At 41.0% G+C, this 71,844-nt stretch overlaps 3 protein-coding genes across 3 annotated transcripts in view; 2 read left to right on the plus strand and 1 right to left on the minus strand.

Annotated features, from left to right (window-relative positions):
• Positions 1–3,542: 3,542 nt before the first annotated feature.
• On the minus strand, positions 3,543–4,877 carry LOC108249047 (transmembrane protein 158). Its single transcript, XM_025011127.2, has 2 exons — positions 4,805–4,877; positions 3,543–4,713 (listed from the first exon to the last, which is right to left on the minus strand). Exon 2 carries the CDS (start codon positions 4,637–4,639, stop codon positions 3,827–3,829), a length of 813 nt encoding a protein of 270 aa, XP_024866895.1. The 5' UTR covers positions 4,640–4,713; positions 4,805–4,877; the 3' UTR covers positions 3,543–3,826.
• A 10,691-nt stretch (positions 4,878–15,568) lies between these two features.
• lars2 (leucyl-tRNA synthetase 2, mitochondrial) lies at positions 15,569–53,182 on the plus strand. Its single transcript, XM_017438181.3, has 21 exons — positions 15,569–15,718; positions 22,205–22,449; positions 24,160–24,291; positions 28,702–28,793; positions 28,887–28,947; positions 29,894–29,983; positions 30,208–30,351; positions 33,356–33,463; positions 34,556–34,715; positions 35,001–35,105; positions 35,426–35,541; positions 35,644–35,927; positions 40,433–40,531; positions 44,294–44,431; positions 44,512–44,615; positions 45,536–45,715; positions 45,921–46,090; positions 47,442–47,519; positions 47,613–47,724; positions 49,110–49,237; positions 52,790–53,182. The coding sequence occupies exons 2-21, from the start codon at positions 22,216–22,218 to the stop codon at positions 52,967–52,969; spliced, it is 2,715 nt and encodes a 904-aa protein (XP_017293670.1). The 5' UTR covers positions 15,569–15,718; positions 22,205–22,215; the 3' UTR covers positions 52,970–53,182.
• A 6,571-nt stretch (positions 53,183–59,753) lies between these two features.
• limd1a (LIM domains containing 1a) overlaps positions 59,754–71,844 on the plus strand; it is a 16,812-nt gene continuing 4,721 nt past the window's right edge. Inside the window, exons 1-3 of the mRNA XM_017438177.3 lie at positions 59,754–61,734; positions 68,129–68,230; positions 71,678–71,745. Coding sequence (XP_017293666.1) covers positions 60,708–61,734; positions 68,129–68,230; positions 71,678–71,745 — 1,197 coding nt within the window. The 5' untranslated portion in view covers positions 59,754–60,707. The remainder of the gene's footprint in view (positions 61,735–68,128; positions 68,231–71,677; positions 71,746–71,844) is intronic.

A 71,844-nucleotide genomic window follows, 5' to 3' on the forward strand; every position in this document is an offset into this window, starting at 1 on the left:
AAAATATTCTAACAGAAAGCATGTTTCGTTACAAGATCATTATTTGTTTGCTTTTACTGTGACATTTTTTTAGGTGAGTTGGCTCCAAAGTCACAACTTGAAACTGCAGAGACAGAAACAAGGTTGAACTGACGAGCTGATGTTCATTAGTGTGAAACAGGATAACAGACGGCAGAGTTTCATTTGAGTACAGATAGTTTTAAAAAGCCATGGTCAACATATATTATATATGAAATATATTGAACATATATTTTTCAAGTTTAATAAAATTAAAACATGGAGACAGTGAAAGCAATTTTTGAGGGGGCTGTTAGCTTTTTTTTTTAGCATTTCAGCTTGTCGACATTCCATTTCATTCATTCAGCTCTGAAGAAAAATATGAATTCAGGCGGTTAAAGCTTGTCCCAACATACCTCACTGCCTGCAGCAGTCAATAAGTTTCCCCCGGCCGGCCGTTAAATGTCTAACTAACTGTGCTGTGACACCAGCTGTTTCCTATCTCCTGTACCTTACCCTTTAACACAGTGTCTTCTGCCCCATGCTGTCACGGCAGCGTCCTCCAGCAACAAGACGTAGTAGCTCCACATAAAAGTGGAGTACAGAAGCCCCAATTCAATCAGTTTGTCTACCAGTTTGCTGGGGAGGATGGTGTTAAATGCAGAACCATAATCTGCAAAAAGCAGCTGAACGTAGCTCCCCTGCTGCTGCAGATGGGACAGTGTAACACAGAGGGCTGTAGCTACGCGTCCTCTGTCCAAACGCCATGAGTGCATGTGGACTAAACTTTACAGTTTGATTGTCACAGTTCTGCAGCTAAAGACAGTTTTAGGGATTTTTTAAAATCAGTTTTGATCGCTAAATCTTAACAGCCTCATTGCAAAAAACAACAAACAAAAATAGAGCTAGTAAAATGACTTTTGACCACATGCGAAAAACAGAAATTAGCTGTTCGACTGCTGATGAAGACCCAACTTTTCCCATTTGCCAGTATTCTAACACAAAAAGGAACCATTTTATTTATTTTTGATGTAGAAAACTTTTTATTTCAAATGTTTCTTTCACTGATAGAAAAGAATCTTTGAATTATTTGAAATGACTTGGTCCAGCGTGGTCAGAGGTGTTTACTCACTATAACAAACTGATCCAGACAGAAGAAAAGAATAATAACAGTAGTTTGTAGAATCTCTCCAGACAAAAACTTGGTTTGGGACAAAATGACTTTTGCAGGTACCTGCAGGTCCACCGCGACTTTAATTCAAACCTGCAAAGTTCTCAACAGTGTGTCTAGAATGTTACGTTTTTAGGGAGATTTGAGATTTTGGATATTATGGAGAGACGTCTGGAGTTCTCAGTGATCCTCGACCCGCTCTACAGATTAGAGAACACTGCGGGAAAAATACTGTGAGACACTTCAAGAACCCAAACCAGGGCGGGGGATACAAGGGCACGATCAAAAACTGCTAGGGATTATGTAGAAAATCACATGGACTTCCCTAAAATCATTAAATATTGTTGACACTATATTTGGGTCAAGGTGGGGATTTTGACGGAGAGGAGAGACATAATGCTGCTTCAGACACTTCTGGCAGCGACTAAGAAATCTATAAACAGGAAACATCTAACGCTTATACCCCCGACTGGTATTATATAACTCCGGAAATATTTTAAATGAGAAAAAAATACTCTTCCTTAAGGATTTCTAACAGATAAATTTGACCAAATGAGGAAGAAGTGGGTTGAATTTACATCTAAGTGTGACTCCATGTGTGTCTGCTGCCTTATCCTTATTAGAGACGACTGATGAACACATGAAGCACCCTGGGTTTTATTCTACATTGCTCAATATGTTATAAACGGTATGTTGTAAAAAGGATACAGAATGAGAAAAGGCAGCCTATAATAGAGGAAGGATGGAGAGGATGGCAACTGTGTTTATTAGAGTAAGAGTCGTATCTAAAGAGTCTGTTATTAAACTGAAGGATGGACTGGAAAAGAAAACACTCACGTATTGATTTTGATTACTCTGTCGCTTTACCTGTTGTTTGTCATTGATTTGACCCATGTGAACAGCAGTCTGTTTTGTTTTTCTTGTTTGAAACCAAAATTGTTTGCAAAAACTCAAAATATTTGACTGTTTGTGCTCATAAAGCATTTCAGGAAAACCCCTGTAAAAATGTGACTTAAGCCATAAAGAACAGCTAAGAAAAAAAAATATGATAAAGCCTATAATTGATTTTATTTTCATTTAAATTGTTATAACATTAATACAAATAAACACATATAATGAACTAGACTTTATAAATATAACAATATAAGTATTAAACTATATGTATATAAGTCATAAATATTTGTTAGATTGATTGAGGGAAAAAAAAACTATTAAATATACTTTGTACTGTTTCGAGTCCTAAGTTACAGAGACAGCACACTTTAAAGTTGATTTTTCTGTGCAAAATCCCTACACGTAAGGCAAAAGGAAAAAAGAAACTGTCTAGAAAGATTAAAAACTTTACAAACACTGTTTAAAGAGAAAAGGTTGTACAGTTCACAGAATCTATATAGGAAGGCCTACAAGGGTTTACAAAACACATTGGTCCCAGTATAGATTATATTGGCTATAGAATAATAATCCAGTACCGCTTCATAATCAGGGCCCCAATAAAAAGGTTTTATTCACACTTTATATTTACGTCATTCATGGGTTCGGACACACTTTTAAAGCATTATTAGTCACTTATAAAACACTGAAGCAGGCTCACTTTTTGGCAAGATCAAGTTGTTGCTTTTCTTTCGGCTGCTCCCTCCTTCAGGGGTACGCCACAGTGAGCAAACCCGCATGATTAGATTTGGCAATATTTTATGCCGGATGCCCTTCCTGACGCAACCTGGGCTCGAACCTGCAGCGTCGGGATTACAAGACCGCCGCGGGAGTGACCACCGAGCCACTGCGGCCCCCTTTGGTAAGATCAAGTTCTCTATTTTTAATAATTTTTTTCAATTAGGTTTTAAATATCAAACATTTGCCAGTATGTTACCAGTAAGTTAGCACTGTGAGCATTTAGATGCAGGGTTTGTTTGGACAATTTAGTTAAAAAAAAAAAAAAAAAAGCTGATCAACTAGCAACAAAATTACATTTAGGAATAAAAATACAGCACTTTATCTTGTCTGCTTTAAATGTACTCATTCCAGTGTCAAAAAAGAAAATATGCAAAGTAAAAACAAAATTACAATTATTTTCTTATATTATTGCTAATGTGTGCTTAAATAAAAACAAAAAAACAAATGTAATGTGTGAACGGCTGCCAATCAGCATGTTTGTTTACTGATAGAAACAATCAAAGTGACTGAATATAAGTCTGCATTGTCAACAAAGAGCTGTTTGGGATCAAGAAGTCTGAAAAGTTTTATGTATTTATAGACATTTACCCTCAGATTTGTTGAGTAAACTGCAGATGAAAGTGCTTTGTTTACACTGAGTGCATGCCCGCATTTATATATTCGATATTTCAGGAAAACTATTCAAACGGCACCATTTGATATATTTCAGGATATTTTATTAATGTATGAAGAGTGTTTTATATGATTGTTAATGCTTCATAAAGCATTTAATAACTCATGAGTAACCTGTTCATAAAGCATTAATACATCCTTTATAAAGGGGCCCCTTTTTTACTAATAATCCTTCATACTTTACCTCGGTTGTCCCTCTGAGGAGAAGCTTTAAAGGTTAAAGAACAACCAACATTCATCCACCTTCATGAAACAGCTGATGGCTACAGTTAGAGTATAGGCAGCACGGGCTCGAGTTAGATCAGGTAAATGCAGTTATCTGGGTCTCCTCTGCTCCATCCCGTTCGGCAGGAACCCTGCAATGATCGGAACCGGCCATATGAGCGCAGCAACACTCCACACGATGATGACCAGAGTCATGAAACAAGCCACGAGGGTCGACTCGATGGGCTTCCTGTTCAGACCCCAACTCTTGTCCCCCTTCAGCTCGTCCAGGCTGAAGTCCACGCAGCAGAAGGTGACCTGATCCCCGCTGTGCTGCTGCTGCTGCTGCTGCCCCCCTCCCCTGGAGCGGCCCTGACCGAACCTCCGGTACCGGGACATCCCGCAGCCCACGCACAGCCTCATCTCCTGCTGACCCCCGGTGACCCCCAGGTGCTCGATGACCACGGGGGAGAAGGCGCGATTGAAGGAGGCGGAGAAGAAGGCCCTGCCGTGGTTGTTGGTGGTGTAGAGGAGCACGTCACACTGGAAGCCGAAGCCGCTGTCCCACCGGGCCACCAGGGAGGTGGGCTGCAGTCTGTGGACGCTCACGTTGCACTGCTGCTGCTGCTGCTGCTGCTGCTGCTGCTGCTGCTGCTGCTGCTGCTGGGACGGAGCGGGGCTGAGGGTCTGCAGCAGCGGCGGGGGGCCGGCGGAGTCCGCGGGCGACGCGTCGCCGCTCTCCTCCACGGACCTCTTGGAGAAGCGCACGTCCACCTCCAGGTTGGCCAGGAACCGGGTGGAGGAGTTGATGGGCGGCAGGAGGAGGTCTTCGTCGCTCCAGCCCCGGCATGACGGCGGGGGGAGAAGGGCAGCCGCCGCGGTCAGAGCCAGCAGCAGAGTCCGGGACCTGGTCGGCATCAGCATGGCACAGCAGGGCGCGCCTCCGCCGCTCGCATGGTGCTCTGAAGACCCACAGGCGGCACGCAGGATGAGGTGTACTTGAAATTAAAAAACACGGTTTTTTTATATATCTATAAACGCAGCTCCCTGTGTAAAGGAAAAAAAAATCAGTTAGAATAATATGCGCACATCTCCTCCTCCTGCCGCCTGGTCTCCTGTCGCAGCTCTTGTGCGCCCGCAGCTCAGAGCGCAACTCCGTCTCTTCAGGTGGGACTGAGCGCTGAGACACAGAAGGGAGTGGAGATGAGGAGGGGGGGAGCCAGGGACGCAAGTCACGCCCTTCAACCCAATAATCCTGACAGGAAACTAAATGCTGCGATCCGTCTGCGAACGCGTTTCCCAACTTCTCAATGAAAAGAGAAAAGACGTGACGCTGCTTTCTGCCTCCACATCAGCCAGAGTTGATCAACTTTAATGTGTGTTTTCAGCTGAGCCATTATAGGTGGGCAAATAAAAGCATGATGACCAAAGACACACCTTTTGTGAAGTGGAGCTCCGTGCAAAGATCAACAATTTAATATCTTACCTGTCGTAGATGGCTTTTTAAACAGCATCACTTTGTAGAAAAAAAAGGGTAATGTTGACTGAATTGTTGAACTAACTACTGGTTGGAGTGGGGCCATGATCAAATGGGATTGCTGCTGTTTTAAAACAACTTTAATCTAAGAAAAGATTCATAGCCGTTCATGCAAACGCTGCTAGTTTTGCATTGCTCCAATATTCTGGCAGAAATGTTATGAGGTTATAATAGGTTGCTATCACTGATATTAGCACTGTTCATTGTTTAATTATGTGTAAATAACCGCATAATCATTTGTTATGTAGAATTTGCACAAACAACTTAGAATTGCTTTTGGAATGAAGTTGCTTTAAGGTTCAGCTCAAATCACAATGGCTGCCACAACAACTAGAAATCACAAAAATGGCTGTAAAGTCAGACAATTTTACACATATTGAGCCAAAATTTGGTGTGGTAGTAGCTGAGCGTCATTAACCAACACAGTCTGAGGGCCACCAATTGTGCAAGATCTTTGCTTTAAACCTCGGCGTTAAGTGTTGGCTTCAGTGCGCGTAAAAAGCTGACAGGCATGATAGGAGTCCAGGTGACGGTCACAACAAGGTCACGCTGGTGACCACAGCTGCTGTTTCATTTGTGTAATTGCTCTAAACTGTAAGAAGTTAATCCTTGTGGCATGCAGGGAAGATTAACCTCTGACCTTTTATTTATTCAGATCTGGTGGCTGCAGACAATGGCTGCAGGGCAGACGTCCAGGGTTCGAAGGCTGCACTCAGACCCGCTCCTTTTTTTACATTAAATTCAGGCTATTTCGCTTTAAATTCATGTCGTCAGCCTACACTCTCTTAGTAAGTGTAGTAAAGTATATAAAAGGTCTATAAATGTGTATTTTCTTTTAGACAGGCTGAAAGATGTTCGTAAGAACTTCCTACCATTCAAGCGTCCGGATCGAGGGTGTCACAGCTACGCAGCTCTCTTTCAATTAATGCAAGGTCACATTTAAAACTGAACGTTGCCATAAAACAGAAAGCCAGTCACCATTTTCTTTTCTTTTTTAAAAACTCAGCCATAAAAACATCCGGTCTGTGGCCTTTTTCAAGACTAGTTACTATAGTTACCCATAGTATAGTGACATGATGTAGATGAACAGAGAGAAATAAAACAGTGCTATGTTGGTATTTTAGCTCTGCTTTGTCCAAGTAAAAGACTTGAACTTAACAATCAATGAGTGTGTTATGAACTCAACTTGTAAAATGCGATAACTTACTTATCTTTCTTTTTCTGAAATAATTGTCCTTTTTTTATGTGCAAGCAGCTGCTCTCTCCTCGAATTGTAGAGACTCTGGTCGAGTTGCAGACGGTTATTTTTTGAAATCTAGATTTCAAATGTTTCTCTTTTTTTTCTCTGAAAGGCGAAGCCATCAGATCACCTCTTGTGTGTTCACCTGTTTTCCGTTCTGTGAGTTTTGTGTGTTTTGGTGCTCATCTCTCTCTCTCAATCATATTGTGCGCTGAGGGTAGGTCAGACACGTCAACAAACATGTGGCTCTGTCTGCTGCTCTGCAGCACCTGGGGAGGAGGAGGAGGAGGAGGAAGAGGGGGGTTGGTCTCAGTCAATAACACCTGGCTGCTCCAGCTGATATGCCTCCCCTTCACCATAACATCCCCAACAACCCTTCAGATATTCAGACTCGTGGGGCAGTTTTTGGCAAGGAGAGCACTGAACTGAGCTCGTTTCAAATCAGTGAGCTCAGTCTGCACCAGAAGTTTACAGATATTTGCCACGATGAAAGGCGGGCGATCATGTAGTTGCTTGTGTGCGTCTGCCCGTAACCAAATTATGTCATAAACCAGAGGACGAATCTTAATGAAGCTCTCAGAAAGTAATCACTGGATATATGTCTACAGCTGATTACCTTTTAGGATCAACTTGATTCAAGTGAAAAGTGGCCATAACTCTGTAATTTTTACAGATATTAAGCTAAAATCTGGTGTGGTAGTAGCTGAGTGATAATAATCAGTGTTTAGGAGGCAGCAGAAACAACCATGCCCTCTTTACAAGTTTTTTGTTTTGCATTTTTAAAGAGTGTTATAGCTTTTGCTCAGGAATTATTTAAGCTTTTAAATAATATATATAATTCTACAAACCATATTTTATACGTCAGGGACAATAATAAGAAACTGACAGAATTGGCTCATTGACCAGAAGCTAAATCGTGATGATTTATGCTGTTTCATCTCAGCGCGCTGGGACAAAATGAAAGCTACTTGAACAAATCCTTTCCCCCCCATGTGCTGTTTAAATGGTGTAATTTGCTCCGGAGCCCAGCCTCTTTGTATTTGATGTGATCGCCAGCTGAAGGTAAAGATGCTTCATCTTGGATTTGCACCTGAAAGCTCTCTGTCCACTCATCTCTGTTTAATAATGGCAGCACACTCAGCTCTATCTCTTTTTAAATTTTTATTTATTTCTGCTTTGAAACAATCACCCAGTTGTTTGGCTCTCGTCTCTCGTACACTCAGATGTCTCTCCGGTGCTCAGAAACACTCCCACGCGTCCTCCTGAATCTGCCCCCCCCACCCTCCACTCCCACTCCCACCCTCCTGTATCAGATCTGCTCCAGACAATGTTCTGGTGAACAGAGCAAGAAAATGTAAATTACTGTCTTGCTCATTAATTATGCCATAAAAATGTAAATTGCTTTGGTGACCAAAAAAAAAAAATGCAAATGGAGTAAGATAAAAGTCTCCTCTGCTGAAGGAAAATGTATGAAAGATTCATTTTCTTCATTCGGGAGCCACAGCAGCTCCTCTCTGGCCTTCATCGGCCCCCTCAGACGCTGTTAGTTTGACCCACCGGCTTAAACACACAGCTGACTTAATTAGTGGTCAAGGATTGGGTTCATGCATCCCTGAAGCAGCAGCATTAAATCTCTTGTTTTACATCTGAGGCTGACGAATCTCCAGAGGTCCCGTCAGACCGCTGAACGCTGCCAGAAATCATCACCAAGGCAACAAAACAGCGGGTTCCCTTTGAGCAGCGTGTCTGCTGAGGAGGAAATTTGGTTTAAGTTGGTGCTAATGATAATGAAACTAATAACAACAATGTAATTATTGCGATCAGAACGGCACGGTTATCACACGCTGTGAGCGTCCCGCCGAGGCCAACAGCTCTGAGGTTTTCTCATTTTAAATAAGAGTTATCAGACAGAATGTGGCCTGCTGAGACTGGAGAAAAACACAAAACGCAGGCAAAGCTCAAGCAAAGAGTTATGATTAGACAGAAATCTGGGGAAAATCTCAGTAAACCAAACATGTTGGAAATCCAATGACATTATAGTAACAGTGCAAAAGTGTTTAATCTTCATGCGAATTGACTTTCTAATCATTTTTACCCACACAGTTCAGTGTATTTAAGGGTTCATCTCACGTTATAAAGTCTTGGATGCAATAATTATGTCATGTGGTATAATTCAGACTGAGAAATCAGAAAACCATGTTTAAAAGGAACGGGTTAAATGACTTTTTAAAGATGTCATGTAACAGAAGCGCATGAAGATAACTCAGATTCAGGCCCAAACACAAGCCAGGAGAAACCACAGCTTCACACAATATGTCCTGTTTTTAACCTTCCATAACGCTGTTTCGGTCTGGATTTTTGTGGTTGTTTTGTGCTTCGTGTTCATTAATTAGTTCATGTTGTGTCACTATTTTTTATTTACTTTCTTTTTCATATTCTTGGTTTAGTCGTGTGGTTTCTTGGGTTTCCATTTGACACTGTCTTGTTCGGTTTGAGATCGCTTGTGTTTCGTTTCTTGGCGTCTTCGTGTGTCATCAGCCAGTTTTCCTCAGTCAGTTCTGCTCCTCAGCCCTGCTCGTTCACTCACACCTGCCCCCCTGTTACTCGTTAGTCTCACCTGCAGTCACTTTCTCACCAGTCCCTGCCTATATATTCCCTCAGTCCTCATTCACTTTTCAGTGAGTCGTTTTGGTGTCATGCACCGTCTGGTTCCCCCTCTGTGGTCCTTGCGTTGTGCTGCCATGTCAGGCTTCTGGTCCATTTAATTAAATCTTTATTTTCTACAACAATTCCTCGGGTGAGCCTGCATCCTGGGGTCCAACCTCAACAGTTTCTGTCATTTGTAAAAAATGTCCCCCTTTTTTATGTACGGGGCGGCAGTGGCTCAGGAGGTAAAGGTTCATCCTGTAACTGGTGGGTTGCTGGTTTGAAGCCCCGCTCCATCCGTCTCAGCCGTTGTGTCCTTGGGTAAGACACTTCACCCGCCTTGCCTACTAGTGGAGGTCAGAGGGTTCGGTGGCGCCGGTGTAATGGCCACCTCACTTCTGTCAGTCTGGCTACGATGTAGCTCACCACCATCAGTGTGTGGATGTGTGGATGAATGGGTGGATGACTGATTGTAGTGTGAAGCGCTTTGGGGTCCTTGGACTAGATAAAGAGCTATACAAATGCAAGCCATTTACCATATAAGCTAACAAGCAATTCAGAAAATCAAGTATGAGATGAAATATATGTTGTTAAGATTAGGGGAAAAACACGGTTTGGTGACAGAAAACAGCACTTATGAACACATGTCCTTTACATTTTGTTGCTTGCATGTGTCTCTGAGGTTAAAGAAAGAGACATATACTGTTCATTTAATGTAAAAAAGGCCTATTTAATGTTCAAAAGACTGATCTGCACAAACCAAGTAATGATTGTCAACAGAGAGGACATTGCTGGCGTCATTAAATACATTTCGGTTCACCATGGTGGCTTTAAAAGCAGAAGTAGTACAAGCCATTGTGTTCACCCACTTTTCCATGTAAGGTTGCAGGCAGCCGGGGCCTTTCTCCAGCTGTGAGAGGCGAGGCGCACCCTGGACAGGTTTCCGGTCCATCACAGAGAAGTAGAACAACAACTATACAGTAACACTAGTGAGTCAAAATCCTGCATCATAGTTGAGTTCAAATACAGCCTGAATATCAGTGTAATGAAAACTGGACTGCTGGGGAGGTAAGTCATAAAAGACGAACCCGAAGCAAAATGTCAGCCTGAGGCATAATGTTATGACTGCTGAACCGATGTGTTAATGACTTCATTGTTTGATTTTAATGAACACGTGCACGACTGTCTGTAGAAAAATGAGTGAGTTATACCAATATATTAAAACTAATTTGTTTGGACAAGGAACAATTTGATTTCTAATTAAAATTAAAAGCCCACCATGGCTTGACAGAGTCTTGCACTGGGTAGACTCTAAATATTAATGAGTTGCAGATAGAAGCAGTGATTACTTTCACGAAAATCTGAGATATAAAATTGTAGATATTTTGCTACATGCAAACAAAGACACACGTGAGCAACGACATTATCGCTCCACCTTTGCCTTTGATGGTAAATGCAAAATAATAAAAGAAATCAAACTTGAAGCTCAAAGAAGTTCTAAAAATAAGTGATTAAATGACTTACTATTTATGTTATTTGTCAGAACATGCTACAGCAAGCAGTTGTTTAGGTAAGAGCAACTTAAATCCTCACTAGCAGCCACAAGAGTTGGATTTTAACACAACAGAATCACAGTTTAGAATCTTATTGTCTTGTTAATCAGATTTCTACCTCAGCTTTGTGTGCGTGAAGAAGCCTGCAGAAGGAATCTGCAGATTTTTGAGGCTGTGCTGTAATTACAAACCAAGACAAAGTAGATGGAGTGCGGAGGGGGGGAGCCGAGAGATGACACAACAAATGTGGGGTTTAGAGATTTTAATCCCAGCTCAGAGATTCGGCTGTGTAAGATGAACGACCAGGAGAGACTGGGATGCTGCCGGAGGAATCCATGCAGATTGAGATCTTGTTCCAGCTCCTCGTCTCCTCTGCACAATCACGTTTCTCTCCGAGGTCTCAGTGCTCATGAGCGTAGATGACACATGAGGCTGGCAAAGTGAAATAGGGCCTGGAAATAACATCACACTTATCAGGCCGGCTGAAACACGGTCAGCGGCATGCAGGGACCCGTCGGCCGCCTCGTGCTCGGCCTCTGGGAGCTCAGACGGTGTGAGATTACTTCTGGAGGCTCACCTCTCTTTGAGGTGGAAGGAAATCAGAGCCGGGTTCATAAAAGGTCACCTCAGACACGTCTGCCGCGCTCTGATTTCCACCGGACAAACTGCAGCGGGTTTGCGGGATTGTTTGTCAAGTGTTTCTCTGCTGGTGAAATATATTCGTCCTCTGAAACAAGGAGGAGGTGATTACCATTGGTTGTTTGTTGCCGTGGGAACAAGGATGTGGATGCCACTGGAAAACAGGATGATTGATAGCTTTCAGCAGGGATTTGCTTGTACCTGAGACACAAAAGGCAGAAATGCTGTGTTCCCAGCACAAATTTAACTCGTAAACAATAAAATAGATCATTCAAGGACTTCTCCATCAAACTCCAGACAGATGTCATGCTAGTTTTTAAATGAAACAAACATTTAATGGAGTTCATATTGACATCTTGTGTGATCTGTTAGTCCTCACATTATGTGTTGGGGATGAGTCTCAGCTACTACCACAACATATTCTAGGTTAATATCTGTAAAATTGACTGAGTTTTTATTTGCAAAGGTCTATTAGCTGTGGAGGCCATTTTGAACTGAAGATGGTGAAAAACAGGAACTTGATGAAGAATGTTTTCATTTCAAGTCCGTATTTGAAAGTTTTTAGGCTGGCGTGTACGCCAAAAAGACTGATGCAAAAGATTATAACTGAGCTTTTCTTTTCTTTGCTTCGTGAGTCTATATGTCTTGTCTTTTCATCATTATCATCATTATTAAACTAAAAGTATGATTTGCCTGAATGTTACCACAAAATAAACCTCTTCAAAAAGAAGAGACTCCAAAGTTTTGTCAAGAAACTGTTGTGATGCAGAAGTGAATAATAAACTCCCGTCTGTGTCTGCGGGCTGATTTCGGATCACACGAGGAGAGTTCTGTCTCCACAGCGTCAGAAACTCATTTCCTTCTCACTCCTGCTCTGGCGTTGTGTCCTGATGTGCCCTGGGCGAAGGACACGTCTGCTTCGCTCTGATATACGACAGCCAGTCTGTGCAAAAGCCTCAGGTTTAGCTGACTGACGTCACGTCGAGGAGCTTTCTTCATCCTTCTCTTCCTCAGTAAATCTGACTTCACGGCCTCTGTCTGCGAGTCAGATCATAGGTGGGACACACGAACGAGGGATTGTAGGAAAATAAATCAGACTGAACGGTGGCTCAAAGGCTAAAATTTGCAAAACTGTAACTCAAAGCTAGAAGTAGCAAAATGATAGCTAAAGGCTAAAATTAGCAAAGTAGTAGCTAAAAGCTAAAAGTAGCAAATCAGTAGGTTGCTGCTAAAAGGAGCATAAGAAAAAATAAAGCAGTTTTGCTGAATCGTATTTCAAAGTGAACAATGTTTTTGAAGGAAATGAGGAGATATTGATTTATTTCAATGGATTTTTTTTGTAAATAAAGTGAAATATTTTGAAAAAAACGTCATAGCTCTCATCAAGTGAATGAGCCAAACTTTTTGATATATGAATGGTTAAGTAGTTAAATCCCTAAAACATACAACATTAACTCAACAAACAGGTAATTAAACAACAAACAACTGGTTTAAATTAGGATGCTCTTAAGAGTTTAACCATACAATCTACATAATTTCTAAGCTGGGTTTTATAAAGGAAAGTTCAAAACTATGTTAATGATCAATATACAGAAAAATGATCATTCGTTAAGTTTTCAGGTTGTAAAAACAAATCTCTCCTCTCTTGTCACATTAGACGTTGCACTCATTAGTTCATTCATCAAATGGAATATTTCCTTTCTGGAGCAGAAATCTTCTGTCTCACGACTCGCTTTAATAATTTAACAGCAAGTAAAGTTTCAGTGGTTCGTTTATAGTTCAAGTTAGAATTATTGTTTTTTGTTCAAAGTAAGAATTTGGAAAATCATGAGAAAATGAAATAGAATCAGTCAGATTTATATATTAAAATATTTTTCAAAAAGTTAGGTTATTCGACAATAAATGTAATATATGAACTAAAATGTAAAAAATGGACATAATTATGCTGAAATGAGCAGTTTAAAGATTACTGTGTTTCATATTTCATGCATTTTGGTTCTGATTTGTTTTGTCATTTATTGCCTGCTGCTGAAGGCAAAAAGAAAGTTTTGTTTGCATCAGTGTGTGTGTGTGTGTGTGTGTGTGTTTGTTTGTCTGTCATGTTAGCAAAACATCTGAAGCACTGAACAGGTTTTAACAAAATGAGCAGACAGTAATCACTGGAAGTACATCTACAACTGATTAACTTTTGCAGTCAACCCATTTTAAGATGGCCGCCACAGTCAGAAAGCACAAAAATGTCTGTAACTCAGTCGTATTTAAAGATATTGAGCTAAAATTTGGGGAGATAGTAACTGAGAGTAATCCTCAACACATACACAGAGCGGTAACAGACCTCATTCATACCATCATTTACAAGGTTTGATCAAAACGGCTACAACTTCTCATCGTAAATGACCTTAGTTTAAAACTCTTTCTTAAAAGGCGGAGGGCGATCTGCATTCTTTTAAGAAATGCCAGCCCTTTGATTTTAGTTATCCTCGGTCTCCTGATCTGAAATTGGGTCAAAAAGTCAAGAGATTAAAAAAAGCAATCTTTTACTAAGTTCTTTGTCCTGGCCGCAATAGATAATGTCACGAGATTAAGGAAATCTAGAAGAAAAAAAAAAAAAATTAGGGGGGAGAAAAGTGCTTGAATAAAATCTGACCACACTTGTATTAATCTGTGATGAGGCTTTCCAGCAATAAAACCATGTTTGTTCAAGAAATACTCAACAAAAACCAAATTCATTCATGAAACTGTTTCTTATATACTGAATCATGGAGTTGTTATAATAAACATCATATCAGTAAAGTAAGATAAAATGTAAAACATGACCTCATTATATGGGATGGTAATAAATAAACAACAAAAGATAAAAAAGAAGAAAAAGTCTTTTAACGTGCTCAGAGGCAGCTCATACTCACAATCCTGACCTTTACAGTTATTTCCATGAGTCCTGGTTAATAAGACTGCAGGAGCATTGCTTCTAAAGATGGGAGCACAAAATAATTATGGGATATAATAATCTCCTTTCTTTCATAAAGGATGGTCCTGTGTTTCCTACGCTAATGAAGTCTATTAAGGAAGTCATGAATTTCCCTGTTCTTGGTATTTTTGAGTTTAACAAGCTCTTTCATTGGCTGGTAGATACTTCCTGGTTTCTGTTTTATTGTTTCTCCTTTTCCAGGGAGTCGTGGTGGAAGATTTGGGATTGAACCGGCAACCCACCAGCTGGCAGTCATCCACCCAACCATAATTAAAAATAATCTGAAGTGGTAAATTCAGCCAGTTTTACCTGCTTTAAACTGAATTTAGTGGATGCAGTAATTCTGGTATAATCATAGTAAAACTCTTTGTAAATACAGTGTGCCCAGTGTTGGAAAACATGTTTGACTTAAAAGGTTTCTGCAAAACAGCCATCAGAGGACCAATTTTATGACAACAAAAAGAATTGTTCAAAAGGAAAATATGGAAGTGCTCACAGATATTGATTTTTATCAGAGAAAGAGAAAACACGAGGTGTTTTTCACGAGCCAACAAACTTTTCAAAGTGAAAAACAAACTCAAAACACGCATCAAAAGAGCAGAAAACCCCCCCAAAGAAATGAGAAAAAAGCTACAAGAAAACATTTTTCTCATTTATCGTCTGGAGACTTGACACGAGCTTTAAAAACAAACAAACAAAAATAAATAAGTAACCTTTTCTTTTAAAAAATGATTATTATTATTTAATTAATCATCACTGGGATCAGGAGATCAGCTGTCTGTCTTCTCCTGTGGTTCCACATCTCAAATTCTTAGATAGTTTTGCATAAACTTGTTGACAAGAATGGAAAACGACACAGGAAGCGAGTTAAAACCGAGGCTCTCAACACTTTATAACATTTGTCCCGTTAAATGTAAACACATCAGCTGTTGAAAACAGTTTTATCTTCACACAGGCTACACAGAATGAACAAAACAAAACAGATGGATGAAAAGCTTTAATAGGGTTTAGTGATTTCATGGTTGCTAGGGTAACAAATGCAGTTCATTCAAACCAGCAGTCTGGTACACCTGTGTGAGCGCGCGCAGAGCCGTGCACGCGCACAACATACAGTTAGTTGAGGAAAATCGTCAGAAACATAAAATATAAAAAAGAATAATTACGTAGTTGAAATTTACTTTTTTTTCATTGTTTTCATTTTTTCCACAGGAGAGTTGAAAATAAAAAGCTGTTGTTTGCTCGCCTTGTGTTAATAAAGTTTATTGAAATCCAAGATGGCGGCGCCTATGGTGAAGTCGTGATAGAGAAACGGGGTTATTTATTTGTTTTTTAACAACGGAATGTGATTTTCTTTACAATAATATTTGGTTTAAAGGCTGTGTGAGCAGAACGCGGAAACAGAGAGCTTGGAAATAAAAGCGTAAGTATCTTTTAAAAACGACATGTTTTATTTTTGTTTTTCACCTTCTGGTTCTGTTTTCACTCAGCAGCTGTCAGAAACAAGACAGCAAAATAGGCAGGTTTGTGTTTGTTTGTGATAGAAGAGAAACAAATGCTGTATGGGGACACGTTTATGATGGATACATGTTATAAAACTGCAACATAAATGATTAGAAATACACAAAATAACTGACTTTACAACAAGTCATTGTGCATTAAAGCCAGATCATGTCGCTTTTATATTGAAATACTTTTAATTGAAGTTATCCGTAAAAGTCTAAACAACAGTCTGTTAAAACCTGGAAGTCTGATCAGTTTTAACCCAACATTTTAACATAAACACTTCAGAAAACTCTGAAAACAAATACCTGAGGGAAATACATGTATTAAACACTAAATACACAACTACTACAAAAGTAAAATAATCCTGTGAGACACAGATACTTTATATTTGTGTTTATAAAACTGTGCAATCATTAGCAACCAGGCAGTTTGTTTTTAGAAAATAAAAGTATAACAAAGTGAAGCAAATAAACTAAAATATCCTTTTGACGTACAGCAGCAGGTAGGTAGATGGTTTGGTTTTATAATAACAATCTACTATATGAGCAATCTTCTTGGAAGCTGTGTTAGGTATTGTTACTTTAAATATATTTAATGCATTTGAAATAGTGCAAGTTGGTCCAAACAATAAAAACATGTAATTTTAGTCAAACAATCAAATGAATAAAAATCAATAAAACAATCTTAAAAGTGGAAATAATAATAAAAAAAAAACAAGATAAAAGAGCGATATAGTAATTAGATGATCTTTTTGAACATTATAAAGATCTGTCAAAGATTGGAGGAAATAATTATCAGATTCTGTTTTTCCTCACAGTTTAAACCATTTCTTTGTGTTATTGTCTGTAGCTCTTTATGTTGATGTTCATTTAATGATCACTTCCTGAGAGTTTCATTAAGAATCTATCCAGCCGTTCATGAGATACTTTTCGAACAGACAAACAGGGTTGACTCATAAGGTTAATACTAAAGTTTTAGACAATGATCTTGTGCAATGAGTAGCTTTTGGCTGACTCTCAGCTACTACAACACCAACTTTTACCACAATACATGTAAAACCGACTGAGCTATAGCCAGTTTTGTGATTTTTTTTAAAAAGGCTTCTTGGCTTTGAGCCAACTCAAATTAAGTTGGCTCCAAAAAGTACTCAGCTGCAGAGGTACACCCGATGAATATTACCTGAAGGTTTCATTATAAGCCATGAATTGGTTCATGAGATATTTTGCTAAAAGACAGACAGCTTTGACTCTAAATAGTTAATGGCAAAAGTTTAAACAAAGATCCTGTTAGCGCTCAGAATAAGTGTTGGGGATCAGTCTCAGCTACTACCACACCAAATCTTAACTCAATGTTTGTAAAATTGACTCAGAGCATATATTTATTTATGCTTTTTAAATTCAGTTAGCTGAGGCAGCCATCTTGAATCAGGTTGACTCTAAAAGTTAATCAGTTGTAGAGGCGCCTCCAATGATTACTTCTTGCAGATTTCTTCAAAATAATTTTTTAAATGACCAGCTCTCCCAGGATGTAAACATATCTGCTTCTGGTCTGAAACTTTTGAATAGCTGTAAAAAAAAAAATCTCTTTAATACCAGTCCGTCCGTCTCAGCCGTTGTGTCCTTGGGTAAGACGCTTCACCTGCCTTGCCTGCTGGTGGTAGTCAGAAGGCTCGGTGGTGCCGGTGTCATGGCCGCCTGACTTCTGTCGGTCTGCCCCAGGGCTGCTGTTACCACCATCAGTGTGTGGATGAATGGGTGAATGACTGACTGTAGTGTGAAGCACTTTGGAGTCCTCAGACTTGATAAAGCGCTATGCAAGTGCAGGACATTTACCATTTACCAGACTATAAAGAGTTTGAGCAGAGTATTTCTACAAAATATCTATATTTACAACATAAAGGCTTATACTCTTCAAATTATTAAAATATGATATATAAAGGGAGTAACATAAATCAGGCTTTAATCTAAACTGACACCATCTTTTGAAGAGCTTTGTTTGAAACGTTCTTTATTTTGCCCCAAAAGGTCCCAACAAAGTGATGCAGCTTTGCCTGCTTGTGCAGTAAATGGATCAGAACCGCGGGGGGTGGGGGGGTTCTTCTGCTGTTTGCAGAAGTTTTCAGTCACTCTTCGCAAGAGACTCCCCAAACGGATGAGCCCGGTCACCATAGAAACATTGTCTTCGTGTCTTGCCTCAGCCCACTCACAGCAGCAGCAGCAGCAGCGGAGAAGCACCCAGGCTGGAAAGCTCGAGGGGCTGCTGCTGTTTGCTCTGATACTTAGCTTATCCTCTAGAGATTTCAGTAGGAGGAGGGAAAAAAAAAAAACATTCCCACAAGCAGGTGGTAGGAGGTGATTTTACGCTTCTGTAGTCGATGAAGCTCAGCGTTATCCTTGAGAGAGAGAGAGAGTCAGGCTGGTCAGACTCCCTGTTACATAATGAGGAGGCTCGGAGCTCCTCGAGTCTGTGTGGGGAAAAAAAACATCTGTTTGTAAATTTAAAAGAAAAAATATAAAAAGAGATTAAATGAAAGTTATTCAGCTCTTTATCGCATGAAAGGCGAAGGAGGGGCGAGAATGTTTTTTGCCTGTGATCTTGTTTGTCAGCGAAATATCTCATGAACTACTGGAGGAGTTTTAGTAACGTTCATCCACAACTGATTAACCGATGGCTGCCATGGTCAACAGACCTTCAAAGAACACAAGACTGACAAAAAGAGATATTGAGTTAAAATTTGATAGCTAAGAATCATTCAAAGCTCATACTCTCATGTTGTGTGACCTTATTTTTAAGGTTTGATCAGAAGGGCTGTAACTCGCGTTATTCCTCAACACAAGATAAATCTTGGTTCTGAAACTTTGGCAAGAACCATGGAGGGTGATATGCATTCCCTCAAAGAATGCTAGGCCTTTAAATTGTTGCTAATACGTTTGATTCAGAGCGCCTTTCCATTTTAATTTTGCATAAAAGAGCCGCGTCACAATTTCTTCCCCGGCTTTTGATAACGACTCGTAATTCTTATTTATTTACCCTGATTTGCATGGTTATCTCGCCCTGTTGTCGAGGCGTGTGGATTGTCATTTCCTCCGCTCTGCAGCTCTAAAGGTCTCGCTGTCTGAGATCCACGTGCGTCACTGCTGTGAGATTATTCTCCTGATGGGTCGGGGTAGCAGCAGTTGTCCTCCAGGATGTAGACTGCACCGATATTGCTGATGACCTTACAGCCTGATTATGTGCATCTCTGAATGAATCTGGCTGTTTAGAAAAGCTAATTCATGTCAAATGTTTTTTTATATGGGACGGACTTGGCATAGTTTGAACCTTTATACTGTTTTTATGGAATGGAGGACAACATTTTCTGTAATTACATAGTATAAATATTTGATCAAATCAAAATATTTTATGCTGAAACACAATAGCTTTATGAGAAATTGTTATTGGGTTTTTCAGTTTTGTTTAAGTTAGTTTTTTTAATGTGGTAAAAATATAATAAGGAATAATTTAACAAATGTAAACTTATACTTGTAGTTTGCTCATACAACCCCAATTTAGAAAAAGTTGGGTCGTTGTGTAAAATGTAAATAAAACCAGAATGAGGTGATTTGCAAATCTCAAATAAAAAATAATTTCAGATTTCGATTCGTCTGCCTACAGGAAGCTTTCCACTTTGCCTCAGTTTATCTTAAATAAGCTTTGGTCCTGAGAGGATGGTGGTGATTCTGGATGGTGTTCACATATGGCTTCTTCTTTGTATGATAGAGCTTTGAAAAAGTGGTACATTTTCCTAGTTTAAACATTTTTATATGTTTACCATGTTCCATTGTGAAGAAAATCTGCATTTGAGACATCGGCAAATCATTCCATTCTGGTTTTGTTTACATTTTACACAACGTCCCAAGTTTTTCCAAATTAGGGGTTGTATATTTTTATTTTATCCATCCAAACATGTACTTTGGTTTTTGTAGTTGCAAAATGCGACTGTCCAGCAGCAGTGTGAGCGCTGTAACTCCTGTAAAACAGGGGGAAAAAAAAGAAAGACGGGGCTTTTTTACAGCAGACACACGAACGCATCAACTGAGTTGACTGCAAGCTGTCACTCACTCATCTGAGTAGGCCGGTGGTTTATGAGGAACAGCCTGTCCAGGGCTTCGCAGTGACGCAGAGCCTCTCATTTCACAAAAAACATGCTGTTGTGTGAGCGACATGGTGTGAAAATTGCAAACTGTGAAACAGTAGCAGTGAAGAAAAACAGTCACGTGGCCGACTGCAGAGGAGAGATGTCAAAACAAGTGGACACCCACAATGTTAGTCCTGCTCCTTGTAGATTTAGGATGAAATTTCAATGCATTTTATTGCCTGTCACCAAAGGCAAGAGGGCAATTAGGTGTTGGCTCGTGTCTGTGTGTGAGTTTATTTGTCTGTAACTTTAACAAATAACCTCATGAACCAGTGGACAGATTTTAATGAAACTCTTAGAAAGTAATCACTGGACGGAAATCTAAAACTCTAACATTTGAAGTCAACCCATTTCAAGATGGCTGCCACTGCTAATCAACGTTAGCCAGCACCAAAATGGCTCCAACTCAGTCAGTTTCACAGATACTGAGCTATAATTAGGTGTGGTAGTAGCTGAGAGTCGTTCCCAACACATACTCTGAGTGCGAACACATCGTGCACAACATCCTTGACAAGGTTTGACCAAATTAGCTACATCTCCATCCCTTCCCAGCCTAAAGTGGTCTTAGTTTAAATTTCTGGCATGAAAAGCAGTGGGCAACATGCATTCCTTCAAGGAACACTAGGCCTTTAATTGCATCATGAAGCGATTATATTTGTAACAAAGAAAAATCAGTTATTAGAAGCCTTTTTTACCATTGTAGGTAAAATGGAAGATTTGCTTTAAATAGTTGGGTTCGGTTCCCATGGGGGAGATGTTCAGCTCTGGCAGGGAGATGAATTTCATAAAAGATTTACAGTTTCGTGACCACGGGGGGAATCCATCATGTCCGGCCTGAAGCAGAGGCTTTTTGGCCGAGGCACGCCGGATGGGACCAGTCGGGGTTTTATCACCGGCAGATATGACAGCGGTTCACGACAGAAACGGTCCAACGGCATCACTGAGGACATTTACAGCTTCACTTCTGTAAACTCAGGAGTATTTTGTCACCGACCGAGGAGCACAGAATGACACAGACAGTTCTGGAAACTGACAATGTTTTTTATTCTCCACCTCAGTGGCTGAAGTTGGAGCTTGATTTACAAAGCAGCTCAGCAGCTCGAGCTCCATTTGTTGTAGTTTGCCTGTGATTGATGATGAAGCAGGTGGTTCTTCCTCTGTCCTTTTTCAAACAGCTCCTATGGACAACTTCCCAGATAACGCTTTGTGAAACACTGCGCTCAGCTGAACCTAAAAGTGGAAAGTTAACCCTTTAAAATCCACTATTTTTAAGATGTTTATGCACATTAAAGAAAAAACAAAAATGAACCTCAAGATTTGATGCATTGCTCTTTAACAAGTAACAAATGATTTTGTTTTATAAGAGACATAGACACACCTAACTGCAGAGACAAAGAAATCGGGGAGAATGAACTCCACTCGATGCATTTTGTATAATCTCAGTCACCGCTGAAGGCAAAAGGGCAATAATGTTTTAGCAATTTTTTTGTGTTTTTTTAGACTGTCTGCAAATATCTCATGTACTTGTGGATGGATTTTTTATGAAATTCTCAGTAAATAATCGTTGGATGTACATCTGTCTCTGATTAAGCTTTGGAGTCAGACCGATTCAAGATGGCTGCTGCAGCCGAAGATGGTTATAACTCTGTCTGTTTTACAGATTTTTAACAAAAACTCGTTGTGCTCGTGGCTGAGTCATATCTGACACATACTCCAAGGGCTAATAGATAGCTTGCAATATTGTATGAGATTTTGCATAATCCAATGTCAAGATTTTTGCCAAAACACTCACACTATTTTTCAACACAATATTAGTTTAAAACTCTTGCATGAAATGTAGCGGGCGATATGCATTTCTTTAAAGAACGCTAGATCTTTAATTGGAGTTGGTTAATGTAATATTAAAATGAGATTAAGTGGGTTTTTTTTACTCGTAATAAAAATAAAATGGGTAAATATATGTGCCGAGTACCTTTTGGTCAAGCCTAAAGTTACAAAGTCAGATGAACAGTCGAAAATATAGAAAAACAAGTAAAAAAGTGGAAAAGCTGCAAATTCTTATATTTGAGAAAATAGTTTCTGAGCTTTTTGTTTTGACGGTTTTGTGTTTAAAGTAAAAGCCACACCTATGTGCAAGTAGCTGTCCAGTGTTGACTCACACTTCAATAAAAACATCAGCATTTAACCAACATGTCAACATTTTCTGTCTTTTCTTTTTTTTTCCAGGAGACCCAATCATGCAGGTGTCCGTGAGGCGGTCGGCTCTGTACTCGCTGCGCACAGCCCGGTGTCGTCAAAGCAGAGCTGCTCTGTTGAGCTCGGCGCTCCGCTTCCTGTTCCCCGGCGTCCGCACCGTGTTCAGAGAGACGGGAGTGTGGGAAACCAACTACTTGGCCCAGACGAGACGCAGAGTGGAAAAATGGTGGCATCCGCGGATCATGGCCCAGTGGGAGAAGGAGGCTCTGGAGGAGGTAAGAGGGTCTGTACCTCTCACATGTGTCACCTGGGGGCATCACAACCATCGTTTACACGCACGTTTTCTGGGATTTGGTGTGTAGAATTTTTACCAAACACCTTTTACATGTCATTTGGTAATCTTGAATAACGCCATAACCCACATTTGAGAAATTTCTGTGACAGTTATTTTATTTTTCCCTGATTAAATAGCTCTGTAGATCTTTACAGGATGACATCAAACACTTCAAATAGCAGATTTTAGACATTTAAATATACCAGGATCTACTTGTCCTTGCCTCTCCATTTATGTGCATTCTTTGTGAAACATCTAATTTTATTATCAAGTTTAAACTGAGATAAATAAACTTATTTTACCATCAAGTGAACTGTTTTTATTATACTATAGAGAATACTGCTTCTTTTAGTGTGTCATCTTGACACATACATGTTTAGAAAAACAAACTAAACAAGGAATAAATGTTTAGTTTGCATAAGTTGTACTTATTTATCTTATTCCACTGTATTTATTTGCAGATAAAAGTTCAAAACAGCAGGTTTGTAATGGTTCATTTAATCCTTCGCAGTATTTTGTCATGCAGTGAATACAAGTACTTTGCTTTACCTGTGACCTTATTTCACGGCTCTCAGTGAACGAGTGAACGTTGAATCTGAAGTTCCCAAACCAAGCTGGCAGAAAAAAGATGTTTATAATTCATTTATTTGGTTATTTTTTTGTAAAGCATGTCATATATTAGGTGTTCAGCTCATCGGTGGAAAAATAATGTTTCCACGGAGCTAATGTTCCCTTTGTCTTTCGGCACTCACTGAACCTGACACCTGCGTAATCTGACCTTGAAGGAGGCACAGATATTATTTAATTATCTTGTTAATTTGTACCTTCATAATCTGCTTCTATATCAAAGACAGAGACTGCACTTTACTTAGTGATCCTTCATTTTAATAAAGCAAACTCAAGCTTGCCCTGATTATTGTACTCTTTGGTCTCAGCTGACATTTTGACCTGGCACTGCAAGGAAAACTCATATCGACAGTATTAAACATGACATAAAACCTGAGCACAGCGTCTCATTGGTCTATTAGGACATTAATAGAGTTGAGCTCCAGCTATTCCAGCTGACTTCACCTTGGCTTTTCCTGAAACACAAACCTGGAACGTCTGCTGTGAAAAAGGTTTTTGAAATCATCTATCTGGAGAAGTTTGTTGACATTTGAAGCTTTAAACCAGTAGGTTGTTTTCCTATTATCCCCTCATCTATTATGAACGCTGGAGTCTATGCGGCTCAGATCCGGCGCTCCCGCTGATGATAAATCCTAATGGTCCGAGCGTGTGGCTGTCTGGGACAAGCTGACAGTGATTAAGTGCATTTATGACAGGACGTTGGCTCTAATTAATTTACTGAAAAATTCACGAGTCAGGTTTCCTGTAATAATGTATCACTGGGTGGAACTGGTACTCACTGGTACTACGCTGCCATGGTAACAGTGTTGCAATTGTAAACCATCCATTATATCTGTTTCTGCCACCAGATTCAGCTGCTGTTAGAGGCTCATACTGAGTCATTGACCTCATTCATTTAATACGCCATCTTCCATATGAGACTCCTTAAGAAAAAAAAAAAGATAAATGACTGTCGAGGTTTCTTCCTACTTCTCCTGGATGTTTCTTAAAGTGTCCTGTTTTCTTTTTTTTTTTTTTGGCCCAGGATTCCAACAGGAAGAAGTTCTACGTCCTGTCCATGTTCCCGTACCCTTCGGGCCGGCTGCACATGGGTCATGTGCGAGTGTACACCATCAGTGACGTCATCGGCCACTTCCAGAGAATGAGAGGCCATAAGGTACGGCTGCTTGTTTTCTTTAAAACACAGAAGGCACTCTGAGCTGCCACGACTGAATTTAATTAAAGCTTTCTTTCAATCAGTGCAACAATGAACAACTGTTTGATATCTGGAAAACACAGTTATATATATTTTTTTTTTTCCAGAGCACACAGCTTTTCTCCCTCGTGTGTTTTATTTCTTCTTGTCAGCTTTTTGATTGTCAAACGTCGGCCTGATCGCTCATACACTAAGAGACATGTGCACCTCTTCTGAAGCCAACGAAGTCCTCGCTTCTCCTCCACTGAATAAATCACTTGCTTTGATTAAGACGACTCTGGTTTTGACTGCAATCATGAGATGGGCCTCGTGATTTTTTTTTATTATCTCAGAATTTTACCCCTTTTAGAGTTGATCTTCCTCACACTGCTGGTTTCTTTCTTTCTGGTTGAATTACTTTTATTTGAGTTATAGTTTACATATTGTGAATCTTTTCTTTCTTGGATTTTCCATCCATTAAAAGTATTTATCGTCGCATATTTATTGTAGCAAATGTTTCTTGATGTGAAGAAGCATCACATTTACTGTCTTTGTTACATTTCATATATTTGATTTTGAATGTTAGGAATCTTCTAATCATAAAAAAAACAGAACGTAGTGACTTCATAGTTCACCTTTTGTTTTCCGTTTGTTGCTTCGTTGTCAGTTTTTGAAACGGGAAGATGTCCGACTGGAACAAGTCCAACCTGCTGTGGTGATTTTCAAACTGCGGGGTTTCTTGTTTTGGCTAAAAGCAGGCGTAAATAGGGTAAAATCCATACTCCTTGATCTCAAGCCGGCTGGTGTCTGAGTGGGCCGGACTCTCTGTTCCAGAGCAAAGTGTTTCGATCTATACGGCTCCGTTTGGTTCCACTTAAAGCCTGCTGTTAATGAAGCTGTGGCCAGCGACAGTCAGGTTGGTCCTGCAGCGACACAAACACCTTCCGCTCACTTCTTTGTTCACTTCCCCCTTCCCAACAACCATCCGTCTCTGTCTGCAGCGAGCCTCCCGCCTCCTCGGGCGGATTTATTTTTTTACATTAAGCGGTTTGTCTCTTCTCCTCCACCTGCAGAGACAGTCTCTCCTTCTTCTGTCTGGGTTTGTCCCCAAACGCGAACTCGTTTCACATGGCTGCTAACTACTTCATACACAGGAGGGTCCTTTCTGTCAGCATCTGTCTGAAAGCTGTTCTGCTGTATACACACAGTCTACTCTTTTCACTTGGTAAATTGAGAAAAGTGCTCCTTCCTTTACGGTTTTATATTAGGCCTGTGTACTTCTGTTGGTGGGCTTTCATTTGTGATATATTCTAGATGAATTTCTGCTGTTTTGAAGATCAGATCTTTATACTCTGATATATAAAGTAACACTTAGAAATGTGGGGATAAAACCATACCAGTCCAGTTTTAATATTCAATAATATAAAAAAAAAAAATAAAACTATTAGTAGAAGGCTAATAAGTAAAGTTCTGTGCAAAAGTCTACATGCGTTGCTTCAACGGAGCCAGAGTTGGTTTTAATCTTTCAGTGTCTGGATCAGCAGTTCTTCAGGCTTCCTGAAAACCTTTTAAAAGTTTATCTTTAGACTTTGGCTGCTTTTTCAGTTCAGTACCTGAACATTTTCAGAGAGACGTTTTTTGTTTGTTTGTTGAGCTGCTTAACTCCGACCCCTGAATCTTTCAGGTATAAAAAGGCTCCTAAACTCAAGAGATGAACCTTTGTTTTGTTGACACATAATAGACAGGTAAAATAACAATTCTAAATGGCATCTTTAGGCTCTTTGTGACACAATTTGTTAATAATAATACCAAAATGAACACCGAAAAATAGTGTTTTAGCACCAAAAAGACTTTTAGAGTTATTAGCTGAAAACTTGACACACAGTCAATGATCTGCATCTCTCAGGTCTTTGCTGGAATTTATTTTATTACTGTTTCCTAAAGATATGACTTTCAGATACTGTTCCTCAGCTGGATACAGCTTTTTTTATGCCTAATTCTTCTTTATTTGTCCTCTTCTTGTCAACTTCCCTCATTTTTACATTTTTATCAGAAGCTGCTCAACATGCTGTCGTGGTCCTGCACAAGGACTGCTCAGAAATGCTTAAAGTCCAAAGAAAAAACTTTGACAAACCCTCAAAAAACCTGAGAACCTGAGATCAAGACCATTAAAAAAAACTACAACAAAGGCTGATTGGATCATTCGGAACTTTTCACAGTATTGTGCATTAGTTTTTCTTTTAAATTAAATATTTTATCATTTAAAGACTTGCTGAAATCAAAAAGGTTTTATGTTACTGATTACATGAAGCAGAAAAATCACTATTACTGACAAATAACTAAAAACTGTTTGAAAATAAATAGTTCTTACAAATTTAGAGGACATTTTATCTTTAAAAAGCCTTTAGTGGGTACTTATGTTAAACAGTTTTCTTAGAGAAACATATTCTCTGTACCAATGGAGCAATTTGACATGTTTTAATAAGCTATATGTGCTTTTTTTAGATTAATTCTACATTTCACTGTTTGTGCAGAGAGTCTGAAGGCAGCTGCTACAAATAAATATTAGCTTAATTTATGATAGAAGCCAAAAACAAGAGGAAACAGCTAGCTGGGCTATAATCAAAGGTTCAAGGAAATGAAGGTCCTGACCCAGTCCAATCTCCATAAACCCAGAAGTTTTTGTTTGTATTTATTAAATGAATGAAAAGAAAGGGGTTAAATAGTGAGATTTAGACATGTATACTGTATCTTTTGATGATAAGCTGAGTTTCTCTAAAGATTTCTTAGAATCTACGCCCCGTTTCCATTTCCGTTGAATCAATGTTTTCATCTAAATCTTAACAAGGAAGCACATGAGTGTATTTTCCAACAAGTCAACCAGATTTTTAAATTTATATCCAGCTTTAAGTCGTGCAGCTGTGACAACCAGCTGCTAATGATATCATATTTACAGACATTCACAAATTTTCCAGCACAAAAGTAGCTGGAAAAACATGCGTTTTGTTAATTTTAAGCCCTTGTTCTGTTGCAGCTCCTGCACATGAGACCAAAGCGATGAAGCATCAGCAGGTTTTTAGTTTGACTAGTTGTGGTGAGGACGATGGAGCTGCCACAGATGAAGTCCAGCCTCGGTGTGTGGGTAGACACTTGCGTTTAATATGGTCTCTCGACATTCACAAAACTCGGCTCTCCTCAGTCCCCTCTGTGATCTAGAGAGCCGCCGATGCTGCATATGTTTGTGTTTCTGCTCGTTTTTGTCCACATAGACAGGACTGTGATGAGACGAGTCTGACGGACTCCCACGTTCTTCCTCCTCTTGTCTCGAGATCTGAAATCCACACCACGATCATCAGTCTGGATGTAGACATAGTAGTCGTGGATAAGTGGGACTATTATTCGTGGAGGAAATGTTTGCCCCTTTGAACTTTCAGGATTGGCCTCACCTTTTGTCATTTCTACAACAGCAGATTATTTTTACCTACTTATGCTGAACAAACAACAGTAGCATCATATCATGACAGTGACTCGCACATTTTTATTTCTTGAGTCAGTGTCTGTGTGCTCGTCCCCCCCACCCCGATCAGAGCGAGCCGAGCCTCTCTCAGCCTCCTGCCATCCAGCACTCGCCTTTTACAAATGAGGCCCCTGCAGTTACCAAGGATACCATTACATCTGAAACATCAGACCCGTTAAAAGTCCGCGCGACGATCCTCTCCCCAGCCTTCGACTCGTTGTCACTCCGTTTCTCCTCCACTTTGCTCCCGCCTTCCTCTCCCGAGCTTTCATCTCGTTTCTCTGCCAGTGAGCAGAAAAAAAACACAGCTGAAGAGCTCGAGAGATGAGTGGAGGAGACTTCTCGAGTGCCCGTCGAAGAGGGAGGCGATGAAATGGATGTGTACACAAAGCGGAGATGGAGAGAGTATATGAAGGGAGAGTGAATTTGTTTAGAAAGAGATGTTTTAAGTCATTAGTGTTTGCTGGCATAAAGCGCCATCATCATCTCCTGCTCTAGCCCCGACTTGTTTTTACATTACACCTGAAGTTAGGATGCATATATTAACCACAATATGTAATGGAGGGAAGCAGGGAAAATGTTATTAGCATTTTTGTCCTAGTGTTGCTCAATTAAGAAAGCAAAATATAAATAAACTCCAAAATGACATGAAGGGTAAACGAAATGCAGCAAATAGTGAGCTGAACTGTTGAAAAAGTACTTTTAAAACTTTCAAAAATGACTAAAACTTGATTACTTAAACGATCAAAATTGATTTTAAGTCTAAAAACAAGATGGGATTTTTTTTTTTTTGCACATCAACACAACTAATGATTAATTTATTGTTCAGTAGAATAATGTTTCAGCTGATACAGAGCTGCTGTTTGGATCTGCAGGTACTTAATCCGATGGGTTGGGATGCTTTTGGACTTCCAGCTGAAAATGCAGCCATCGAGAGAGGCCTCGATCCAGAAGAGTGGACCAAAAGGTACAGAAAACCACAACTGATCATATCATTTTTGTTTTTATTGTTCACCTCGATTCTCATTTTGTTGCCTCTTTGTTTTTTTTTTGTCTGCAGTAACATTCAATTGATGAGGGAGCAGCTGGACAGCCTCGGGTTGTGCTTCAACTGGGACCGGGTGAGTAGGAGCTGATGAAAGTAGAGTATCAGCTCAGAGGTTAAAGGACTGTTGGCTTTCTTCTGCATTTTATGTTTATTTTGAACTTACAAAAAAACTGTAACCATAGGAAGGAGAATGCATAAAAACAAAAACCAAACAAGCGGCGAGGTTCAGGTGTGTGTGTGTGTGTGTGTGTGTGTGTGTGTGTGTGTGTGTGTGCGCACAGTCTGATCAAGTGGGAAGGTGTGTATATTTGAGAAGGGACAAAATGAAGAAAAACTTAAGTGCAAACATTTTTGACAGCTGTTTAAAAATGATGTAAAGAGTGCATTCACAAATATAAATTCTAAGTGTTTTTTTTTTATCAATTAACATCAAATAAACAAAATAATCTCCTCAGTTTGTGACGTGAACTCCCTTTGCCTTCAAAACATCATCAGATCTTCTGTTTGTAGAGTTTTTGAAGGAGCTCAGCTCAGATAGGTTGTTCGTCGTGGAGGACTAAGAACAGATCATCTGTGGAGGTTTTTGGCTCGAATCCTTGTTTCTTCATTTGATGAAGATCGGGGCTCTGCACAGTTCATGACTGTGTTTCAACTTACGAGTGATGATCATCAGCACCTGTTTAGTATCATTAGTTAATCATACAAAATCCCAGACTTTGTGCAGGTTTACCTACAAGAATTGATGCGGTTTTGAAGGTAAAGGGTAAATAGGTATTTATAAACCAGCTGGAACCGATCATGCAGGCTGATTACTGATAAATGGGAAATGAATAAGTTTATATCTTCACATGAGGCCTGCCCTGCTATAAACCTGAGCTGATCTGACTGAGAGTAACGGCATCATTTAACAAGATATTTGAGTTGTACTGCTCAGGTGATGTAATTCAGAGTTACTGTTTCTCTTCTGAGTGTTCCTGACATGATGCACTTCAGATCTGACTCTTGTTTTTTCTCAACAGGAAGTCACCACTTGTCTTCCAGACTACTACAAATGGACCCAGTATCTGTTTATCAAGCTCTTTGAAGCAGGACTGGCCTATCAGAAAGAGGTGGGGATAGCCTCTGCACTAAAGTTATTCATAGATTTATTTTTTTTCTCTTAGACGTGAAAAGAAGAAAGCTGGTTTGAAGCCTTTTGATTACATATAATAAAATGGGACAGCCTTGAAATAAGCATTTCACTTTTCTGTTAAATCCAAGCTTTTTTTTTCCTGAGCTCTGCTTTTTCATTTTGAATGTGTGGGTGTTTTGTGTGTTTGTGTGTGGCACACAGGCTGTGGTGAACTGGGATCCCGTTGATCAGACAGTGCTGGCAGATGAGCAGGTGGATGAAAACGGCCGATCCTGGAGGTCCGGCGCTCTGGTGGAGCAGAAGCTACTCACACAATGGTTCATCAAGACGACAAACTACGCTAAGGTGCGACTACGAGTGTGTCTGAGCGGCGTGTGTGTTGGTGTGACTTCTGAATGGCTGGTCGGTCGTGCCATGTGGGCCAAAGAAAGAGCAGAAAACCCCTCTGTTAACAATCATGGCTGCCCTGCCTTTCTGGTTCTGCAATCAGACCCCTGGAGACCGCCATCGTCCGCCTGGTCTCAGTGTTGAAAAGGGGAACAACTCTGCAACGGACCCAGGGTTGGCCTGGCAGGCTGATGAGGCTTAACCTTTCTGCACAGAGGTGAGCCAGCCTTCTGCAGGGACAAATGAGCCCCGCTGGACTGAAACAGCCTCAGGAGAGCTCGTTCATGCATTTTACATGCAGCACATGCATGTGCAGTGTGAGATATCTAGGTGTGTGTGTGTGTGTGTGTGTGTGTGTGTGCCGCACTCGACACTGGGTGTTGTTCAACGTGTCTGCTTTGTGTGACCAGGCAGAAAAAAACTTAAATTTAAACTCATCGGTTCTTACACTTTGTTTGGTCTTTAGACTTGCAGAAACTTGTCAAAATAAATTACAACATGAGCCAAAGATGGTATCTTTTAATAACTTGAGATATTTAATTAGTCAGCTGCACAAAGAAAATTAGATGGCTGTGTTCTGAAACAGACAATCAGCAAATTTTCACGTTTTGTGGGTAAAAATCAAAGCAAAATTGACAATTTTAATGATTACATGATATTTCATAAGATGACTAATCATGTCACCTAAACTTGTTTTCATAGAAAAACCGAGAAGGTGAAACAACTTGAACAGTCTGTGGCTGCAAAATATTAGTGGAGGTGGATGTATTTGTTCCTCTATGTATCATGTTGACCTTGTGTGAATTAGAAAAAAATCCATAATAAATCCAAAACTAAATCTTGTTTTTTAAAATGAGTAAAGTTGTATGTTAGTACAACAATCTTCATTCCATCCTGGAAATAGAACGGTTCAAATAAATCATTAAAAGCCCCAAATAAATACGACATTAAACTTCTGACTGCAGCTTTTGTAGGTTTGTAATCTTGACAAGTAGCCAGAACTGAATCTAAATGTTTTGGACTTTCAATATAATAAAGAAAAAAAACTCAGTTTTCTCCCTGCAAGGCTTCGTTGCCAGGTTCTTTAATTTTTCGTTTAAAAAAAGAAAAGCCAATTTGTCTGTCGACTGTTTTTTTTTTTCCTTTTTTTTTTTCCATTTTAGCTGCGGCGCCAAAGTCGCCCATGTGTGTCCGTGTCAGAGGTGCGAGTGGAGGTGGAAGCAGCCTACTGTGACAATGTGTTCCTGCATTTCTAATTTTCTCTGACGAGCACAGAAATGGGGGGGGGAGGACGGGAGCGTGCCAAATAAAACCTGATGTAATTGGACTGTGATTTCCTGCGTGCGCGCGTTTCGTCTGGTCACCGCCGCACGTGTTCAGGTTTGCGCGACAACATTAACTTCAGACGGCGTTTGCTCACTTTAACAGTCAAGTTTTTCCACAAGACTGTTTATTAATGGTAACAACTTTAATGTACAGCGTTCAGGTTGGTAGAATATTAAGTGGCTGCAGCAGTTTTTCAATTTCATGCATAATCACACTTGTTGAAGTCTGGGGAAAAAAAAAATACAGCCAGTCTATTACTCCACGCAGACAAGCAAATTAGTCTCAAATGACTCTCTCTGACAGTATTGCTCAAGTATGACCTTATAAGTTTCTATTAATGCAGTATCGTCCAGTTAAATTTATAAAAGGAGGAAAAACTTGAGTCTCTTCAACTTGTGTCGTGCATCGCTTCATGTTGCGTAATATTTTCTTCTTAGAAGTCTACTTGATATCTCTTTCTCACTCTCCCAGACACTAATCTTTAGTTAGTGCCATACCATGCTTTTTTTTCATGCTTTTCTTAGTTACCATGGAAACTCCTGTCCTTGCCGTACATATTTCACTTGCTCCTGCTTTCTGTGCCAGATCTGTATTTTCAAGCCCAGAGAAAAGTAGAACTGGTTGCTGCTGCCTCTCACCGATGGGCAGCCTCTACGATTTATTCCTCTCCACCCCACTGCTATGAAAGGCAGGCAATCATGTAATCATTTGTATCTGTTTGTCTGTTTGTCAGTAAAATATCTCACGAACCACTGGATGGATTTTAATAGTGCTCTCAGAAAGCAATCACTGGATGTACACCTAGAGCTGATTAACCTTTGGAGTTAATCTCATTTAAGATGTCCGCCGTAAGTAATCAACCTCAGGAAACACAAGATTGCTATAACTTAGTCAATTTTACAGATATTGAGCTAAAATCGGGTGTGATAGTAGCTGAGAGCCATCCCCAACAAATCTGTGCGCAAACAGATCACACAAGGCCTTTGTTTACAACGTTGGCAAACAAGTTGGTGGGCGAAATGCATTCCTTCGAGAACTGGCACTTTCATTGTATTTATGCCTCTTTTTCTCCAAATCTTCTATCATGCCAATGATGACTCCAGCCAGTATTTAAGTTTGTATCAATAACTCTGTGATGAGGCGGCGTATGCTGAGCTGCACAGGGAGGGATTGTGGGTAATAGGTTGACAGACTGAAAAGGAAATGAAGAATTATAACATGTCCCCCCCCTCCATGGACCAACTGAGGTTTTTTTGGACTGAGCCTCATTGATATGCATAGTTCTCTTTAATCACCCAGAATAAATGTGTGTGTGTGTGAGTGTGTGTGTAAGAAAGAGAGAGCATGTACCCTAGATTTGCGATTGCTCAGTGATATCAATGAAAGTAGAAGAAGCTGAGGTCAGAGTTTGTGAAAATTCCATTTTGTCCTGCTTTTATAAGCGCTGCGGCTGCTTTGTCAGAATAAATTGTCCATGCTTTGAAAGAGGCCACCCCGAGTCGAAGACGGTTGCATTTTCCGGTGCTCATACTTAAAAGAATATTGCTTTTTTTCCACAGCGAGGCGAAAGAAATAGTCCCCATTTGAACGTGTGCAGTTTCAAACGTAATTGTTGGTTTGTGTTTTCTTCTCTCAGCCTCTCTTGGACGCTCTGGAGGAACTTCCGGAGTGGTACGGGGTCAAAGGCATGCAGGCAAACTGGATCGGAGAGTGCACCGGCTGCTACTTCGACTTCAAGCTCAAGGTAAATCTCAGCTCCGCTCTTCTCGGCTCATTTTTTAATCATTCATCAATCTCACCTTTCATTCAGCCTCTCTGTTCTTACACCAAGCGTTTCTCCATTTCTACCCCATGTCTCTGTTTTGATCCTTTCCCACCTTAAACACTGATTATTGTTTTATCTTCAAGTCTTTAACGCCTCTGTTTACTGATCGGTTTCCACTGAAAGTCATTTTTCCAACAGATAATATCAAGAATTAGTTTAGACTGACTTTCCTGAGATTTCAAGCTGAGTGGCAACAAAAAAAAAATGTTGAGAGGCCTTTGATTTTTAGAGCACACTCCTTTAAAAAAATGTTATTTAAGTCTTTGACTTTATTTAAAAGCCTTTGAGGTTTTCTCAAGAAAGCAGAAATTAAAAAAATGTGAAAGAGCATTTTACACTTTGTCTCTCTGATTATAGGAAGAGTTTGTCTGGTGGGATGAATAATAAATGTAAAACTTCAACCCACATCTGAAGAAGCTGTAATATTATGTAAAATGTAAATTAAAATCAGAATGAAATGATTTGCAAATCTCATAAACACGTATTTTATGCACATGGAAAAAAAGGGAACATTTCAAAGGTTTAAACTAAGAAATTGTACCAATTTTAGGAAAAAAAACAAGGAAATGAAGCATCTCCTCTTCTTTTAACAACAGGCCATAAACATCCAGGAACTGAGGAAAGCAGCTAAACTTCATTTTAGGCAGAGACTCAACCCTGAACTGTAAATACTGTAAATATTTACCATGATGTCATGCAATAATTAATGACATCTTAAGGGTTTAAAAAGAAACAACCTAATATTGTTTCTCTAATATGTGTGTAAAAGCTTTCTTGAAATAAAAAAGAAGAATCCAGCAACAACAAAAAATGGATGTCCAGATGTAAATTTTTGAGGCTTTACTTGTAAAGTATTAAAATCAATATTTGTATTAATTTATCGGTGTTGTGCAAAAAAAAACCCAACCCAACCTGAAATAGGGAAAGCCAGCAAGTCGGCCTTATTATTCAGCTTTAATGCTGCCTTTGAGGTGAGAAGTTCTTTGACTTTTTTTAACTCTTACCTTTTAGGTGGAGGGCAAAGAGACGGGGGAGACCCTGTCAGCCTACAGCTCCTCCCCTGAGATGGTGTTCGGGGGGGCTTACGTGGCCATCCTGCCCTCCCACAGGCTGCTGCACGGGAGCAGCTCGGTCCGCTCGGTGTTGCAGAAAGCCTTTCAGCCTGGCAGAGGTGAGCCTCCCTCCACTTACACACACACTTCTGTTAACAACGTAACCCTTTTCCATTTCAGAATATAATCCCCCCCTTCTAAGATAAGACTCTTCTGCTCCGACAGGACACAAACCAGCTTTAAAGGAAAATTCAGATTTTAGAATACCATTTAAACAACTGTACTGTCTTTCTTTGTCTTTGCTTGTTATTTTTAGTCTAAATGTATGTTTATGACTTAGCACACGAGTCCTGTTTATTCGCAGCTCCTCCTTTTTTCACACAAGCTCTCCTTTTGTTCTGCAGACTGCCTCACAGAGGTTACAGCTCATAACCTGTTTACTGGCCTCGAGGTCCCTGTGATCATCTCTCACAAAGAGGCGTTCGATGACTATCTGGACACTGTTGTCGGTGAGTTTCTGGGCTCCTGTGGGCAGGTGGTTGTCACATCCAGAAACAGGCTGCCCCAGGGTTATTAACCTTTTTTAAAAAAGCAGCCATTATTACGGTGTGTTTGCGCCATGCTGTGTTCTACATGTGCTGTGAAATCTGAAGGTGTTTGTGTGAAAGTGGAGTTTAAACCTGAGGGATTAACTGCATCACAGCGTGCTTATATCATCTCCACAGGGAGGGGTTTCCTTCTTTTCTCTCTCCGGGGATCACTTATCCTTGTATGTCCACACATTACTGCTGACGTTTGTTTTTTATGATGCTTTTTTTTTGTGATCCAGGCGTCCCAGACTGCAGCGAGGAAGAGCTGTCTGTGGCCAGAGCTCTGAATCTGAGCTGGACTCCGGTGCTGAAAACCAGCGACGACGGGGATCAAACTCTAATCAATTCTAAAGAGGTCGGCACCGATCCTGATTACAAACGTGTCGGAAACAAAAGAGGAATGATTCATGATATTCAAAGCTGTCCAGAACTTTATTTTATCACCATCCCTGTGTAGTTTTCAGACCTCAGCAGGGAGCAGGCCTTTCACTCCATTACCCAGAAGGCCAGATCGCAGGGGGTGGGAGGCTACCTGACCAGCTCCAAGCTCAGGGACTGGTTGATATCCCGGCAGCGGTACTGGGGAACCCCCATCCCCGTGGTGCATTGTGGATCTTGTGGCGCAGTCGCAGTCCCTGAGGAGGAGCTACCAGTTACGCTGCCAAAGGCGCCGTCTCTCACAGGAAAAGGGGCGTCGCCTCTGGGAGCTGAGCACGACTGGGTCACCTGCAAATGTCCCAGGTAGGAAAACTTAGAACTGATCAAGGTTTTTAATGTTCCAATGAGACTATAACACAGAGACCATCTGTATGTCTTTATCTCATGTTGTCACTAAAACATCTATTATTTTGTTACTTAAAATGGCTTTACCTCTAACCTTTCTCAGGTTTCTTTACTTGGCTCATCCTACAGATGGAGTCTTGTTAATACTTCCAGGTCGCAGTTTGATGCGAAAGGAGTCTTTTTCTGTCGGGAGCCCCGAGTTAAGAGATCTCTCTGCCCAACTTATTCAGGGTCGTTTAGTTTGTAGCTACTTTCAGACTTTTTCTCAAATTTTTCTCCTTGTAAAAGTTTTTAAAATGTATGAATTTTTTAATGTTTTATTATTTCTATGTGTTGATTTTACTCAAGCCAAAACAAATCATTTTTAGTATTTCTGTTAACACTTGGCCCAGTCATTTAACCTCTATACAAGTTTTTTTTAATTGTACTTAGTCCTATTTTCAAAGCAGCTTAGAACATTTTTAAGTATTATACAAATGAACGTTATTGTTTATGTGTACTGATTTCACATTAAAAGCCATAATTTATTAAACGCAGTTCAAAGAAAACAAATTAAATGTTGGAGCTAAAAACTTTAATGCTTTGAAAAACTGATTTTTAGAAATTAATTTGGATTTGATGAGTTAAGATTTTAATTTTAATTTTGTAAATTACTAACACTGAAAGGAGTAGTGACCTAACAGGTGGGACAAATTTAAAGGAAGGATTTATAACGTCATAAAAGTGCATTCAGGCACAACGTATGTTTGTGAACGCATCATTAATTCTCCTTTACATGGGTTTTAAATCAGCGTTACTTCTTGCTACACAAATAACAATATCACGGAACTCCCTCAGGGTTTTATGAGATTAAAAATTAAAGCTAGAACAAGATGTCAGCCATGAGGCTGTTTAATCTGATGCTGATTCGGGTGCAAATGACTTTTTTTCCCTTTCTTGTTAATCGAAAAATAGATTTGAAGAATTTCCAGGCAACTAATGGAATACAAGAAAAAAAATAATTTAAACTGTGAACAGATTCAAAGAACCTTAGGCCCTGTTCAAACCTTGCACCGGGTGATTCGACAGCTCTGATTGAGGGCGTTCACACCTGGCAGTTAATGCGTACTACAGGATGTCTTTGTGATTGAACGTCAATCACCCGCTCTGTATGCACGCTCTGAGCAACAAACAGTGTGACAGCAGGTCTGCTGATGTTTCAGTAAAACTTAGAATCCATTCAGACATTTAAACTATTATTTTGACGTTAGCACGGTTCAAAGCCGTTTGAGTCACATTTTTGTGGAGTTATCTCCCAGTATGCTACATTACTGAGCAGATATGATGAGAGAGAAATAAACCAGCACACTGTTAGTGACGTCCGAGCTCTGCAACTGAGCAAACGCTGAAGATTTTAACCCATGAAGGCCCTCAGTGTACTGACGGCCATCATCTGTGGCTGTAACAGCTGAAGTGCTAGGTGTAAATGTCAGAAATCTTTAAAACTGGGTACAGATTGTTTAGAACAAGGATGGGCAATCCTGGTCCTCGAGGACCACCATCCTGCAGTTTTTCCTTGTTTCTCTGCTCCAACACACCTGATTCAGACGTTAAATCACCTCTTCATGTTCTGCAGAAGCCTGTTAATCAGCCATTGATTCAAATCAGGTGTGTTGGAGCAGAGAAACAAGTAAAACATGGAGGATAGTGGCTCTCCAGGACCAGGATTGCCCACCCCTGGTTTAGAATGTTGTGAATTTTCAAATTGCCAAGCATAAGCGTACAAATGTTTATGAGTTATTGTCCAAATCATGTATTTTTGAAGTTAAAGGGTTTTTCTTTTTCTTTTGTTTTAAAGGATTGTCTTGGAGCCTTTGAGTAAATCATTGTCTCACGACCTTCTGAGGTATTTGCAGAATTAGCGTACAGTAGTCACATTTAGCTGCTAGGAATTGTAAATGAGTTTCAGCATCATTTGTTTCCAGAACAACATTAGTGATTAGGGAAATTATGCTGAGCATTACGAGTGCGGATTGAATTATGTGTAAAGCCTCTCCGGTGTCATTCTCCTCCATATTTCCTGTGTTTCCTCAGGAGGCCGACTAACAAATCAAGCCTGCTGTCAGGCGAGCTGAGAGGACTAACAACCTTGCAAGAACACAGAGCATTCGGAGAGATAGACTGGAAACTGTGATGATAACTTTTTTTGTTTAGACCGGTTTACGTAATGAGCGGCATCCGTGACATGAGCCGCATGAGGTGATGTTGGAGGTTACAAAAGCCAGCTGCGCCTCAAGAGAGAGACGCACACACTGCGCACGGACATGCATTAGCCTTTCATGCGCAGCCGTGATCGCACATCACTTAGAGACTCCTCTCAGTGAATGCGTTTGGAAATGCAGAATGACGACTCAGCTGGTGTCCCCAGAGTCCCTCGCTGACATGGGAATTCCTCTCTGAATAAGCCTAATCACCATCAAGGCACCACGTTGATTAAAACAAAGACCCACTCAGTCGCAGATGGCACAAGTCATCAGAGTATGTTTACACACTTTCACAAAGCTGCTATAATTTCCTCCATCAGTAGCGTTTGGTGGCCAAAAAGGAGAAAAAAAAAATGCTGTTATCCCCCCCCCCCCCTCTGTCGTTAAGTGTCTGTGGAAATTTGTCCTCTTCCGCTCGTCGACCGTGTCCAATTAAAGTTTGAGTGCAACACGGACGAGCGGGGTGGTGAAAGATGAGCAGCAGAAGCGCTTTTATCTGTCCTCGAGGAAGTCATTTCCTGTCCGCTCAGCTCGGCTCCGGCCCTCTGCAGCTCTGGAAATTAGCCTGCCAACTGAACCCTGCTTCTCTCAGGCCTGATTAGGAGAGCGCGTGTTCGGTGTGAGCTTCATGTGTTCACAGGTAAACAGGAGGGGCGGCAAGCTCCGGGTTTGCACAGCACAAACACAGACGCTCAGACGCAGAACAGATGGACGCCTGTTTTCTTTAGGAAGAGGGCTTTTTGTGGAATGGGCAGCTTCCTCTTCTTGCTGCATCTGTTTGAGAGCCTTTTGCTTCTTTCTGGCTCTTCTTCTAAACACACACTTACACTTTAAATACTCACGGACATGAGACAGTTATGTCATTAACTATTCGGGGTCAAGTCTGTCTGTCTGTTAGCAAAGTATCTCATGAACCACTGGACAGATTTCAATAAAATTTCCTGGAAATAATATTTGGATATACCTCTACAACTGATTAACTTTTGGAGTCAACCCCATTCAAGATGGCAACGGACCTTAGAAATCATAAACAATGGCTATACCTCAGTCAGTTTTGCAGATACTGAGCTAAAGTTTGATGTGGTAGTAGCTGAGGGTCATTCACAACAAAAACATCTGGTGATATTGCCAAAACAGCTGCAACTGTAACACAAAATGATCTTAATCTAAAACTCAGGCGACATACATTCCTTTAAGAAATGCTAAGCCTTTGATGTAGTTTTGTTATTGGGCTTTTTCTCTGTAAGAGGAGGTTTGTCTACAGCTGTGTGTGTGTTTGTGTGTGTGAGAGAGAGAACTAGTCGTTGCCTTAAAGCTGTCTATTCCAAAAAGAACAAAAACTCTTAAAATTTTCTTTGCTCCATTGTTTAAATGATGGATGGGACTTTGTTATACTGCCATGTTTTCATCGTACGAAACAACACCTGGCCTCCAAACATTAACCTTGCTACACCTTAGCCTTGTTGCTAGGCAACCCTCGGCTCTTACCTGATCATTACAGCCTTATTATAGACCGGTATGGTAGGTGGCTGGGGCATCTTTGCCTCTCTTGCGTTCGCCGGTGAGTGTCTGATTAATAAAATTTAACAAAAAAAACGTTAGACAGCCAGACAATCAGTGACACGAAACAGAGACATTGCAAAAGGTACAGGAGGTTTTTTGTGTTTCTCCGTCTGAAACTCTGATTTCAAATCAGTCGAGACTCATTAGAAACTAAAAATGCAGATGCTCTCACTCTTCCATCAAATGCTATCAATCGGAGCCTAAAAATATTCTTGAAAAACTCCTTCATTCTGCCCTTCTATGTCTTTGTCGATGTCCCCTCCTGCACCCAGATTTGCAGATTTGCATCGTGCACCGAAGTGATGTTTGACTTGGACAGAAAGGGGCTACAAGGTGCCGTTTCCAACTCAAACACGCGATCTCAGATGCGGCCCGCCCGTTTGTTCCCCCGTGTTAGCTCAGACTGTTAGTCAGGGCACAAGAACCGGTCTCTGGTGCCAGTCTGGCTTCAGCTGTTCTGCTCTGCAGGGACACGAACCCCCACCACACACACACACACACACACACACACACACACACACGGCCAGATGGAGCCTGTTCTACACTCAAACACACATGTTTTCTCTGAGCAGACAAGCGAGGATCATTCATCTGCTCTAATCTGTTGACCTCATATTAATTCCTGCCAACTCTGTCTTTGTTTTTCTGTCCTGTCAGATGTAAAGGCCCAGCGAGGCGGGAAACTGACACCATGGACACGTTCGTGGACTCGGCCTGGTATTACTTCAGATACACCGACCCTCACAACCCAGACAGGTTTGTGCAGCCGCTTCTCGAAACTTAAAGGGACAGTTCAGAACTTTTGAAGAGGGGCTCTTTGGATTGATTCTGAGCAACTATTACCTTCCTTGTTGTAATCAACACTTCGATTGACTTCAGTCTGGTTAAATGGTTTAATTCCAGCCAAACTGATGAGCTAACGGCTAGTTTTAACAAGACAAAGACCAAAATAATGTTCCTGTTTTCCACTTGCTCCTGACCGTGTAAAGCCAACCACTGCTAAGTTATTTGCTTGCTTTTCTTTTTTTTCTTACTTTTGAATGGTTTTCTCATAAATACCACATATCTTATTTCCTATTTGTGTGGGTAAATAAAAAATTAAAGGCCTACCAGTCCCCAAAGCAAGACATCACCCGCCACCTTTTATGCCAGGGTTTTAGACCGAGATCTTATGTTGGTTTTGATCAAACCAAACCTCGAAAATAACAATCAGAGCAAACATGCAATATCACAAGCTGTCGCACTCACAGTATGTGCTGTGAATGACTCTCAGCTACAACCACATCAGATTTCTTTAAAACCATTATTCTGGTTTATAAGATCAGTTGGGTGTGGCAGCCATCTTGAATTGGGTTGGCTCCAAAGGTTAATCTGCTATTACTTCATACGGTTAAGTTTCAATAAAATCCTTCTGCTGGTTTGTGAGATATTTTGTGAATGCTGCAGACAAATGATTTACACACACGCACACACAGACACAGTCAAAAACACTATTACCTTTGCCTTTGGTGGTGGTTGATAATAACGTCAAAAGGAGACATAAACTACTCATGCATTAGCACAGGAGTGTCCAATCAGTCCTGGTCCTGGAAGGCCACTATCCTGCAGGCTTTAGTTGTTTCCCTGCTCTTCAGCAGGTCTTCAAGTTCAAAACCAGGTGTGTCAAAGCAGGGAAACATCTTAAACCTGCAGGATAGTGGCCCTCCAGGACCAGGATTGGACACCACTGCATGAGCATATCTGTGACTTCAGATCTGCACAGATTCTTTGTGTAATCTCACTTCGTTCCCACACACACACAAACACATTAATCTATAGGCTCTGTTTTGCGAATGTTGATCACCTGCTTGCCTTTGTGCCCTCTTCAAATACCAGCTACCCTAACACACACACACACACTTCCTTGAAAGTTTCGCTCTTTAACCAGCAGCGATTCGGGTGCCATTTCCTGGCATCAGTTGGGATGATGGCGATCCCCTGAGCTTAACAAAAGAGATTAATTTCCCAGTGCCTTGACCCAACAGAAAAGCTGTTTTTAAAACGGAAGGGACTGCTCTCTCCGTTGCTTTCGCGGGCCGGACAGATTACGGCACAACAGAAAAAGCAATTACACTATTTGCGCATCTCAGCTGGCCTGCTGAGCCTTTCGCACACAAGACGGGGGGAAAAAGATGAAAAAGGAGCAAGAGATGTGAAAAAGTAGCCGGAAAGAGGAAGGAAATGAGAATGTGGTGTTATATGGGAGGCTGTGGATTAGAGTTTTATGGCCTGATGCCAACAAACAAGCTAAATTATTTTCAGTTCTGAGTTCAGGAGGGTTTTTTTCCCCCCTCTCTCCGTGGTTCAATCATCTGGAGAGCCTGCCGAGGAAAGGTGAGAGACAGAGTTGTGAAAAGGAGTAATGACTGGTGGTAAAGGAGACACACTGAGGTAAAGAGTGTCATTACTGCTGATTAGCTCAACAGTGAAGCTAATCACACACAGCTGACCAGGCGAGATCCAGAGATGCAGTTTAACTAAATGTTCAACACGTGAAGCTTGTTTTTCCTCTGTGAGAGTGAAGCTGATTTCAGGAGGCTAATGTTCGCCTCGTCTTTGGGTTTGTGTGTTTCAGAATTAGCCTGCCCCCTACAGGAGGAGCATGTGCATCTCTGCAGCAAAACTTGTTTAACCACAGCGTTTAACCACTTAAATCTAAATATATTGTTTGATTTTTCTTTATTTAGAGTCTTTTTTTCAACTCTCATTTGCTGATTAATTTTATAATTGTGAAACAAGACATTTTGGAAGCATATTTCAAAAGCAGTCACTTTGTTTTTTAAATTTCTGTGATGCGCTTGTGCATAATATAAAAAAACATGGGTAAAAATACTCTGGACTCTAATAAAATGCAAGGAGGACAACATAAACATATCATAACTGAGATGAAATAAAAGACCTATGATGAGAACCAATTGAAGAATAAAAATCAAACATTATCTGAAGCCTAGACTGTTTCATTAGAAGAGAATGTTATTAGAAAGTTGCACGTTTGAAACGAATGAAGTGTGTTTGAAATAAACTGAAGATAAATGAAGAGGTGAGCATTGATTCTGATAGCCACCAAAAAGGTCAAAGGTCAAAAACATGTATGATATAAGACGGTTTTAATATCAGGACGCTTTTTATTTTAATTGTCTGAAATTAGGTAAATACAGCCTTAGAGTTACAACAATTTATATTTCACACTCTGTTGTCATTATTTTTTTACATAAACAATGCATATGTAGTTATGTATTTATTTATTTGGAGATTTATTTATCAACAGGTGTCAAACAGTCCCACTGCAGTAATGGAGTCTTTTATTTTACTCATTTTGATGCTGTGTTTGGGATCATTGTCCTGTTTATGGACCAAGCTTCACTTATTAGATAAAGAGGAAGGGGATGGTTGGCTCACTGCAAAATTTCTAAATTCTGTGGCTAAAAAAACACGCCCCTATCACTAGCCCTCCACCACCGTGCTTTAAAGTTGGTACAAGTCTAAGTGCTTCTATGTTCGTTTTTGAGAGAAGAGTCTTTCTGCTGGCAACTCATCCAATTTGTTCAGACTTTCTCTGACAATACAGTCATCAACTCGAACATTTCACCTGGAAACTGAGTTGTAGCACCTGATAATTTTGCGTTTAAATTTTTATTTTTTTTTACTTGGATAGTTCTGACCTGAGGTGAACTTTCTGGAACATCCACTTTTAAAAGGTGCTTTTCTCACCGGGGAATGATGAACTCTAAATTGCCTGAAAATGGTCTTCCAGATTGATGAGCAGCAGCAGTTGCTTTTCTGAGAAACCTGCTGATGTCTTTCCTCCTCCGCATGTCGACGCACACCTGAATGCTCCAAACTAAACCTCCCTTTTATAAATGTGTTTGATTAGCAGCACCTGGCTGTAGCCGTCCTTTTTATATGAGAGCAGGAAAGGTGGACCTTCTTTTTTTCACACTTTTGTGGTTTTGCTTAGGTATTTTTCTGTTGTTTTTTGTGTGAATGTCTTCTTTAGCTGCTGTTTGTTTCTTTTAGCTTTTATCTAAGGTTTTGCTAATTTTAGGTTTTAGCTATGGTTTTGGTATTTTTTTAGCGTTTAACTACAATTTTGCTGTATTCATCCTTTAGCTATGGATTTGCTCATTTATAAGATTTTAGGAAAGGTTTACCTAATTGTAACGTTTGCTAGTTTTAGCTTTCAGCTAGAGTTTTGCTAATCTTAGCTTTTAGGTACTATTTAGCTTCTGTTCTGCTTGTTTTAGCCTCTTCAGCAGCAGTCATTCAGCACTGCACAGAAATTACTAATCTTTCTATGTTTTTAGGCTGATGTTTACCTAATGTTACAACATCACAAAAACTAAATTTTTTTATTATTTACTATAAATTAAAAGAAAACATTTGCTTTTCACTATGACTGTTATTCTGTTTTAGTTTAGCTTTGCAGTCAACTGTGTGGGTTCACAAACCAGCCTGCATAAAGTCCCTCTTTCCCTGCAGGCCTTTCGAGCGCCGCCTCGCTGACCACTGGCTACCCGTGGACGTGTACATCGGCGGGAAGGAGCACGCCGTCATGCACTTGTATTACGCCCGTTTCCTCTGCCACTTCTGCAGGGACCAAGGCCTTGTGGCTCACAGGTGGAGGACATTACTTTGACCCGCTCGTGGTGTTCAGGCAGATTTAGGTCGCGCAGGTTGAAGAGCTCTCTGTCTTCCAGGGAACCTTTTTGGAAGCTGCTGGTCCAGGGTCTGATCAAAGGTCAGACTTTTAAGATGGCAGACAGCGGACAGTATTTGAGGAGAGAGGAAGTGGATTTCACAGGTACACGTGTGCTGTTTGTTCATGTAACGCTGTTTAACAGATGGGTGACGAGAGTCAACATTTATTTATGCAGAGCTTTTTATGCATAAAGCAACACAATGTTCTTTCCATTTAAAAAAAATAATGCAACTGGAGAACAGGCATAAAGGTACAAATGGAAAAAACATGAACGAATAAAGTAAAAGGCTTGTTTCCATATGACTGAAAAAATATTACAGCTAATGACAAAATTTTATTTTTTATGTTACGTTTTTTTATGAGAACACCATTCATGCTCTTTATACTTTCATAAAAAAAATAAAAAAAATTTTTGTCTCCAAACTCAACAAAACCAGATAGTCCTGACAAAAATTTAAATCAAAATCAATTTAAAGGCTTGTCATGCACACCAAACTTTAGCTAATCACCTGAGTGAGGTAGAGACATTTTTGTGTTTCTGATGTTGATGATCTGTTGCCGACATCTTGAGTGGGTTTGACTCCAAAAGTTAATCGGCTGTAGACGTAAATCCAGTGATTGTTTTCTGAGAGTTTCAATAAAATCCATTCAGTGGTTCATGAGACATTTTGCTAACAGACTGAGAAATGAACACTCACAGACACAATCAAAAACATTATCACCCTTTTGCCTTCTGCTGAGGGTGATAAAAATAAAGTCTTTTAAGAAAACCTCAAAGATTACTCAAACAGTTTTAGTTGTAAAAGTTTCAGTTTTCAGTTTCATTTTCTGACCCTTACAGACATAAACTGATCTTTATTTTTTTGCCTTTAAAACCGAAATATAGTTTAATTTATTAACAAAAACCACAAGTTTATTGTTAAGATTTTGAAATTCTAAAAGAATGGAAAGTTCTGGTGAAACTTTTTTTGTCTTGTAATCCAGAAGCTTCTGATAACAAACGCGTCATCCGCTCCTTCCAGGTGAGGAGCCGGCGGCGCGGAGTGGTGGCCGCATGGAGGTGACGTGGGAGAAGATGAGCAAGTCGAAGCACAACGGTCTGGACCCTCAGGAGGTGGTGCAGCAGTACGGCGTGGACACGGTTCGGCTCTACATCCTTTACGCCGCGCCACCTGAACAAGACATCCTCTGGAATGTCAAGAGTGAGCCGAACTCTTCCAACAAGTTGACCCAAACGGTCCAAGTTATCCCCTTACATGCACGGAATCAATAGTCCTGCTGGAAGATGTTGGTTTTATATAAATAAATGTCTCAAACGAACAGGAGTTTTCACAAAAATGAATAGAACTTTGAAGGTATCTTCTGCAGCGTGTGTGGAAACATCCTGTGTGGGTTAATCTGTTCTAGCGGACGCTCTTCCCGGCGTTCTGCGATGGCAGTCTCGGCTGTGGCAGCTGGTGTCCAAGCTGAGGGGAGCGAGGCAACTCGGCAACGTCCCCGACCCCTCTCAGCTGAAGAAGAAAGAGCTGGAGGAGGCCAGGCGGATCTGGGAGAACAAGAACCACGCAGTCCAACAGGTGGGCGCTCTGCGTGAAAAAGTCTCATTGTTGTGTTTGTTAAAGTGACGTTGCAGGAGTTCTTACCAGCAGGGGTCAGTTATGGACCCTTATTCAAAAAATACTGTATTTTAACTGAAAGTTTCCTAAAGTTTGGCCTTCTATGAGTTAAACATTTCCAACTACATTCAGTTATCAGTAGAAATGGTATACATTTTCGTTTTAAATTATTTCCTTCGGCTTTTGACACTTTGATAAGCTCCTGTTCTCCAGTTACAAGATGTTATGATAGCATGCAAGCAATGCATCACTCATTACACAGCTCAACAGTACGTGTTCATGTGTCGAAGTGTCCGGTGCAACCTGAAACCCTCAGAGTAAAGAGCACTGGCAGAAGAGGATGGAGATTGATTTTGAATCCACTCCGGCTCCTTTCACACTTTATAAATAGCCTCTGTTGGCTGCCAGGTCGGATTTTTCTCCCTTCCTCCCATCAGAGCCGGGGCTTTTGAAGGACCTCGGGCTGTTGACTGTAAGGCCTTAAAGCCGACGCCATCCTTTGATGTGTCCCGCAGAAAAACCGCTCCTCCCTCTGGAGGGAAGAGGGGCTTCCTCTTCCCAGCAGGCTAAGCACGAGAATGCTAACCGCCTGTGTGCTTTTAGCTGCTACACACCATCGTAATGAGGAAGTTATTAAAAGTCTGTCATTGTGTTCGCCCACTGCAATGACAGGGATTTTAATGAAACTCTCAGAATGTGATCACTGACATCCACAGCTGATTAACGTTTAGGGCTGATTCAAGATGGCTGCCACAGCTAATAGACCTTAGCAAACACAAAGATGGTTTTAACAATCTTACAGATACTGAGTTAAAGTTTACCGTGGTAGTAGCTGAGAGTTATCCCTTTCACGTCCTCTGAGTGCTAATGAATAAGATCTTTATTGAAATCTTTGGGATGAAAACTGGCAGGCGATGTTCATTCCTTTAAAGAATACTTCTTTCATTTTTTTATGCATCCATCCTAAAACAGGTCGTGTTATGTTACAGCGCCATCCGTTAGTCTGTGGACAGTTTCTTGTCCGAGCTCTAAAATGGTAACTCTTTACCAAGGTAACAGGTGAACCCTTTATGGAAACCTTGCTTGTGCTGCAACTCCACAACCGTGTAATGTAGGAATATCAAACTGCACAGCTGGATTTTGATTAATCTGACATTTTTCTGACGGGCTGTTGGCGGTCATCTTTTTAATGATTTATGTACTCAAAAATACGCTTTGACACATTCATAACCAGTTCTTTTTTTGTTTTTAAAGAAAGCATTAACCATCAGACTCCATTCACTAAATTGTCATATTGTTTTAATATTCTCAGGTGACCCATCACTTCACAGAGGACTTTCTTTTCAACGCAGCCATTTCTCGTCTGATGGGTCTTACCAACACATTAAACGTGAGCGCAACCTTTAGTATCCTAAGAGAAATAAATTCTAGTCCCTGCTTGAAACACTCTTGAAGTGCTGTTTTTCTCTGTGTGTGTATTTAGAGTGCAGCAGTCCGAGTGGTGCAACACAGTGTGGAGTTTGAGGAAGCTCTGGCTGTCCTGGTGATGATGGTAGCACCCATGGCTCCTCACTTAGCCTCTGAACTTTGGGCAGGTTTGGGACATTCAGATCCTCAACACTTTATAAATAAACCACTCACACACATATCATGTCGAGTGGTTTGCAGGAGGGAAAGTTATCTTGTTATCTATGTTGAAGAGGAGAGAATCAGGATGAACCTTTTTTTACTGTAAATGTTTGAGCCTCAGTTTTTCTGTTTATCAGAGGAAGTTGCTTTTATAGACTTTTTTTACACTGTTGCTTATCAGTAATCAGTGAACACCCAGCTGTGATGCTTATAAAATAGTAAGACTAAAAATATCAAATAAATTAGGCTTTTTTTTTAGTGAGGGTTGATTCAGCATTTATGCTTCTGTTTTTTCCTGTTTTTATTTTGTGGTACTTTTTTTAAAATTGCAGTCTTATTACTTCTGCATACTTTGTGCTATTTTAACCATTCACATTTCAAAATGTTCAGCTCATTCAGGAGATTTGTGCTTTGAATTTTGGTTTTTCTAACTTTTATATTTTTCAAAATATTGAACTCTATTTACAAATTTTTTTCACAAAGAAATACATCAAAATCACTTCAATTCCATCAAAAAACATTGTTTCCTTTGAAATCTGCTTTGGCAAACAAGCTCTATTTTTGTCCTCTTATGCTACTTTTAGATTTTAGCTGCTCCTTTTTGCTCGTATTTTGCTTCTTTTAGCTTTTTGTTAGAGCTCTGCTTCTTTTAGCCTTTACAACTCAGTTTTAGCTTCTTTAGCAAATTTCAGCAGAGTTACTCAGTGCTCAGAAGTCACACAGTTATCTAGTTTTCTTTCATTTTTGTCTTAAACCACCTAAACAACATTTCAGCTGAAATGCTTCACCTGTCCAGGGCATCGAGGTCTTTTTATGGTGAGTAAACATGTGGAAACTTATCATCGTACTCGCCTGGAAAATGTTTTACTGTTGTTGACACACCAGCTTTCTGCACACAGCTGAGGGCAGAGAGGACTATGGAAAACCCAGCGTCCAGCTGATAGGCAGAGTCAGGAAAACCTGACAGATGATGACTAGAAGGAAGGAAAATATGTCACCTGTTTTATTGTGCTCACGCATGTAGCTCCTAAAACGGTTCGTAAACAGGACAGACATGTGACCTCTGCTGCTCTCGTTCTGGGTGGACCTCCTTCTTGTTGGTCTGTAGTAGTTTTACACACACAGCTCAGGATGGAGGAAGTCTACATCCTTCCTCTGAGGCTCTGAAAGGATGTACACTCGCTGGTTTAACTGGAAGCCAGACCAGGGGAGGCGACTGGGTGGTTACTGTACCTTTTTATTGTTTCTTTTTTTTTTTTGGTCTTTCAGTCCTTGACAGTGTTTAAGCATTTCTAGCATGTTTAATCTGACGGCAGCTCTTCTCTTGTGTCCCCCCGTTGTTCTCCCCCAGGTCTTTGTGAGGTGAAAAACCCCCTCTGTCCCCTCCTCCTGCGGGGAGGAGATGTCTTGCAGCAGCCCTGGCCGATTGTGGACCCCCAGTATCTGGAGGTCCCTGACATTGTGGAGCTGTCTGTGCTGGTACGATCTCACAAACAAACAGTTTTACATGAAGCTTTAAACTTGTTACAAAAGCTAAAAGTAAAGAGGAGTGAAGCAAAAATATATTTTTCCTCTTTTTTTGTTGTTAAAGATAATGTTATTGCCTGAACCTCCCAGGAAGTAATCGTTGAATGCACATCTACAACTGAATAACTTCTGGAGTCAAATTCAAAATGGCCACCACAGCTAATTGACATCAGCAAACAAGACAATGGCTATAACTTAAATATACAATTGTTGACCAAAAGCTTGATCTGGTAGTCGCTGAAAGTCATTAACGACACATTCTCAGAGTGCTGACACATCTCGCAAAATCTTGGAGAATTCCTTAAGATAGCTCATTATACATTTTAAAAGGTTTGATCAAAATGGTTATAACTTTGTCATTTCTTATCATAAGATGGTCTTAGTTTGAAACTTTGGCCTGAAAGGCAACAGGTGAAATGCATTCCTTCAACAAACGCTCTAACTCTCTTCGTACTGACACCTTACTCTTTATTAACAGGAGTGTGGGCATATTTCTTTCATCATTCAGAAGCATTGCCACTCAGACTTTCTGCTTCTGAATGTTTAAAACCATGATTACATTCAGTGTCTGTAATTCTTCTAGAGAGGCTATAATTAGCTGGATGGTGTGTGTGTGTGCGTGTGTGTACCTGTGTGTCTAAGTGTCAGCAAGTCAAGTGTTATACTTCAATCTAAATAGTCCAGCTGGTTAATAATCAGATCAGTAACAGAGTGGCAGTGGTTTTCCTAACTAAATATTACTCCTAAAGGGGTGTACGTTTTTTTTTTTTTGCCTATAAGGTGAAAGGCCTCGGTTTGGCAGCAGATGTCCTCACATAAAATTAAAGAGTGCGTGAGTGTGTGTGTGTGTGGCCTAGTTCTTACTCGTGTTGTGGGGACCTAACCCTGTTTACACACTCGCTTTTATGGGGCTGTGTCGTTCTAATGAGGCTTAAAGCATGTCACCAGGCTTTAAATCTTTCAGTTTTAAGGGCAAAAACATGTTTAATGGTTAGGATAAGTTTAGGTCAGTAATTTAGTTAGAGTAAAGTTACAGGGAATGAAAGAAAGCCAGCGACGTTTAGTGAAGTTATTTGTGTATCTGCTTGAGGTTTTGAAAAGTGTTGTGACAGTCAGAAGGAATATCCGGCAGACCAGATCAATTTGGATCAGAACCAAGATTTCTACAAATACAAACATATAACCATCAACTGGTCAGTCTCAGCGAGGACATACATAAACATAATGTATTCCCTAAAGCTTTCTTTGTTTTGCCAGAAAATGAAATTTATGTTTCTAATCAGATCTTTAGGACACACAAACAAACAGTAACTTTACTTCCTTTTTAACTTTGTCCTCCCAGAACCCGTCCTCCCGTACTTCTGTCCACTCGCTTTTTCTCCGCTTGTTGTCCACATCAAGCCAGTGCTCGTAGCAGCGCTGTGTCTGTGTTTGATATGCTCTTTGAATGGGGTTTAGTTGGTGATAGGAAAACACACTTTGAAATATAAGGTCGGGATGGTGGCATAGACCAGTATTTGTAAAAAATGTAAATGCTCTCCAAACCGTCATCAAATGGGGTTCAAGTCAGTGGGGTTTTGTTTAGACTTTATGAAATCAGTCTTGATACAATCATGAAAAGATTAAAAAAGGAAATGTAAAAAAGTCATCAGATTATGGCTTCAAATTCTAATTATTATTTTTTTAGTTTGAGCATCATCTCCTCCCCTCAGACACCTCTGTCACTGGGTCTAGATTCATCCCCACAACTTGGCTGGCTTGGCGGCGGCCCTGGCTGAACAAACTGATCCGCCAAGTCAGTCGAGTTGGAGGAGGATGATGCTCAAACTAAAAACAGTTTTGGACAATAACTTACTCCCACTCCGTGGCATGCTGGTCGGTTGCAAAAGCACATTCAGCAACAGACTGACGCCACAACAATGCACCACTGAGTGCCACAGGAAAGTATTTCTGCCTGTTGCCATCAAAATGTTCAACCCCTGACTGTGAGAACCGAAAGCTTAACAATTACCTTTTTAATACTGTCTAAATAACATCCATACCAAACTAACTGTTACTGATGTGATAGCTGTTGTTATTTTCTGTTGTTTTCCCATTATTGTTGAATCTTGAGTCCTGACTGTGTTTTTTTTTTTTTTTCATTTACCTTTACTCTACTTAGGAAGTGCTGTAACCAATTTTCCCCCACTGAAATACTTAATTAGGTATATTTGAGTTAAACTGATTGGGCAGTCAGGTTCTGTGGAAAGGTTAAAGATGGTTAATATCTTACCTGGTGTAGATGGCTCTTTGAACAGCCTCAGTTTGGAGAAAGAGTTTAATTCTAACGAGACTGACAAGCTAGCAGCTAGTTTGAGAAGGGCTAGGACCTGAATGGTTTTCTGTCATTTCAAAATAAGACAAACCTTAGTAAAATTATTTTTTAAAGAATTTTAGAAACCTTTAAAGCAAAAATGAAGGTTGTGTATGTATACATAGAAGTCTGTTTTTTTGGAAGTGAAAATAGCACGGTAACTGCTAGCTGTTGCCCTTTTTTGCAGGAATATCATAATATTTCTACCAAAATAACCATATAATTGAAACTAAACAGCAGTGTTATGGTTTCTAAAAGAGTATTTGCATGAACTGCTACATTTTTTTTTAATTGGAGTCAGACATAAACTCTTCAAGCTGAGGTCTTTCAAAGAGTTAGCTACAGAAGGCAAGATATTATTTGTTCAAAACTTTTCCACAGAACCCCACTTTAAAAGATCAAAAATATCCATTTCAGTGGTTAATTTCAGCGGTTAACACCCAACATTAAAATAAACACAGGTTTACCATTGATTCTAAAAAAAAAAAGAAAACACCTTTTCTCGCTAAACTTTGCTCTGAGCTGGTCTGAGAAAGTGAAAGATTTTCAGATAACTTCTCGTTCTCAAACAGTCCTGGCTGAGAGCAGACATCAAACTGGTCCTCACAACGACAGCATTACGAGTACAAACACCGAGGAAAGCTTACATCTCTGAGCTCCCAGCGCTCATGGATGATGAGTTTGGTTTTCCTTTGGACTGAGCCGTCTGTTGTGGCTTTCCTCATGCCCTCTTTTTTTTTCCCTAATCATGGTCTTGGGTTTGTCCCAGAATGGGAGGCCAAGGCTGAGCTGAGTGGCCTCAGACACACACACACACACACACACACACACACACACACACACACACACACACATACCATTAATTTGTAACCGCATCCAGAGTCGTGATCACATTCACCATGTGCATGCATACACTTGTCTGTAAACATACAGGACTGAGTGCCCTTCCCATACCTACCACTAACTATGTGTTTAAAAGTGTGTACTGTATATGTGGACGGAGAGGTGGAGCCCGATATTTTGGGACTTTTATTTTGGCAGGGTAAAGTTTGGCGAAGCTGTAAGCTTCACTTTTGTCAGACAGAAACTAGCTTAATGTTTTCACAGGAAAGAAACGCGTCTCAGTCTTGTTTGCTGTTTCCTGCCCTCAGATAAACAACAAGCTGTGCGGTAAAGTGGCGGTACCCCTGCAGGTGTCCAAAGACTCCAGCCGGGTCCAGCAGCTGGTGTTGGACAGTCCCATCGGACAGAAGCTTCTGAGCGAGCGCAGCATCAAGCGAGTCATCCTCTCCCCCAGGACTCACCTCATGAACTTCCTCGTCGATGAGTGATGCCTGGGCGTTCACCTCTTCTGTGTTTTTTTTTTTTTTTTTACTGCTGGTACCTTTTTTAAATGCACACTCAGCACAGGGACACATGAGGTGGATGTTTTAACGTCATAACAGGAAGAATGAATGTCAAACCTGTCATCATGTCCGTATAAATATCTCTAAAGACATTTTATTTATATTTTTCTTTTCTTTTTTATTAAAAGATGCAACAAAGAAACGTGTCTCTGATCTATGTAAACACGGGCAAGTTTAACTCGGTACATACAGATCGGGTCTCTGGTAATCAGAACCTCCGAACAGTCAGTCATGAGGCCAAACACCACTTTAGATTTCAGACATCTTTTACATTCATCTCGTCTGAACCACCTATCCTGTTCTGAACATCCAGCCACAACTTCACACCTCCCTGTCTGCCATTGATCCCTCTGCTCAGCAGAGTCCTGCGGATCTGCCTCATCAGTGTTTGTGTGCACCTCTGGTCCTGCTTTGAGCATAAATTTATTCTGAGCACCATGCATGGACCCTCTGTGTTCTGTCTTTTAATCTTATTACCATCAAAAGGTCAGGTGAAGGTAACTCGAAATCCCCGTGTGGTTTGGGATTTTTTTTTTTTCCTCCTTTTTACTTCACCACCACATCTTGAGTGTCAGTTGCTGCTCGATGCCTCATCGCCAGCAGCGCCTGGTCACCAGCTCTGTTTCTCGACAGTGGGCCAACACAATTCGGCCATTAGTGTCGTCTTGACAGAACCCACAAGCCGGAGGCACTGAAATGCATCTGCGCGCTCACCCACTGGCCTATCTTTAAAGCCTGTGTGAGTAAGCAGTCATCTGATATGTACACAAATTTGTCCATCGCAGCTTGCAGTACACACAACTCTGAATAATCCAGGACTTTTAGTAGGTGTATGTCTGACGTGTTGCATATTCTTGTGTAAGATAGGCCCACATGCTACCAAAGAGTCGAGGTGTAGGGTCAAAGGTAAATAAGGACAGAATGCAATGATTTGCAAATCTCAGAAATCCATATTTTATTCACAGTGGAACATGGTAAACACATGAAATTGTACCAATTTTGGGAAAAAATACAGTAACTTTGAATTTTATGGCAGCAATAAATTGATACAGAGCCAACAAAAAAAAACGTAAAAATAAATTTTACAAATAGAAAACAGCTGGAGCATTTTACAACTAATTGAGTTAATTGGCAACAAGTCAGTAAGAGGACTGGGTATAGAAAGAGCATTTTAGGGAGGCTGGATCTCCCAGAAGTAAAGATGGGCAGAGATTCACTAGTCTGCTAAAAACCCTTGTTTAAATATAGTGCAACTGTTTCAGAATAATGTTTCCCAACAAAAATAAAGAAGACTGAATATCCCATCATCTACAGTCCATAATTTAATCAAAAGATTTCAAGAATCAGAAGAAATCTAAGCTCAAAGGACAAGGCTGGAAGTCAATATTGGATGTCCGTGATATTTGAGCTCTTAGGCAGCACTGCATTAAAAACAGGTTGGATTTAATTACAGACATCACTCCACCGGCTCAGGAACTCTTCCACAAATCACTGTCTGTAAACACAGTTCGCGGTGCCATCCACAAATGCTGCTTAAAGCTCTATCACACAGAGAAGAAGCCAAATGTGGACACCATCTTCTCTGGTTCAAAGCACATTAAAAATATACTGAGGCAAAGAGGAAAACAGTTCTGCTGTCAGATGAATCAAAATCGAAAAGTCTTTTTGGAAATCACAAACTCCACGTCCTAAAGAGTAGAGGGACATTCTGGTCTGTTATCAAAGTTTAAAAGCCTGCCTCTCTGATGGTATGGGGGTGTATTAGTGGCAAAACATGCTCTTATGTTGATACCAGAATCAGCTCGTGGTATATTCATGCTGTTTCACTTTGTAAGGATTTAGGTTTGTTTTTAAGTTGGTCGATAGTACAAAGTGTGCAGACAGAGAGGAAACAGAATATGCCTCACCGATCCCCTCCAAAACGTTTTTTTTCCCCGGTATTTCTGTGATTTATTGCTGACCGTCAGGTGACAGGAAAATACTTTCAGGAGAGACAGAATAACAGGAAGAGAAGCCAGGAATAAGAGGAGGAGAGCCAGAACTATTTTAGCTACTCTCCGTGTGTCACATTTTTTATCCTCACCAAGGTGCTGCCACAGCACAAAACAGAAAAGGACAAGGCTACACAGGTGTTTATCTTTTTCTACCTCATTATTGCCCACTGCCATGCAATAATATAGTTGTCCGTCTGTGTAATTTTTTGTTTGCCTGCTAACAAAACATCTCATGAACTAATGAACAGATTTTAATGAAAGACGGGGAAAATATTCATTGGATGGGCATCTACAAACTGACTAACTTTAGGAGCTAACCTGGTTAAAGATGGACACCACAGCTGATCTGATAACAAACAGAAAAAATGGCTTTAACTCAGTCAGTTTTACTGATACTCAGCTAAATGTTGGTGTGGTAGTAGCTGAGAGTCATCACCATCACATACCCTGAATGCTAACAAATCATATAAGATCTTTATTTAAACTCTGGCGTTTCCTGCATGGCTGTTTTTTTCTTTACAAACATTAGTTGTCCTTTTAATCCCTGGCCTCTTGGATTAATCCAGCAGCTAATAACTGTGTAAACCTAAACTTGTCAGAACAATTGGCTGAAGTTGCCGTTCCATTCTTTCTTCATTCTTACTGTTTTCAGACACATCAAAGGTGCCAGGAAATACTTTTCAGTCATAGTTACACCATCTAAACGAACAGATTTTTTCTAAATCAAACTTCTTCAGAAATCAGGTCTAAAATGTAGTCCTAGAACAATTAATTTAGTCACAGTCAGCTTTATTATCAGCTATCATTTAACACTTTTTTGTCTGCTCTGCAGTTTCCATGACAACTTTCAACTGGCATCGTGCTTTGACTCACTTTCCTTTTCTTCAGGCCGTAGTCGTTTTTACACAGGAGATGTGCAGCATGAGTTGTCTCTGATGAGTTAAAAAAAAAAACTTCTTCTTCCTGTTGAGAAACTGCTGGTGTGGAGAAAAATAAGGGTGGGGCACACAACAGTCACCCTCCGCCACGCCAGTCTAGTTCCTGGACTGAGCTGTGTTTTCTCATGGGGGTTCAGAGTCATGCTGCAGCTCTTTAAACTGGAGGTGGACCCCAAGGCTGATGATATGGTCCTCCACTGTTCACTTTATGAGCTTTTTGAGTAAGCACGTTTTAAACAGACATCTAAATATGCCTGTAAATCGTTTATTTAATTGTTATCATAATGTATTTACTGAACATGTCCACAATGACAGATGACTCAGAGTCACACGGGTGAGTCTTGTTTTGTGTTTCAAAAGATACAGGTACAAGTACATGTTAGACTGCAGTCATTTTTTCCCAAACAAATATGTTTCAACAAGTCAGACAAACGGTTACCAGCCCGTTTTACAAAGTGTAGATGTTTCAAAATAAAAGTCAAGATTGGCTGCTCTGCCTCATCTGTATTTGTGACTAATTGTGCAAATGTTATATAACAAGAAGTCTTCAATTTTTTGAAAAAAAGATTAGAATCTCCAGATTATAGAAGCATTTAAAAATATATGGATTTAAGAAAAACCTGCTTTTTGTTGTGTCTTTCATGACAGGAACAAATACACAAATAAAAGTAGTATTCTTGAAGGAATATAACTGTTTCCCTGTATGGCAACATTTTAAACAGAAATGTTATGGGATTTGTCAGCACTCAGAGAATGTTGAGGAGGATTCTCAGCTACTATCACACCAAATTTGACCTCATTATCTGTAAAATTGACGCCATTTTTGTGTTGGCCAAAGTTGATTAGCTGTGGCAGCCATCTTGAATCAGGTTGACTCCAAAAGGTAATCAGTTGTAGATGTATATCCAATGATTACTTCTTGAAAGCTTCATGAAAATTCGCACAGTGGTTCTTGAATTATTTTGCTAACAGAGAAACCAACACACTTTTCATGGCAGCAAGTGATAGAAAGCAATATGAAGACCTCAAAGTGCTAAAAAGATTCAGAATTATAACCAAACACGACAGCGTATACTTTTACACATAATGCTTTAGGTGACAGATCATTTTCACATTACGAGCACCTTGTTTTGACATGCACAATAAAAGCCAGTATGTTTTTGTTGCAATAACATCTGAGTGATGAGTGTGGTTTGGCATGTGTTTGTTTGCTGCATAATGTTCAAGTTGTTTTTAATTAATATGTGTCAGAAAGAAAAACAAAACAGTTAAACACTCCCCCCTGAAAGGCCATGTTATCATCTTCACTGTGTCCCCAAACACACAGATGGAAGAGATTATGCTTTTAACCAAGGATGGGCAACTTTTTTTTACTCCCAGGGGACCATTTTAACTTTGTTAAAATGAATTAAAGGGCCACATATTGAATCAATACATGTGCACAGAATGCTTCCCGTTATATATCATCTTTCAAAAAAATATGCAGCCAGATCAGCGTTTTCTGCTTTACTTGTATGAAAGCAAAAAAAAAAAGGCAACTTCTTCTTTAATACAGATGTTCTTTCCACTGCTACAACTTCCTGTGAACCGGCACTTGTGGCAATAAATGTAAATGTCTTCCCTTGATTAAACAAACAAACTAAAGCAAACATTTAGAGTATTTATTTCCTCTGTTTCTAAGCATTTATTCCCAGCCTGACTACTAGGTTTGGGAGTTCAGGCTGGTTTTACACCAAAACTACAATAAAAGTAGTTTTAAAAAGGCAGTGTAAACTTTGTTATTTGCCTTGAGATTCAACAATAAATTGCTGTTTTCCCTTTTTTTAAAAAGTTGTTTTGTTTTCATTTTAAGGATGAAGTAAGGCTGGATTTAGATGGTTCAGGGGCCACTTCTGGACTTTCGGGCCCTATTTTCTGTGCTTTAAAACACTATATTTAATTTCACCACTGAGAGCTTCCTGCCTAGATGTTATTTTCACAAATAAAGTAAGCCTCTGAATATGTGCTGAATATTTTAAACCAGGGTCAGTGGCTGCAACTAAAACATAACACAACTTAAATATCATACCTTAATTGTATATGTTAGCTATTATACAAGATCAAATTTGAGTGTTCTGTACAACTATTTCCCATTGAACATTTTTAGACTGTTTTTAACAATCAAAATAAGCAAGTTTTGTCATATTAAAGCAATAAAATAAGCTATTAACACAACTAAATAGTGCTAGTTAACTCCAACTTAACCCTTTTGGTTAAACTGTACCCTTGACTGAATAAGGATTGTCCCAATGTGCTTGCCATACTTACACATGTGAGTTACTTCCAAAGCCAGAGAGACTTTGAGCTTTTTTTGCTCAAAATCTGGAGAATCACAAACCTTTTGAATCCTTATGAACTGTTTGTTGAGAACATAATTATTACTTTTTACATTTAAACAGTCAAGTTTAGTCAAACCAGTTGACATAACATGAAGTAAATCTAACATTTCAAATCTTAGAGTGTACTTAAATTAGGTATTTGATTTTTTTTATTCATTTACCACTGTAAAAGATCGTTTCCCCCAATATTACTCTAAAACACTGCCTTTATAGTTTACAAGTATACTTTCAGATTCAGTACGCTGTCTTATAATTACTATTGGCCGAGAACAAAAATAAACCTCTCCATCTTGAAGCAATTTAAAGTAAAAGTTGGTGGACTAACTTCAGCAGGCTTTTGTCTGCTGACTAAAAGGAACATTGGTGAATATTTTTACAACGACTGAGTCAACCAGCTATATTTAAATGTCACACTCAATTAGCTAACCGTGCCAGGGAACAGAAACAAAAAGCATAGATGAATCAGTCTTCCAGTATGTTCTGGTGGTGTTCGATGTGTTTGAGGCGGATACACTGTACTGCCAAAAGTATTCACTCACCCATCCAAATCATTTAATCCAGGTGTTCTAATCACTTCCGCAACCACAGGTGTATAAAATCAAGGCATGCAGACTGCTTCTACAGACATTAGTGAAAGAATGAGTCGCTCTCAGGAGCTCAGTGAATTCCAGCGTTGTACTGTTATAGGATGTCGCCTGTGCAATAAGTCCAGTTGTGAAATTTCCTCGCTGCTAAATATTCCACAGTCAACTGTTAGTGGTTTTTTAACAAAGTGGAAGTGATTGGGAAAGACAGCAACTCGACCACAAAGTGGTAGGTCACGTAAAAACACACAGAGCGGGCTCAGCAGATGCTGAGGAGCATAGAACACAGAAGTCACCAACGTTCTGCAGAGTCAGCAGCTACAGACCTCCAAACTTCATGTGGCCTTCATGTGGATCAGCTCAAGAACATTGTGAGAGCTTCATGGAATGGGCTTCCTTCCATCATATCAAGTGCAAAGCGTCGGATGCAGTGGAGGAAAGCCACTCACCACTGGACTCTAGAGCAGTGGAGACATGTTCTCTGGAGGAACGAATCACACTTCTCTGCCTGACAATCTGATGGATGAATCTGGGTTTGGCTGCGACCAGGAGAACGGTTCTTGTCTGACTGCATTGAGCCAAGAGTAAAGTTTGGTGGAGGGAGGATCATGGTGTGGGGTTGTTTTTCAGGCTTGGCTGCTTAGTTCCAGTGAAAGAAATGCTTAATCCTTCAACATACCAAGACATTTTAGATAATTTAATGCTCCCAACTTTGTAGGAATAGTTTGTGGATGGCCCCTTCCTGTTCCAACATGACTGTCCACCAGCGCACAAAGCAAGGTCCATGAAGACATGGAGGAGCGTGGATGACCGACCTGCACAGAGTCCTGACCTCAACCTGACAGAACACCTTTGGGATGAATCAGAGCGGGGAGACTATGCCTAATGTGCTTCTGGAAGAACGGTCAAAAATTCCTGTAAACACTCCTAAACCTTGTGGAAACCCTTCCCAGAAGAGCTGAAGCTGCAAAGAGTGGGCCAACGTCATATCGAACCCTGTGGATTAAGAATGGGATGGCACTCAAGTTCATACTACACCTGAAGGGAGGCGAGCGAATACTTTTTGGCAATATAAACAGGCTAATCATGTAGGCTGTGACACTTGAAGGCCCGGTAGAGGACGGGAACAAAAAGTAAAAACCTCGGCGGTGGTAGTTTAGTTTGAGCTCTGCGCCTTTAACACCGAGCGGCCAACTGTCGAACCGGCGGCCGCGTTCGGCTCCAACGTCTGCCCAACGGTTAGCGAGCAACGGCTGGCAACTTTTATCTGTTAACGACGTGCTGCCCTTTAAACAACCGGGAAGTGGTTTCTATTTTATTTTATTTTTACTGCTGAACGAGCGGAGGGCAAAGTTTTGGATGGAAGGTTTCCCGCTGGGACAGTCAAACAGGAGGGAGGGAGGAAGTTTTAGTGGGGACGTTCTGGGTATGATCTGATCTGGGATCTGTTCGCGTTCAGAACCAGAAGCCGCCACCGCTGCTGCTGCTGCTGCTTCTTCTTCTTCTTCTTCTTCTTCGGAGCCGAACCGAACCGAGCCGAGACGAGCGGGACGAAGAAGTGCTTCACCGCCGGGGGAAAAAAGTTTCAAATCTTTCCCCGCGGAGGGATACAAGACCGGGAGGAAAAGTTTCAGCTTCATTTGGACTATTTTTCTTTTTTTTTCTGCTCATTTATTCTGGAGGTGTCACTCTGTTCGTTTTCTTCTTCGTCCGCTTCTAACTTTATCGTAAGCTTTTATTTATTTATTTTTACCTCTCCCCCCAAAAAAATGGATAAATACGAGGATTTAGGCTTGGAAGCGAGCAAGTTCATCGAGGACTTAAACATGTACGAAGCATCCCGAGACGGCTTGTTTCGAATGAGGAGGGATGCGGGAAACAACCCCGACTTTGAAGAAACCCGACGAGTTTTCGCCTCCAAGATGACTAAGATACACATGCAGAAGCAGCAGGAGGAAATGGCCAAGAGCAGCCAGCTCGTTAAAATGAATGGGGGTCCCGGCAGCGCGCACCACGTCAAAGACAGACCGCCCATCAACAGCTCCAGGCAGCCGGGCGAGGCGGCGGCCAAGCCCCCGCTCCTCTCCGGCCCGGCGGGTCACTTCGCCCAGTCTGCTTTCCAGCCCGAGCTCCCAGCCGGCAGGGCGCACGGCTACGGGCACGCATACGACAACCAGGAGATCCTGGAGGCGCATTCGTGCCAGAGCCCGCCTCCGCCCGGTTGTGGGAGCCCGCCAGCTGCTTGGACGCCCCCGGCCGCGGCGGTGCCGGGGGGCAGCGCGTCCCAGAGGCAGCCCCAGCTCACGCAGGCACCTTCCACCATCAGCAGCAGCAGTCAGAGTCCGGCCAGGGTTTGGGCTGCAGAGTCCTCTGGCCCGGCAAAACCGGACAAGATGCCCGCCTTGCCTCTGAGCGCTTTCACAGGAGGAGCTGACCTCCATGTTCAGCCCGCAGCCCATTATATACCTCCTTCAACCCCTCCAGCCAGCCACAATGGTCCATTTTCAGCTTCCGAGACCCCCCAACCAAAAGCCCAGGTGACCAGTTCTGCTGCCCTGAGCCCCAACAGCGTCTCCAAGAGCCAGAGACCGGGTCAAAGCCCAACACCCGGCACAGGACCGGTCATCAGTGGTGAAGCTGAAGGCCTGTGCTCCCCCAAGTCCATCCACGTCCACCCCCAGGCTCTGCTTGCCCAGCCTTCCGAACAGGGGCCCTCAGCAGCAGAAATGAAATTAGAGGCCCTCACAAAGCAACTGGAGAAAGAGATGGATGCCCAAAAAAAGACTGACTACTTTGGTAAGACTTCACGTCGTCAATGATGGAGGGGAGTTCTGTCAGGCAGGGAGCAAGCTGAACGACAGAACCACCCACCCACAGCTGAGAACATACACACACAAACACACACACTCAGCTTTTTGTCATTTTTCTGGGTTTACATCTCACACACACATAAATGTCTTGTGTGTTTCCTGCGGTTTGTACTGGAGTGTATCCCAGATGTGTTGGGCCTTTGATAGCATTCATGCTCTTTGCTGATAAAATAGTTGAACTTATTAGGCATGCAGTGCGTGAGGTCCGTCTCATGTGGAATGCAGACAGAATCATTTTCTTTCATTTCTTCTTCTTTTTTTTGTCTGCCCACAACAAACCTTTTGGCAGTAGAAGTAATCCAGAGCCAGAGGGAGAACAGGCCACTTGTCCTCTTTGAAAAGATCTAAATTTATGACAGCCAGTTAAAGGGATAGTTCCATACTTTGAAGTGGGTTTTCTGTAGATGAGTCATGAACAATGCAGTAAATATCTTACCTGTTGTGGATAGTTAGGAGAAATAGTTTGTTTTAGACACTTTTCCATCGCTGTCAATTTTGCACTTACTCTGGCAAAGATTTTGTGATATGGTGTGATCGTAAAATTGTAATATTTTATCGCCCCCCCACTGAAAGGCAAAAGGGTGAACGTGTTTTTGCTCACGTCTGTGTGGGTGTCTGTTTGTCTGTCAGCAAAATATCTGATGAACCACTGCATAGATGTTAACGAAACTCTCAGAAAGCAATCACTAGATGTACATCTACAACTGATTACCTTTTTAGAGTTTTGAACCGTTTGATTATCTTTGTGATCTCTCATAGAGGGATCATATAAATGCTGATACAGGCGAACCAGCTCTGCTAGAGCACCAAAATCCTTCATTTTGAATAGGGCACGGCGCACGCGAAGTTACAAGAATTGGGAGGTGCATGAGGACGCGCCTTATAGCCCGGTGCGCTTTATATATGACAACAGATCGAAAATGGACCATTCATTGACAGTGCGCCTTATAATCCAGTGTGCCCTATACACCAAATTTTAGCTCAATATCTGGCTGAGCTGTAGCCAGTTTTACGTTCGCTAATGTAAAAAATTAGCTGAGGTGGCCATCTTGAATGGAACCGACTCACAGAAGGATACTGCACCGATGTAAGCGTCAAGTATAAACGCCTCCACCGCTTGGAGCCCACTATAACTGAGCCTTAATGCTGCAAGCGGTGCAGCTTTGTAGTTTACCAAAGTCGTACTAAAACATTATGACTTCTTACATATATAAGGTGCTCTGGATTATAAGGGGCACTGTTGTTTTTTGAGAAAATTGAACGCTTTCAAGTGCGCCTTATAGTCCAGAAAATATGGTCGTTGTAGCTAAGAGTCATCCTGATTATACACTCTGAGCACTGACAGATTACATGAGATCCTCCTGTAATTTAAGATGATCTCGTCAATCCAGTCAGAAATAAACTTTCCCACTCCAAACTGAGGGAGTTCAAAGAGTTGTCTACAACAGGTAAGATATTAATTGTTCATACCCTTTCAGCAGAACCCCGCTGCTAAAGATTTGAACGTTTCCTTTAACATAGCTCTGACCTGAAGTCTTGAGCTCTAAGTTTGTGACTGCTATTCCCTAACGAAATCAGTGCCACAGACTTGTGCTTGCACATTTCTAATTTCCCCCTAACCTGATTTTGTGCGCGGTGTTGAGCACAGGGAAGATGACCACGAACAACACCACCTGTGACCGCCATTGCCGGCACTTGTGGGCTAATGTGGAACGATCATTCATCGCTCTGCCTGCAGATGTGGGCAGGGGTGGAGAGGAATGTTAGTCATCAGCAAAACCTCGCGGCCTTTGTTTTTTCAAAATCGGGCCTTTTTGGCGCTTCAGCTGCTCCGTCTGGACTGTTGAGAGTGTACGCTTCACCGCGGGATCAGCTCCAAGGCTGCCGTGGCGTACGCAGAAATAAAAAATATACGAAAGATGGAAGCCGCTTTCCCCCCTCCTTTTCTAGTGCTCTTTCTTGAAGCAGGACAAAGAAAAGGAAAGACTCCGAGACGGGTGATGTCTAAAAAGCCACAAAAAAAAAAAGCACCCTCCTGTATATATATGCACGTCGCTCACCCTCATCTCCTTGCAGGAGGAATTTCCTGTTGGAATGTCATGATTGCGATTCAGTCTTTCCTCAGACACCCCCCCCCCCCTTCTCGTTAGCGTGAAAGGGAAGGAGTTCCGCCATATCTAGATGCATCTTCTCGACAGGAACGTTACAGATCTGTAGCAGAGCGGCCATCAGAAATGTTGAACTTTAAAGTTGTGCAGGATATGGATGTATAGATCATTTCTCACATGGCCCATGCACATGGAAAGGGAGATTCCCACCAGATCATGGCTCATTCTGAGTCATGCTTTCAAACAGGGGGGGGAGGGCTATTTTCTGTTTTTTGTGTGCTCATAAAATGCCTTTATAATTAGACATGTAAGAGAGAGACATGTAATCTTCCAGGGTTTCACATTTGAAGACTTTTAACATTAGGCTTTACAAGCGCGGGCTCCTATTGTGCTTCCAGAAGCTTCAAAACAAGTTGTACCCAATTCACCGAGCTGCGTCTGTCCACATTAAGGACACTTCACATTTCCCATTCCTGCTCCGTGTGCATCAGCAGAGCTGCAGTTGTAGGGTCTGGGAAAACGAGTTCACTGCCAAATTGGCTGCACTGGGTGGTGGTGGTGGTGGTGGGAAACAGAGGAATGTCTGGAGGAATTTTAGAAATGGGGGTTTTAAGATGCAGTCGGGGGGGGGCAGGTTCCCAGACAAGTTCAGAGGTACCTGCTGTGCAGCCTGAATGGATGAGCAGACGACTGGAGTGATTTAAGGACAAGGTCTGTGCCTGTGCCTTTTGTATTTGGCCCCCATGAGCATAAAAGAATGTGAGATTTACAGTCAAGTTCGTCCACGAAGGGAGAAGTGGTGGGACATCTCAGAGTTTCACACACACACACACACACACTTTCATAGACATTCACTAGAGAGTTTAATGTGTTAAGATGAAGGATTAATTCATCCCATCTGGCCGTCGGGTGGAAAGCTCCCTATTAACTCTTCCCAGGGATTTTTGGCTTCTGCTCTGGCAGGACTTTGGAGGCTGATTCTCGTGTGTGTGAATGTGTGTGTGTGATATCCCATTGTGCATGTTTGAGTGCCTTTGCCTGTAAAGATATGGGAAACTGTCAAGATTTAATATTCTGTGTCTCAGCTCTGGGTGTGGAGTCTGTCTGTTTGCTGGTTGAAATTAGGAAGTAATTAGCGACTACTAAAGGCATCAGATACACAAGTTTTACTGTTGTGCTGAATGTGCATGCATTCAGAAATAACATTTTGCTAATTCTACGACTGCTCTCAGTGCTGAAGTTGTGATATGGACTCTTATAGTTAGCTGGCCAAGTGATAATGCTGCCAGTTTTACAAATTTTCTCACCACAAGCTTTGTTTTGCTTCTTGTTTCACACCTCCCTGCAGCCGGTCTATAAAAAGTAGTTTGTCTTTGTTCAGCTTGAACTGCCATAGTGGAGATTTGAAGGCTTAAACTCAGTGGTCTCCAATCCTGGTCCTCGAGGGCCACTATCCCGCATGTTTTACTTGTTTCTGTGCTCCAACACACCTGATTTGAATCAATGGCTGATTAACAGGCTTCTGCAGAACATGAAGAGGTGATTTAACCACTGAATCAGGTGTGATGGAGCAGAGAAACAAGTAAAACATGCAGGATAGTGGCTCTCGAGGACCAGGGTTGGAGACCACTGCTTAAACTAAAAGGGATGGTTCTGTGGAAGTGGGGTTCTGCTGTGGCGACCTCAGTTTGGATGAATGGAGTTTAACGCTGACTGGACTGACGAGCCAATGGCTAGTTCAAGCGGGGCGAGGACCAAAGTGGATTGCCGCTATCTTCAGACTAACTGCAATTTCAGACATTTCCTGAACCTGCTGTTACTTACACACTACTTGGTTATTTATATAGAACTTACGGTCATTTGCTAGTACAAACGGTGATGCCAGCAGCTAGCCGTAGCAATTCTGGTGAATCCCTGGGGCACTTCCAGCAGCAATAACATGATATTTCTAACCACGCAACACTAAACTGACAGCAACATAAAGGTTTTTAAATAGTATTTGCATGAAGATCGGAGTTATGTGTACTTTAAGCTTGACAACAGGCAAACATCTTCTGAAAGTTTTGACAGCTGGGAAAGGTGAGGATGGCAGAGGGAGAGAGCGAGAGAGAGAGAGAGAGAGAGAGAGAGAGAGAGAGAGAGAGAGAGAGAGGGGTATGGCTGCATGTTTTGCTTCCCTCCCCTCCCACAAAGTTAGTCCCTTTAAATAAATGTGACTCTGTTTTGGAATATTGGACTTTGGCCAAAGGCAGTAAAGGCAGACTTGTAGTGGACTCAGATGATGATGAGGAGGTTACTGCAGAAAACTTGAATTTGTTTCTATATGAAACAACAAACCAAAACACAAAACAAAACTAAGTTTTAGTGCATTTTCTTGTCGTTCGTACAAATCAAAGCTTTAAAACTCAACTGAAACATAGTCACTAAATGTTTTCTTTCGAAGTGCATTACTTTCTTTTTGTGCGTACTACAAGAAAATTTAGAAATTAGAACTAAATCAACCAGTAGTTTGAATCTATGACCATTTTATTGTGTTTTCATGTAAACAAGACAGCTTATATAAGAGCAGCATTCTTTAGGTTTCTAATAATATCCTCCTATTATCTCTAAATCTCCTCTGCAGACATCGAGGGCCCCTGATGATGTGTTGGCATAGTTTTTAAAAGCTGTGCAGAGTTCTGATCTGCTTTACCATCATGAAGCAAACGAGGAGAATCACTTGAACGCGATCATCGGGTGTAGCAGTGTGTTTTTGGAGGGGGCAGCCGTGTGACGTGTGTTGGGTACAGTGGAAACAAAAGTTTCTTTGTCGGCGCTCTAGGAGAAGCAGGGCTGGGCGGCCCGCTCTCTGCTGTGCTCCAAATGTTGGTCTCCGGGGAGTTTTCCTATAAAAACACACACAAATAACCTTGTGCCAATGCTCAGTCTCTCACACACAAATGGGAAGCTTAAGGTCTTATTTTTACCCTCCGTCCTGCGTTTGGACCTAATTTTTAATGACTGGAAGCTAATACAGACACACCAGATCTGATTGAGCTAGCCGACCAGCAGCAGCAATGATCATTTCAGGTACTCCTTGGAAGGTTTTCTAGCTGACGCTCGAGAGGGAGAAATTTCAGAGCAGAGGAGTAGGATGAAGGAAATAAAGGAGCTCTTGATAAAATTAGTTACACATTGATCACACGGGGCCCCTGTGTTGTTCAGGAGCTGTCCAAAGTCAAAGGAGACGCTGTGTAATTAACCCCGACACACTCTCACATGCTCGGCTTTTTGAAATGCCCGACTTGTTCTCCCAGTGAGCACAACAGGGAAAGCTGTTGCTGTCGTGGGCTTGTTCTGCTCCACGTGGCTTATTTTCTTTACACATGTTTCGATCGTATGTTCTTTGGCTTGGCTGAGTGGGTGCATCATCGTTTAAAAAGACCTTTATGTCGTGATAGCAAGCCACGCAAACTGTGTGTGTGTGTGTCGTGAGACTAGGCACGCTTTGATTTTTATCAGCCTTGTTATTAATAAAACTCCAGGTTTTTAGGGCCAAGTCAAACAAACAGATTGGGATACCTTTTCCTTTTTCTCTGATGCAGCTTACTGAACCAGCTTCCTGACTTTTTGTGAAATTGTTTTTCTATCTGTTGTCATTGATTAATAGTGAAGCTTATGCTGTGGATATGTTTTGTACTGTAAATCACTGAGTCACTGAGTCAGCATTCACCCCAGTTACCCGATTTCTTCCATATGGTTTTGTTTTTTAATCTAACAACTATTGGAAACTCTGTGCTATATTAACGATTCATATATTAAAGTCCAGCTTTATTGGGACTAGTGTACTGTGACTTTTAGTTTTTGTACAGTTTACACTTTTCAAAATATGTAACTTTATTTTGAAAAATCCTTATTAAAATGCACTGAGATCTCTTCCACTCCTTCAAAAACACTGTTCTAGTTTAAATCTACTTCAGAGCGTAATTGCTCTGTTTTTGTCTTCTTATGCTACTTTTAGCTATTTTGCTAATTTAGTTTTTAGCTAAAGTGTTACTATTTTTTGTTCCGTTCTGCTTGTTTCACCTTTTAACAATTAAATTTCAGCTCTTTCTGTAAATGTCAGCAGTTAGCATTCACGCCCCATTGTCACGGAGAAGGCCATTTTTTTCTCTAGTTCTGTGTGCGTTGACAGAGTCAGCGAACATAACTGTGTGTGTCTTCGTGTTCCAGGAGTGTGTGTGAAGTGCAAGAAGGCGGTTTATGGATCCAGCCAGGCCTGCCAGGCCATGGGAAGCCTCTACCACGACACCTGCTTCACCTGCAGCGCCTGCAGTAAGTACATGCTGTCACCGTGAGACTTTTCCCCCTTCCCATTCCCCGCACACGGAGCGCAGATCACCTCCCTAATAACGGGCTTTGCTCGTGAATGAAAGTGGCACCTTCCTCTGTCGTTTCCTTTCCTCACAAAAAACACACCATTATTCAGAGATTACTGTCAAGGATCGCCGGTGTTTGCTTAGTAGGTGTGCCAGTCACTCCTGCTGCAAAGATACACAGATTTTTTCTTTTTTTAAACCTGGTTATGTTAACTTCTAAAGAATACCTTTTTAAGATAAATAAATGCAGGACCTGAGGCTGAAAATCACTGCTTGAAGTGAAGTGAGACTGGCTTGTAGTTTACTAAGCTAATCCTCTAGAAGTGTTAGTTGTATTTTTCAAGCTGCAAAGACTTTTTTATGTTTAAATTTAACTCCCTGATCAATGCTGTGATCCTGGTTTCTACATTCAAACGGGCTCCGGCTAAACTTCTTTTTTTTGTTCATGCGGTCATTTATAGCTAGTTTCTTGGATCGGTTACGTCCTGCTAAACATTAATTACAGCTCTCGACCCCAGATGGATGCCGAAACACGACCCGGCTCTTCCCTGCAACCTTCCCTAATTATCAGATCATGTGGTATGCAGAGTATCTGTGCCAGTGCGGCGGAGTTCCCTGCGAAGGCTCATTGTTCTGCAGCACCTTTGACCTCGGCCGTTTCTGCTCTCCGTCGTGATAAACATCTCCGCTCTCCTCTATGCTCCATCCTGTGTATGTGCGAGCCAGAGGAGATAAAAGAGAGAGGAGACGTTGTGGCTCAGAGCAACTGACTGCGGGGGGTGTGGGGGGGGGGGCAGAGTTTACACACCGCATACCTCTCATAGCTCGCTCCATGTGGGGGCATTATGGCTTGTGTTGGCTTCAAGTGGCCACGGGGAAAACATCTCGTCCAGGGAGGAATGCAGGAGCGCAGGGGCCCTTGGTAGGCCGAGGTCCTGGAGGACAGTGGGTGCTGTTGTGTCAGCTGAGTGGAAATAGATGCAGTGCAGCGATGGACAGGGAAACCATTCACATGGTCCCACCACACCCAGTAAACGGACACTCTAATGAGCGCAAATCTGCCCTTCGAACACAAATACCTTCAAGGTGAATGAAGGGCGTGGATACAGTTCTGGTGACTACAAGAGCTGTCTCGATGAGGGAGCAAGGGTTTGTCACTTCATGATAGGTTGATTTAAACATAATACACTGATTAGTAGCATATTTAAAATATAATATATGCTGTATACCACATTAAAGCTCTCAAACATTGCAGTTTTAACTTCAGGTTATATCACCCAACTCTACTTCTAGCGAATTCTTTTTTTTTTTGCTGTTAATCTTTGCCAGTTTTGCAGTTTTGCACAAATCATTCTTTACTAAAGCAAGAAATGACTTGAGGTGTGACTGAACTTTAGCGCCAAGTGTTTGCAAATTAGAAACTGGTATTAAAAACGTTATCTTTCGTGGGGATGTCTCACCTGAGTAATTTGCCAAGGGGAAGGAGCGGGACAAGGTGAAGGCTCGAGTTGCGACGGGGTCACTCTGAATGTCAGCGGGATTACCTGAGAGAGCTCGGAGAACGGTTTAATTAGAAAATGGCTTTGTGTTTTGTTCTGTCCCTCAGGTGTTTTACATTTTGATGAAAGCACAACAGTCGTAGCTCTTTCTGGTGCTTTTCAAGCCATCGGTCCTGACTGCTGCTGACTTTAATTAAGCTCTTATCTTTTAGAAAAGCTTACAGCCTTCCCTCCCTGACTCACTGGCACAAAAAAAGAGACAAGAATGTGAAGAAAAGGAACGGCCCATAACTTCCTTCCATCGCTCTCTCCGGACACTGTTTCGAGACTGTTAGTCAATAATTACCCAATTTGTCCACACTGGCAGGGTTGGGAATGGCTCAGACTTTCTTAAAGAGATAGGTTTGATTTTGTGGATTGACCATACAATGCAATGATGGTGGTGTGGAAGTTCATAAAATAGTGTTTGCAAACCGCAATAAAATTGTGGTTGTTTTAAGACCACAGCAATCCACTTTGGTTTTGACCGCACTCACGTTAGACATTAGCTCGTCAATATTTCCAGAATTAAACTATTTTTCTAAAGTGAGACCATCTTTTTAAAAAGATTTGAACCGTTCCTTTATTAACATAGTGCCATGTTTTCCATGGCCAGGTGTAGGTTGGTGCAGTATATTGAATCTTGTTAAATTATAAATTAATAAATCCATCCATTCATTTACTTTACCTTCTTCTCCTTTCCGGGTTGCGGGAAGTTGATGCCTATCTTCATTAATAAATCCAAATTAATATAATTATTAGACTATTGTGTTCTGGTTTATAGAATTTAGTACTGATGATTTAAAACAAGGAACCACAAGGGTTTTCATTTATTTACTTTCTCTTCTTTGCTATAAATTGAATCAGTGAATGAATTTTATTTACTCTCCGACACTGTCAAATAATAATCAATCAGTTAAAAGTAAAATGCTGAAGTTATTATTTATGGTCTTTAATGAGAAAGGGCTCTTTGGAAGCACCTTTTTAATAAACTTTTTGATGATGACTGTGCTGATTCAGGACCTCTAGGAGTAGTAGTGTGTGTGTGTGTAAATGATCACGTAAACAGCCTGTTCTCTGAGGGACCCCCCCTGTCCTCTTCTCTTGTTGTCCACTCCTCTAACCTCCCATTCAGAAAATGTGAGGAATGTTCCTTCTTCCTGTGGGACCTGGGCAAGAATAGCAGTTATGTGAAGTGAGCAAGAAGGTTTGGTGTGTGTGTGTGTGTGTGTGTGTGTGTGTGTGGGTGGGTGTTTGTGTGTGTGTGTGTGTGTATTAGTATAGGATGCATGATTCAGATCACACACAACCAGACACACAGGAAACAGCCAACCACACTGGAAAGAAACAAAGAGGAAGAACAGCAGGTCCTTGTAGACGTTCGGTGGTCATGAAATCAAATCGAGCAGAGTGTTTAATCTGTTGCACCTGTCTGGTAATTGGACATAATCAACATTTTTCCCCACATGCGCTTGATCCAGATGTGCTGCTTGCCTCCTTGCAGCACGCTCTGTGTCCCTGCAGAATTATATTAAGACGCCAGCACACCACGAGCCCCTCTGTATGATTTATCTGCTCGGGGTTCAGCAGGATATGGTGAATATTGCAAGAGGGCTCATTACCTCGAATGGTAGCAATTAATCACCGCGGTCCTCCTCGCGCGTTCGTGCTGCAACTGTTTTCTGAGATTGAGCTCATGCAGAATTTTCCACAACGCTTTAACATTATGTCAGCCTTGTCCGCCTTAATCTTCATACGCTATTATCTTAATCTTAAAAACAGGCAACAAGAGTTTTGAGTGTTTTTTTTTTATGATCTTAAATAAAAAAGTCAAATACTGTTTATGTTTGTGTCTGCTTCTGCAGGTCGAAGGTTGAGAGGGAAAGCTTTCTACTATGTCGGAGGGAAGGTTTTCTGTGAAGAGGACTTCCTGGTGGGTGGTCAATCTGTAATCAATATTCAATGAACTTCTGCTTGGGTGCATGTTATTATTACTTTGAGACTAAAAAAACAAAATAACAAAAAAAAATTC

Source organism: Kryptolebias marmoratus, linkage group LG16 (genome assembly GCF_001649575.2).
Source record: "Kryptolebias marmoratus isolate JLee-2015 linkage group LG16, ASM164957v2, whole genome shotgun sequence".
NCBI lineage: Eukaryota > Metazoa > Chordata > Actinopteri > Cyprinodontiformes > Rivulidae > Kryptolebias > Kryptolebias marmoratus.

What these genes read in the sequence shown, in the direction of transcription:
- LOC108249047 (XM_025011127.2), bottom strand. Translation starts at nt 4,639, where the DNA reads ATGCTGATGCCGACCAGGTCCCGGACTCTGCTGCTGGCTCTGACCGCG.
- lars2 (XM_017438181.3), top strand. Translation starts at nt 22,216, where the DNA reads ATGCAGGTGTCCGTGAGGCGGTCGGCTCTGTACTCGCTGCGCACAGCC. An exon ending in AGAGAATGAGAGGCCATAAG is followed by an intron (nt 24,292 to 28,701) that starts GTACGGCTGCTT and finishes TTGGATCTGCAG; the next exon opens with GTACTTAATCCGATGGGTTG. An exon ending in ACTTCGACTTCAAGCTCAAG is followed by an intron (nt 33,464 to 34,555) that starts GTAAATCTCAGC and finishes CTTACCTTTTAG; the next exon opens with GTGGAGGGCAAAGAGACGGG.